The sequence below is a fragment of the Xenopus tropicalis genome, chromosome 4 (assembly GCF_000004195.4).
Source record: "Xenopus tropicalis strain Nigerian chromosome 4, UCB_Xtro_10.0, whole genome shotgun sequence".
In the NCBI taxonomy this organism is placed as follows: Eukaryota; Metazoa; Chordata; class Amphibia; order Anura; family Pipidae; genus Xenopus; species Xenopus tropicalis.
The window spans coordinates 30,409,012-30,475,991 of record NC_030680.2 but is presented as its reverse complement, the minus strand read 5'-3'; the positions used below and the strand labels follow the sequence as shown (position 1 = coordinate 30,475,991).

General features: G+C 40.7%; 1 protein-coding gene across 1 annotated transcript; it reads right to left on the bottom strand.

Annotated features, from left to right (window-relative positions):
• Positions 1–9,650: 9,650 nt before the first annotated feature.
• LOC105947270 (intestinal mucin-like protein) lies at positions 9,651–42,348 on the bottom strand. Its single transcript, XM_031901320.1, has 25 exons — positions 42,336–42,348; positions 41,385–41,548; positions 39,335–39,512; positions 37,859–38,106; positions 36,689–36,875; positions 35,633–35,855; positions 34,558–34,733; positions 33,191–33,260; positions 30,901–31,007; positions 30,414–30,445; positions 29,312–29,486; positions 26,850–26,954; positions 26,244–26,284; positions 25,046–25,220; positions 24,619–24,723; positions 19,285–19,325; positions 18,014–18,188; positions 17,634–17,738; positions 16,398–16,438; positions 15,500–15,601; positions 15,157–15,252; positions 13,229–13,342; positions 12,508–12,547; positions 12,048–12,162; positions 9,651–10,166 (listed from the first exon to the last, which is right to left on the bottom strand). Exons 1-25 carry the CDS (start codon positions 42,346–42,348, stop codon positions 9,986–9,988), a joined length of 3,009 nt encoding a protein of 1,002 aa, XP_031757180.1. The 3' UTR covers positions 9,651–9,985.
• Positions 42,349–66,980: the final 24,632 nt, after the last annotated feature.

Sequence of the window (66,980 nt, the reverse complement as noted above, 5' to 3'; positions counted from 1 at the left end):
ATACAAGGTACTGTATTATTATTACAGAGAAAAAGGAATTAAAATTTAAAAATCCTAATTATTTGATTATAATGGAGTCTATGGAAGACAGGCTTTCCGTAATTCGGAGCTTTCTGGATAATGGGTTTCCGGATAAGGGGTCCGATACCTGTACTCATATACATAATATTGTACCTACCCTTAATACTACATTGTTCCACTGCATTGCCTTTAAATGATCCCACTATATTTTCAGGGATATTCAGGTTAATGGATAAGCACATCATCTCTAACTCACAACATACTTATGAATTTTAAGAAATATTGGGTTAACAGACATCCTGCTATAGTTGCATGGTTACATAAAATAGTACATATGTCTAAAACACTAACCTGGACCCATTAAATTGAGCCTCCCACCCCAAGTGAGGCCAGCTCAAGTGTTAGGGAACCACTAATCTAGCGTGTGGCATCAGCTCCATATTCTGAATCAGCTTCCATTTGGCCCAGTATGGCAAAGTCTCAGGCAGAATTTGCCCTTTATGCTGCTCTATGCTTTTCTTGTCATATTCCTATTTTATATATATATATTTAAATTGTGGCATGTACAAATTTTGGTCACCGTGCTGCTTGTCCAGTAATAAACACTATTTTTGCATGGTCCCTGACCCTAATTACCTTATTAGGCTTTGGTAACCTTTACAGTTAACCCATTGACAGTTACAGAGCTTAATAAAACCTCTGACATCCCAAACCTTGAGCTGTCATTCAGAAACCATGACTGAAGCTGACTGATGCATACAAAGCAGAGGAAGGCCATAAAGAGATGGCACAATGCTTCCAGCTCACAGTTTCCACTGTCCCTAATGTCGTCAAGAAATGGTAGTTAAAGGAGAAGGAACGGTAAAAAACGAAGTAAGCTTCATCAGAAAGGTCTATGTAAATACAGTCATAAGCACTCACAGAAATGCTGCTCTGAGTTCTCTGTGAAAAGAAACACTTAATTCCCTTGCTTCTATTATGTACACATGGGCTTCAGTATCAGACTTCCTTCTCTCAGCTAAGGCTGATGTCAGACGTGGCGTATTCTCGGCAAGATGAAAAACGCTTGCCGAGAATATGCCCCGCTACTGTAAATGCATCCTACCTGTGCCTGCACCCGAATGAATGAGGTACGCTTGGGTGCAGGCACATGTAGGCGAAATACGCATTAAAACGTGAGAGAATGCAAAGTCTTGCGTTTTTATGCATATTTTGTCTACATGTGGCTGCACCTGAGCATATCTCATTCATTCCGGTGCAGGCATGGGGCAGGTGTACAGAGCGTATATTGTCGGCCAAAGACCTCCAGAGTGTGAGCCTGAGCAGCTTGTTCCCTTCTCTCTCCTCCCTCCTGCCCTCCCTGCTGTAATCAGAGCCAAGAGTTACCCGGTTGCAGCAAGAGATACAGGCAGAAGGAGAGACGCAGGCAGAAAAGTGACACCAAGCTAATATGGCAGCTGCTATCTTTAAGGAAAAGGAAAGGCAAAGTCACTTGGGGGTGCCAAAATGTTAGGCACCCCCAAGTGACTTAAATCGCCTACCTTTTACCCTGGGCTGGTGCCCCTGTTCAGAGAGAACAGCACCGGGGTAGCTGCAGCGCTTCCTCCTTCCGTCTTCTGTCATGCGCGTATGCACAGTACAGGGAAAAGCCGAACTTTAACAGAGAAGTCGGCTTTTCACTCTACTGCGCATGCGCCGGTCCCGGGAATTTGCCGGCAAAACGAAGCAGGAAGGAGGAAGCGCTACTGGTGCCCCTGTTAGGAGAAAACAGCACCAGCCCGGGGTACCTGTAGCGCACACCCAAATGACTTAGCCTTTCTTTCTCCTTTAAACACAGAAAGCTTCTAGGGTTGTTTACTCAGGTATAGTAAAGCATTCAATTAATTAAATATAGTGTTGCACTGTTGTGGCCAATCTATTGGCAATACACTCAGAATCTTGGTCTCAGTAGCTTTTTTTCTCCTTTAAAGGAGAATGCAAGTCAAAATGTAAAAAGCATACTGCCCAATAGTCCTCCTATTGTTTAGTAAAAACGCCACACTTTTGGCTCACCTAATCAAATATTTACTCAGTCACACTTACTTCACATTTTCTAGAACAGGCAGCCATCTCTAAAAAGGTATTCTCCCTTCCTTTCCCTCCTTGCTTCATACTGCACATGTGTTTCATTCCCTCCCCCCCTCCCCTCTGCCAGATCCGCTTCTGATTGGCTGGTGTGCATGTGTAGCTCAGAACAGCAGACAGGATCAAGTTACACACATGCTCAGAGAATAGGAAGGCTGCCGCTGGCACCTACAGGAAGGGGAGAGAGATTTCAGTGATGTCACTGTAGGCTTCACACTGCTGTAGGCTGCCAGCACCATATCTCAGAGAAGCAAGCAGGGATCTGGGAATTTAGATATGCAGGTAGTACAGTACTTAAAAAGAATGCCTTTAGACTTACTTTTAATTTATATTAACCTTTCATTGTCCTTTAAGGGGAGCTAGTGAAGTCATTGAAAGATTTTTAAGACCAAGAGAACTGCTTGTATGCTGGCCAAGAAGGCAATTTCTCATATAACTGTGAATGACCTGCAGGAAGGTTTGGTTGACACAGGAGTGGAACTGCACTGCTCCATGGTTCAGCATTGCTTGCACAAACATGATCTGCATGGAAGAGCTATCAGGGGGAAGCCTTACCTGCACACTCATCACAAATTCTATAACGCAGCCCAAAGACTTGCGCCTATACTCAGGGCCATATTGTATATATATACATACATGCATCATAAGGTCTTTTGGCAAGAGGCCCTCAGGTGCCTATATATTACATAGTTACATAGTTACATACATAGTTACATAGGGTTGAAAAAAGACCATTGCCCATCAAGTTCAACCCATCCGAGTAAACCCAGCACACAACCTATACTAACCAATCTATACACTCACATACATAAACTATATATACAACCACTAATACTAACTGTAGATATTAGTATCACAATAGCCTTGGATATTCTGCTTGTTCAAAAACTCATCCAGGCCCCTCTTAAAGGCATTAACAGAATCTGCCATTACCACATCACTAGGAAGGGCATTCCCCAACCTCACTGCCCTCACCGTGAAAAACCACCTACGCTGCTTCAAATGGAAGCTCTGTTCCTCTAATCTAAAGGGGTGACCTCTGGTGCGTTGATTGTTTTTAAGGGAAAAAAGAACATCCCCCAACTGCCTATAATCCCCTCTAATGTACTTGTACAGAGTAATCATGTCCCCTCGCAAGCGCCTCTTTTCCAGAGAAAACAACCCCAACCTCAACAGTCTAACCTCATAGCTTAAATCTTCCATCCCCTTTACCAGTTTAGTTGCACGTCTCTGCACTCTCTCCAGCTCATTAATATCCTTCTTAAGGACTGGAGCCCAAAACTGCCCCCATACTCACGGTGAGGCCTTACCAGGGACCTATAAAGAGGCAAAATTATGTTTTCATCCCTTGAGTCAATGCCCTTTTTTATACAAGACAGCACTTTATTTGCTGTAGTAGCCACAGAATGACACTGCCTGGAATTAGACAACTTGTTATCTACAAAAACCCCAGATCCTTCTCCATTAAGGATACCCCCAACACACTACCATTCAGTAGATAGTTCGCTATTATATTATTTCTACCAAAATGCATAACTTTGCACTTATCAACATTGAACCTCATTTTCCAGTTTGCTGCCCAGTTTTCCAATTTTGTCAAATCGCTCTGCAAAGCGGCAGCATCCTGCATGGAACTTATAGTTTTGCACAATTTAGTGTCATCAGCAAAAATAGAAACAGTACTGTCTATGCCCACCTCCAGGTCATTAATAAACAAGTTAAAAAGCAAAGGACCAAGGACTGACCCCTGCGGTACTCCACTAACCACACTGGTCCAATTAGAAAATGTTCCATTTACAACCACTCTTTGTAATCTATCCTTCAGCCAGTTCTCTATCCAATTACAAATATTATGTTCTAGGCCAATATTCCTTAATTTGATCATTAACCTTCTGTGAGGTACTGTATCAAACGCTTTAGTAAAATCTAAGTAGATGACGTCAACTGCCATTCCAGCATCAAGGTTCCTGCTCACCTCCTCATAAAAGGCGACTAAATTAGTCTGGCAAGATCTGTTACGCATAAAACCATGCTGGCACAAACTAATAGTATTGTGAACTGCAATGTATTCAAGTACCCTATCCCTTATTACCCCTTCCAAAAGTTTTCCTACTACTGATGTCAGACTAACAGGCCTATAGTTTTCAGGCTGAGAACGAGATCCCTTTTTAAATAATGGCACCACATTAGCAATCCGCCAGTCTCTCGGCACCATCAAGCGATTTAGATTTATTTATTTACAAAAAGATTAGCAGATAACAAATCCTGTGCTACTGTTCCTTTAAGTCACACAGAAAGAAGGTTTCTGGGCTTAGAGTTTATACTCTGGGAAGGTAACATACAGGCACAAACAGGGGGGAAATAAATAATGCTAACATTGTCAGATAGTCAGATTCATTTGTGATGTTGATTTTGGTTTAACCCTTCCCTACCAGTGACATAAAATCCAAAGCTAAAGTGTGCCAGAGACAAAGATTTTACGCTTATAGAATCCCTTGGAGCAGGCTGCGGCTGGCAGGGAAGGTGTTAAAAACAGTGATGGCTCAGAGGGCAGCTATTCAAATACACTTTCGACACCTGTTGGTTCAGTTTGGGTGATTGATGCTTCTAATGCATAATGAATTGTTGCTGGAGGAAGAACTTGCATTTTTTTATTAAGGCCACTTGGGGGAGTAATGTTATAGGATACAGAAGCAGCAGAAAGTTAGAGCTGGGCTTTCCCACAAAGCGCCATACATGAAACTGTATAGTAGATGTATAACTGGATACAAATAAAGGCTCACTTACGTACAATTTTTTTAACCAAAATGCAGTGTTTTTTCTTCCACAAGTTGCAATGGGCAGGGAAGTATCAATAGGATTGCCAACTCCCCCACACCACAACTAGTCACTCAAATGTATCTCACCTCTATTACAAAAAATTATTATGCTTCATCCAACCCTCATAACAACCAGTCTTTCCACTATATCTCACCCACAGCACAGTCTCCCACCTATATAGTACAACCAGTGTCTCACCCTCAACACCCAAAGTCTCTCAAATTTATCTCACCCACCGCTCAACTAAATCTCACACACACCACAACCAGTCTCAGGGCATTTGCACCTACCAACATCATAACCAGCCACTCAAATGTGCCCAACCCATACCCGTCACTCCAATAGATCTCACCAACAGCCAAACCCGTCCCTCAATTACACGTAAACCACAGCACAACTAGTCATTCCATTATTCATCATCCACATTCACTCAGTTGCACCAACCAACATCATAACCAGCCACTCAAATGTGCCTAACCAGGTACGCAACAAAATCTCACCCACAGCCCAAGCATTCTCTTAATTATACATACACCATACCAGAATTAGTTTCTCAAAATTACCTAAACCACAGCACAGACAGTTTCTCATATGTACCTAACCCATTTCACACTCAATATACTATACCCACCGCCCAACCATTCTCTCAGCTACACCTAACCCGCACCACAAACAGTTTCTCAAAAAAAACCTAAAAACAACTGTTTATTCCCCTTTTCCTCACCCACAGCCCAATCAGTCTCACAACTGAACCTACCAACATTATAAACAGGCACTCAGTTTAACCTAACCCATAGCACAACCAGTCACTCCTCTAGAATTCACCCACATACTAACCATTATCTCATTTATACCTCACATATACCACAACCAGTTTCACAATTCATCACCCACAGCCCAATCCACTCAATAGCACCTACCGCCATCACCTACCACCTCACTTTATACCTGAGCCATAGCACAAGACATTTAAGTAAATATCACACACAGCCAAACCATTGTCTTAATTATACCTAAGCCACACCACAACACAACAAAACATAAACAACAAAACACAACAACACAACACAACACCCCTTCACACACACACCCTCCCACCCCTTCACACACACAACAACCCACCCACCCCTTCACACACTCACCCACCCTCCCACCAGTGGCGTAGCGAGGGGGGTGCCGAGGGGGCCATGGCCCCGGGCGGCGTATCAGAAGGGGCGGCGGCGGCTCCTTCTCTCTTACAGGCAACAGGCGCTTTTATAAGGTTGCGCCCGTGCGTATGACGTCACACGTCAGCGACGAGGCGCAACCTTATAGAAGCGCCTGTTGCCTGTAAGAGAGAAGGAGCCGCCGCCGATGGTCTGTTGGGGGTATGTACTATGGGGGAAATTGGGGGCACTGTGTGGGGGCTACTGTCTATGGGGAAATTGGGGCACTTTCCATGGGGGGGGCCAGGTCTTTGTGGGGTATTGTGTATGGGGGCACTTCCTATTGGGGGCACTGTGTATGGGGCAATTGGGGCTCTGTGTACGAGGGCACTTTCTATTGGGGGGCAAGGTCTTTGGGGGGTATTGTCTATGGGGACACTGTGTATGGGGCAATTGGGGCACTGTGTATGGGGGCACTTCCTATTGGGGGCACTTTGTATGGGGCAATTGGGGGCACTGTTTATGGGGGCACTGTGTATGGGGGCACTTTCTATTGGGGGAACTGTGTATGGGGCATTTGGGGCACTGTGTATGGGGGCACTTTCTGTGGGGGGGGCAAGGTCTTTGGGGGGTACTGTCAATGGGGGAACTGTGTATAGGGAAATTGGGGCACTGTGTATGGGGGCACTTCCTATTGGGGGCACTGTCTAAGGGCAATTGGGGGCACTGTGTGGAGGGGGCTGTCTATGGGGACACTGTGTATGGGGAAATTGGGGCACTTTCTATGGGCAATTGGAGGCAATGTGTGTGGGGGGCACTGTGTATGGGGGTACTGTCTATGGGGCAGTTGTATGGGGGGACCGTGGCCAGAATAGCGTTAGGGGGGCCTGGCCAGCATAGTGTTAGGGGGCACTGTGGTAGGGTGACCCTAATACTTTTTATGTCTGTGTGTCCTGTACTGATGGGAGGGGCCCCGTGATTTCTGATGGCGGCCCTGCCACTATGGGCAGCCACGGACGCACAGCTGCTTTTTTTATTTTGTCTATTTTTTTTAAGAATAACTAAATAGAGGGGCGGCAAATTTCCGGTCGGCCCCAGGCGACGAAAGCCCACGCTACGCCACTGCCTCCCACCACTTCACACACTTTTTGGGCCTTGTCTGATGAACAAATACTGGACTATGAGGAGATTAAACAAGCATTGCTGATCTGTTATGCTATCACCCCAGAGTTTTACCAGCAAACATTCTGGTCATTGCTAAAGACCCCCCAGTATACTTCCCTTGAGTTTGGTAATAAGTTATCAAGGGCCCCTGACAAGTGGGTTAAAGGGTCTGGGGCAGAAACAATGGAGGACTTAAGGCAATTATGCCTGAAAGAGCAATTTATGGAGCGGTGCCCCCCAGGAGTCCGAGAGTGGATTGTGGACCGTGAGCTACAGACTGTAGAAGAAGCTGCCCAGTTGGCAGACAAGTATATGGAAATCAGGATGCCCACCAAGAGAGGGCCCCAAGCACCAGGTACAACAGGTTCCAGGGCAAGAGAGTTGCCAGGCTCTCATCCACGTTCCGCTGGCACTAATGCTGCAACCCACCCACCGCTACCAGGGGCTGGGCCTAGAAGCTGCTTTCGATGCGGGGCCCTGGGTCACTTTCAAGCTTCTTGCCCTCTAAACCAGCGAGCTTCTGCTGTGTCAGGGGCTCAACAGCCTGCTTGACCAGTTGTCACTATTCAGAAGGAAAGTGCAGGGTGTGACTTGCCTGAAAACAACAGTGAGACCCCCGAATTTGCAGTAATGCAGATTCACTGGGCAGATCAGTCCAAGAGAAGATGCCATGTGATTCCAGTGCAAGTAGATGGAAACCCAGTGAAAGGGTTCCTGGACTCTGGTGCATTTATAACTCTGGCGGAACCTAGTGTGGTCACGTTACATCGCATCGTTCCAGGGAAAATGGCCCGAGTGATTCTGGCTGGAGGACAGCGCAGAGAGGTGCCACTTGCACAAGTGACTTTGGACTGGGGAGAAGGGCCCGTGCTGCATGAAGTGGGGGTCATGGATCAACTTCCTGCTGATGTCCTGCTTGGGAATGATGTGGGAGACATTTGCTGAGACAGCAGGCAGAGTCAGGCGAGCCACCCGCAGTTGTCCAGGAGGTAAAGGGCAGACAGATGTGACTGATGACCCATTTGACATAGGTAATTGGCAGGATTTTAGGGCTGAACAAGCAGCAGACCATTGTCTCCAGCCATTACGAGACAGAGCTGGGAAAGGGGTGGTAGGTACCGAAGCAGGGGAACAAATAGTGCAGGAGGAGGTTGTACTATAGAGTCCTCAAAAGCCCTTGGGGAAAACAAAGGGAAGCATGCCATCAGTTGTTGGTGCCTGCCAAATTTAGGACCCAGTTGCTCCACCTTGCACATGAGGTACCCCTCGCAGGGCACCAAGGGATTTCTCACACGCGCTATCGCCTGCTACAAAATTTCTATTGGCCAGGGTTGTCACAACAAGTGGCACAGTTCTGCTGATCCTGTGACAGCTGTCAGAGGGTTGGGAAAAGTGGGGACCGGAACAATCATACATTGTAACCCCTACCCGTGATAGGGGAGCCATTTCAGAGAGTTGCTGTTGATTTGATAGGACCCCTTAGCCGACCCAGCAGGACAGGTAAGCAATATATACTTACAATGTAAGTTGCTCCTGGGAGCTACAAGTGACTATTATAAGGAACTTTATGTGCAGAGACCATACAGCACTTACAGCAGGGAGAGTTACTCTCGTTACTGGACTGTGACTCAAGCCAGACTGGTGGCCCAGATCTACTAAATAACTGTCACGTACATGTGAGACTGCTGCCTGAGGCCGGCCACTGCCAGAGGGACTAGGCCACAAATACTCCCTACAGTTGTGCTCCTGTTGAGCAGTTATACCTTGTTTTGAACCAAAAGGACTGCTTGTTAATAAAGCTTTGTTGTACTATTACCTGCCCCTGTGCTGCTTATGTGCCCATAGTCTGGTCCCATGCTCAGGGAAGTCACACAGAACGTTTTAAACTTTTACATAAAACTGAATCGACTTGCCTAAAACTCCAGCTTTATTGTTATGCAAATGGGAGGTGCCCTGCAATCATGAAATCCAAGCCTTTGGTAGGCTGAAATGGAAAAATATATATATATTATGTTGTAGTTCTGCTTCTGTATTTGTGATTAGGTATGGGATCCCTTATCCGGAAACCCATTATCCAGAAAGCTCAGAATTACGCAATCCCCATCTCCCATAGACTCCATTTGAATCAAATAATTCAGAATTTTAAAACCGATTTCCTTTATCTCTGTAGTAAAATATATGTATATATATATATTTTTTTTTACATCCCCATAGCTAGTATAACCCTAAAAGTCAGTAGGGCTGAGGATAAATTGAGTTAACATACTGTGGTAGCCCCTCGTGGCTATGAGTGCTACGCTTGAGAACCACTGACCAACAGGGACTGGGCACCAACTCTGAACACAAATCCCCAAATAAATTTGCTTGGAAACAAAATGTTGCAATACAGGAAAAGAGATTTATTTTAAAGCATACATTTAGAATAAAAACCAAATATTGTACTGGTTTTCATTTAAACAATAAAAGCACATTCAGTTTTTTCTAATCTACTGATCTGAGCAGAACTGCCCCACAGGACCGTGTTTTTCATAAGTTTGTAGAAAAGCTTCATCTAAACGGGGCAAGATGAAAGGATACATTGCAGTGTAAAGCACAGGCCAGGAATTTAATAAATATTTTTAGGCACCAAACATAAAAACACATATCTGTGAGCCAATTAAGTGCCCAGTAATACATTAATCACTCTTCCCAGCGAAAGCGTATCCTAGAGCTCAGGGTTGGCTTTTTGGCAGGCCACACGTGGTGCCCATACATCCACACTGGTCTATGCTGGTGTATGTGTAGCTGATTTGGTTCCCATCCTGACACAGCAGCATTGTACTTTTGCTACTTGTCTCTGTGTCCCGACAGCAGTTGCACGTGTGTGATATTTCATTTGTTGCAGATGAGTACCTGGATGGAAGGGAAAAGAAATGAATGATAGGGGTCTAGAAATAGAATGTTGCATTGAATAAAAAGCTGGGAGCTTTAAGCCCCCTCTCCTAATCTGCCCAAGTTACACCCTCTTATATTTATTCACACCCTGACCTATATTTTCCCTTTACCTTTTGGTAGAATATACAACAATCAGTTCCACCCAAGGCAGTTAATAACTTGACAACAAATATTGTGCATTGTAGTGACTTTAGTGCCGGTGGAAAGGCATTTTGGGAAAATGAGTCGCCCGTGGAAGCAAAGATTTAACCATTGGTGAATAATTTTCCCCCCGTGGGGAGTGCAAGTGCAAAAACATCAAAGAGAACTCGAGATTTCTCAAATTAGAAAACAATGTTTGTCTCAAATTAGACAACAATACCCTTTGTTTTTTCACTTTGCACCTTTCCCTATAAGTAATAAATGAGCCCTTATGTAAAATTGCTCATAAAACCTTGCGCTCTTAGCTATCCATAGAACCACTGGCTGTTGGTTTGCCCTTCTAACCTGGTGGTTTCCAAACTCTTAAGATGGCCAGACACGAGTCGATTGTAGCTGCCAATATCGGTCACTTGATAAGAAAACAAATAATAAAGCCTCTACTCTAAATAGTATTTATAACAAAGTAAATGTAAACGAATGACAAATTGAAGCCCCAAACAAATCAAAACCCGTACCAAATAAATATAAAGGTCTGGGTGTGAACACCCCAGACCTAGCGCAGTTGTGAAAAAACTCTAGGGGGCCCCAATGGAAATTTGTAATTAATGCAGAATCAGAAAAAGCTCACCAGAGTCCACAGTTGGTCCGGGTGCTCAGGGCCCCGAACCCGTAGCTGAAGGGAGAAGTTATATCATATACAGTTGAGCTCCAAACATCTCCGGACACGACATGCTGCTAAAACCAGGTCTTTATTGTTCCATCTAAAAACTAGACGCCTGACATGTTTCGTGCGCGAACGCACTTACTCATAGGCATGCCTATGAGTAAGTGCGTTCGCGCACGAAACATGTCAGGCGTCTAGTTTTTAGATGGAACAATAAAGACCTGGTTTTAGCAGCATGTCGTGTCCGGAGATGTTTGGAGCTCAACTGTATATAATATCGGTCACTTGGACCGGTTCGGCAGCTTATTGGCCCGTGTAGGGGCAGGAACGAGGGGCATGCCCGACCGATATCTGGCCTGAAATTGGGCAGATATCGATCAGGCAGGTTAAAAGATTTAGGCGGATCGTGGACTGCATCGGCTCATTGATGTGGTCCCCGGACCAACTGCGCCCATTGCTCCTGTTATAATTTGATCGTTTGGCCCCAGCCTACATTTTCCCGATATTGCCCACCCGTAGGTGGGGATATCGGGAGAAGATCCGCTTACTTGGCAACCTCGCCAAGAAAGCGGATCTCAACGTGTATGGCCACCTTAAGACTGCCTCCTTCAGGGGGGCCAACAGGAATAGAAGGAGGGATCCAGCATGAAGACCAGCTAGACCAGGAATCCACAATGTAAAGCGTAGGTGAACCATACCAGCATGAAAAAGGTTCTTTGGGGATGCCAAATAAGAGCTGATTGGCTATTTGGTAGTCCCATGTGGACGGCTAGCCTGCAGGAGGCTCTGCTTGGGGATCACTGAGCTAGACTGAAATTTGGGAAATATGCCTGCTCGATACTCCTGAAAGGCTAGATTGGAGGTTGATAAGGGAGGGACTTGAGATAACATTCTCTTGTTGTTCGTAAACACTGAATAGGTTTTAAAAGTAGTTTTTCATATATCTGTACCTTGTTATATACTGGGGGGGGGGGGCACTGGACAGTAAAAGTTAAACAAAAGCATTATATAAACCCACAAATTGGTGCTCTTACATTGAATAGGTTTCACATAATCCTTCACAGCGAGTCATGATGACCTGTGCTTCGCAGCTCTCATAAGTCACATTTTGCAGATAAGTTTTTAACTCACATCCATTCTTTTTATTACCTATAGGGAAAAATGATATACTGTAGGTATAAAGAGCATGAAAAAAAATGCCCCATTCGTCATAGCCCTGCCCCCAAGTGACATCAAAGCCCATCACCAAACCAAAGGCCTGAAAGAAAAAACTATGGGCAGGCCTTGATTTGTGTCTGTGACTGCTGCTGTTTTGTGTTGCTCAGCAGTGGCAGCTGAAACACCCTGTATGCCATAGGCCTAAAAGCAGTTGAAAGCTGAAAGTAATAAAAAAAGATAAAGAGATAAAACAGAGTAGAGGAGGAAATAAAATGTGACCTGGGGAGACAAGTCTAAGCAAAGCGATAATGGAACAGAAAATGAAAGCATTCTTACATGTTTTACAGCAGCCATCTTGTGACAATTGGATATTTTCCTGTGAATTCAAGAGACATGGTTTGTTAATTATGAAACATGGTAGGGTTTGATGGGACTAAACAGCTTAGCTAAACTCATAAGGGTTATTTAAAAAAAAAACACAGGGCAAGGTATAAAGTGCAAAAATTGGGGGAAATCAACAATTTAATGACACTATTGCAGCCTGCCCTGCTACAGATTGGAGTATAAAGACCCCCTTTTCCTCCATGGAGACAACTATGCCTGTGCTTAGCAACACTATATTAATAAGGAGTGAATGGGGGGGACCTTTCCATATGTAATTCACCAGTAAAACTTTCTCTCAGGTTGCTATGTTGTGTTGATTACCAAGACTGCATCTGCCAGTAAGGTGTCCCCCTCACAGCGGCCTTACCCGCTCCATGCTTACCTCTTCCATGTCGGAATGGGTCCTAGGGGGGGGCTCCCCTAGTAACTAGGTGCTCTCTGCTGCCTGAGGCAAGGCCCCCCTCTCTTATTTGCACATCATGATGCAAGTTAGAGAGCAGCAGAGGATGCAGGCTGCAATGGAACCCTATTGCCTGCACCCACTTGATAAAAGAAACTTCCCCTACTGCAAGTAAATAAGCACTAGGGGGCACACTTCTGCAGCCCTCTGAGCTCCTGCTATTGCATCAGCGGCAGTCATAAATGCGACCATTGCGCCTCTGTGGTTACTTACAGGTTTGCATTTGTCTTCATTAAATGGTGGGCACGTTACATCTAGTTCATGGATCTCAAACTCTGCTCCTGAGCAACTGTATGTCCTGCAGTCTCTGGTAATAGCCTCTCCTGGCTACAATACAAGGAATACAACATGTAGTCAGATACACAGGAATGTGAAATGAGCAATCAATCTAGAAATGAGTGTAAATGAAAGCCCCTGTGCTGTTAGCATGCAGCACCACAGAGGTACTACTCGGCACTACTGTTATTGCTATGTATAAGTGCAGGGTCGGACTGGGCCGCCGGAACACCGGGAAATATCCCGGTGGGCCCTGGTGGCCCAGACCCATCCCCCTGCCTGACTGCTCCTGCCCTGACGCCTTAAATTTACACACTTGGGGGAGGACATCGGGTGGGGGGCCCCTCTGGGGGGGGCTAGGGGGCGTGGGCACCTGCGGGGCCCCTGGGGCAGGAGCCCCAGTGGGCCCTTCACCCCCCAGTCCGACCCTATATAAGTACATGCCTTGCCTAGGTCAATCCCTATTGTGCAGAAAGTTGATTGTTGTGTATAAAGGAAAAATAAAAAGATGCCCAATGTGCATTTGCAGAATACAAAGCTAAGCATTAATTACAGTAACACAATAATTACAGTCCAGCACTTAGAATAAGTTTATAATATGCTGAGAAATGCTGTGCTGAAGTCAGAGGCTTTTCTAGCCATAATCTTGCCTGAGGCAGCTTTTACGTTGCTACTTTGTAGTCTAGTATGTTAGTTTAATAAAGGGGGAGGAGTTTGTGGTTGTTGGGAGGGGCCCATCAAAATGATGCTGCCTGTGCCATGAGCTGCCTGTATTCCACCTGTGAGGACTATGGTGAAAACATTCAGGCCAGCAGCTACTCATTTCTCACTGAAAACACTTGTATTTTGGTCCTTGTCGAGATCAGTAGAAGGCTTCCTGGTCTTCGCACAGCAGTTGTCATGGCGATGATGAGTCATACATGTGACACTGTGTAGCACATCGGGGCAGGGTCGGACTGGGGGGTGTCCAGTCCCCCGTAGGGGCCCCTGCCGCGCACCCCTAACCCCCCCACAGGCACCCCATCCGACGTCCTCCCATGAACGCTTGAAATGCGTCAGGGGAGGACATCGGAGGCCAGAGGAAGCAGCAATAGGGTCAGGTCTGGGCCGCTGGGGCCCACCGGGTATTTTCCTGGTATCCCAGCGGCCCAGTCCGAGTCTGCATCAGAAAACTGGAATCCCTGACAACTGGGACTATAGGTGGCCTGGTTTAGCACAGCCCATGGCCCGGTGGTTGGGGACCCCATGACTACATGAGGCTCAGTTTGGCAGTATTTATGTCCCCAAAACTTGCCTTTAAGTCAGAAATTTAAAAATGAGCATCTGCTTTTCGGTGACTTGGGACGTCTAAAGGGTTGTAGAGCCACTGCTCATAAGCCTCTTGTATGGGATCACTGCCTAAACCGTTCCCTTACATCAGGTTGACACCAGAACAAACAGCTGCTTATAATGGTATTGCTACTTAGCAACAGTTACCAAGTCCCAGTTTTTGAACTCTTGTGTTGTGGTTTTATAACTTAAGGCGGGCATACACGGGCCGATTCTAGCTGCCAATATCAGACCCTTAGACCCATTCGGCAGCTTATTGGCCCGTGTATGGGCACTAACAATGGGCCTGCCCGACTGAAATCATCCAGATCTGGTTTGGGCAGGTCTAAAAATTTAATGGGATCGTGGACCGCAAACGACGGAGGCCTATACCTATCATTCTAATTTGATTGTTTGGCCCCAGGGCCAAATGACCGAATTAGCCCAATATCGCCCATCCGTAGGTGGGGATATTGGGAGAAGATCCACTTGCTTGGCGAGGTATGGCCACCTTTACTCACTTTCATTCACTATTATAACCCAAATAGGGAACTTACTTGTATTAACAAGGTAGAACCGCCGACATTCACAACGCACTGTGTCTGAATACACTCTGGGCAGCAGCTGCTTGAATTGTACTGAGGTTCAAATCCCTAAAATAAGCATTAAAAGAAAAACCATCAACATACGAAATGAGGGAATAAGTGCTTTTCAAATAAGTTGAAATTTTTGAGATATCTACAGCAATGCGCCCCAAGGCCGCCCCCTGTCCGCTGCCCAAAAATGGGCAAAAATGGGGTCCCTTAACGGTTAAAATATAGCTTTGGTCTTCCAGATTGGCTGTGCAATGAAGTACAGTTTTATAGCATCAGTTAATGATGGACCAATTAGAATACTTACAGGGTCACACTGAGCCATACACGCCACAGGGTTGCATATCACTTCTAGTGAGGAGGACAGGCACTCACAAACAGTACAGCTTTCATAGAACAGAGCTTCCGGCTGTAGATTTATAAGACAGAATGAAACTGAGTTAACAAGGAATACAAAAACACATACATTATAATATACTGTATATATAGTTGTAGTTCTTATCAGTCCATAGAGCCAAAATAAAATAATGCAGTGCAGTAGAATTAGTGAACCAATCACCATGTGCAAATGTGTGTAGGCACCATCTCAGTGCATTGTGCCTGAGTCTGAGCTTTCAGAAGGAGCCAGCGCTACACATTAGAACTGCTTTCAGCTAATCTATTGTTTCTCCTACTCCCATGTAACTGGAGGAGTCCCAAGCCAGACTTTTTACTAGGTGGGTTATGGGAGCATTTTTAGCTATGCTACCGTCCCATTGTTCTGCTGGTTGGCTGCTGGGGGCAGGGGAAGGAAGGGGGTGATATCACTCAAACTTTCTGCTCAGCAGTAAAGTCACATGACTGAGGGAACCTTGGGAACTAAGAATATGGCTAGCCCCATGTTAGATTTCAAAATTAAATATAGACATCTGTTTGCTCTTTTGAAAACTGATTTCACTACATGATTCTGCTGAAGATGCTTTATTAACTAATGCATTGCCAATTGCCAATCCAGCCCCCGTAAACTAATAGATTAGATAGATAACTGCTCCAAAAATCATCTAGAATTCAAACGGACAGTTTCAAAAATCCCATTAGGCGGGGACTACATACATGGCCATTATGACTGATCACTGACCAATGGGCCAACCGTTAAAATAAGCCCAATTTGGCACAGAATGTTGGTGATTACAATGCCATTTTAGAAGCAGAAGGATAATGCTTACCAAATATTCAGCATTATTATAAATGCAGACATTCTTTGGAACTGCAAGAGATAAAAGAAAGGACCAACGATTAGCAAGGATGAAAGTTCTTTACTGCAATGTAATACAATGTGTCTGGGTCATCAATTAGCTGAGCAATGTGTCTAAGCGAACATGAGCAAACAGATATGTAAAATCTATTCTACTATAGGCACTATCTCGCCCTACTATCTCACAGCCACAGTCTCTTCCTAGAGGCTATTACCCCCCCACTGTTACTATAGGTACCATCTCTCCCTACTATACCTGCTATCCCACAGCCCCAGTCCCTTCCCAGAGGCTATTATCCCCACTGCTACTATAGGCACCATCTCTCCCTACTATACCTGCTATCCCACAGCCACAGTCCCTTCCCAGAGGCTATTATCCCCACTGCTACTATAGGCACCATCTCTCCCTACTATACCTGCTATCCCACAGCCACAGTCCCTTCCCAGAGGCTATTATCCCCACTGCTACTATAGGCACCATCTCTCCCTACTATACCTGCTATCCCACAGCCACAGTCCCTTCCCAGAGGCTATTATCCCACTGCTACTATAGGCACCATCTCTCCCTACTATACCTGCTATCCCACAGCCCCAGTCCCTTCCCAGAGGCTATTATCCCACTGCTACTATAGGCACCATCTCTCCCTACTATACCTGCTATCTCACAGCCACAGTCCCTTCCCAGAGGTTATTATCCCCCCACTGCTACTATAGGCACCATCTCTCCCTACTATACCTGCTATCTCACAGCCACAGTCCCTTCCCAGAGGCTATTATCCCCACTGCTACTATAGGCACCATCTCTCCCTACTATACCTGCTATTCCCACAGCCACAGTCCCTTCCCAGAGGCTATTATCCCCCCACTGCTACTATAGGCACCATCTCTCCCTACTATACCTGCTATCCCACAGTGACAGTCCCTTCCCAGAGGCTATTATCCCCCACTGCTACTATAGGCACCATCTCTCCCTACTATACCTGCTATCCCACAGTCACAGTCCCTTCCCAGAGGCTTTTATCTCTGTTTCTACTATAGCCGTCACCTTACCCTATGATACTTGTTATCCCATTGCCAAAGTTTCACCCTAGATGGGGTGCTATTAAGCCTACAGTAACTATAAATGCTGCTCCGCTTTGTGCACATTAAAGAAGTACGTGTATACACGTGTACGTGTTCTGGTTTATTTGTAAATATTATAACTTACCACAGGAATAATCTGGGCAGCAGTGTCCTTCAGTAAAAGTGGCATTTAGTTGGAAACCTGGGTCACATTGGAGGGAAATGCTAGAACACAGGCTGGGATTACACCCTAGGGACGAAAACAACAATTGTCAAATGCAATGTTATTTGTAAGAATTACTTTGGTCATTAGGAGATGTGGGTCTCACCCATCTATGGGAACCCAGCACAGTTTAGCAGGAGCTATGTTAATATCTTTGCAACTATTACAGTGACTGATATGACCTTGATTTCATATATCTCTATTTTTGTTTTGATGGTGAAGGATAGAGAAATAGAGAAAATAGAAGTATAGGAAAATAAGTAAAGAAATATTTGTTTAATTAGGAGTTTGCCATGACTTACTGCACTCAATCTTATTGCAGCATGTGTCTTCAGAGCTAATGTAAGTCACCGGGTAGAAACCTTCTTCATCGCAGGTAAATTCCTCTTGTGGGCACTCGTGGGGAGAACAGGTGACTTCAAAGTCTCCTTCCCTACACACACAGTCCTGGCAGTCCAACCCAAATATGTCTCCATACTGTAAGGGAACAAATATGGATCTTTAGCCTTGCTAAACTGATTTTATATTGGAGATTCAAGCTGATCTAAAGCCGTAGGAGGAATGTAGGTGAATAGTATGAAGTATATATATATTTATATACATGGTATCTTTAAACTGATGATGTGACTTCTGCACCACCAGGTGCCCTGGCAATACACTATGCTGCCAACAATGGTTGGTTGTATTGGTTGTACCAATTAATATGTTACTGGTACGCTAGCAGAGACTTACTGAGATGTATTTGTATACCTGCTCTTAAGATTCCCCCCAAATCCAATGTTTGGCACTACAAACGGAACAAGTACAGGGAAAATATAAGTACAGAAAAGTACACATGAACCTAATACACCAGGCCCACATGATCAACAGCACTGTACTGTAGATGAGTGCATATTATATTAAACAAAGATCAACACAATAATGAGTAAAATGCACAGAACACACTGGTAGCATTACATAAATGGGAAGGGTTCCCACCTGTCTGGTTTTGACCTGGTTTTCCAATTGAGAAAACTGGGCAGGACTCTTTCAGATGATCACCAAGTCATAGCCCTGCCCCTGCAATGACATAGCCCCACCCACCTCGGATCACTGCCCCGCCCAGTGACGTCATGTCCCAGTGCCCAGGGTTAGCCACGGCAAAAGGTGCCAACCCTAGTAGATGTATTTCTCACACCTTTACACTTTTCTATACAGTATGTGGCCACTTGAAACATTTCTCAAGTGGACTATGTAATTACATGGTTGCTAGGGTCTAATTCACCCTAGCAACCAAGCAATGGTTTGAATAACAGACAGGTGGATACAGAGAAATTAGGGATAAGAGAATGATTAATTTAGAAAAGAGCATAACTGCATTCATTTTTGTTAGAGATGAACGTTTAGCCATTAGTCTTCCATGGAGTTTGAATAATGCAGTGCAACAGATGCAGTAATACAAACATATCACAGATGGCTTTAGTATGGTATGAAATATATTCAGTGTTTCCATCTGTAGGTTTCTTTATCAGAAGTGTATAGTTTTGAAAAAAATGTCTCCATTAAAGTGAAAGGATAATGTAGGCTTGCTTACCTTGTATTCCACATTATTATAAATGCAGACATTCTTTTGAACTGCAAATAAATAAAACACGGTACAGTTAGTTATTAGCCCTAAAATACAATCAGGAAGAGCCCGGCCTGCAACTGCCTGTGACCCAGAGAAAATTGTGTGAGTGTTGGCCTAAATCCACCCAACGGGGTCCTGCAGGTGTCAGCTGGCCCCCATATCACTGTTTTGCAAAATACATCAATTAAAAATATGCAGCCTTTTCATAATTTTTAATGTGATAATATGGGGTTAGACACAGAAGGAAAATGGAACATCTTTAAAACATTGCTTTGCAGGTATACACAACAGTATATTCCCCTTGTAAGCAAGGAGAGGCATCGCAAAGCAAAACCTTTATGGCTGAATAAAAGTGTTATTGTCGAGGTTGGTAAGAAAAAACGTACTTTTAAAGCATTCAAGTTAGCTGGGACAGCAAAAACTTTCATCAGGTACAAGGAAGCAAATAAAGCATGCAAAAAAGCTATCAAGCAAGCTAAAATAGAGATGGAAAGGGATATTGCTGCTAGGAGTAAAAAGAATCCAAAATTATTTTTTAATTATGTGAATAGTAAAAAAATGAAGCAAGAAGGGGTGGGAACTTTATTATCACAGGGGGGTAAGTTGGTTGATGAGAACGGGGAAAAAGCAGAAATTTTAAACTCTTATTTTTCATCTGTCTATACATCTGAGGAGCCAGCTAATGAAGGCTTCCCTTTTAATATACCCAGTTCTAGTAATTTAGCTACTGACGCATGGGTCACTCGGGAGGAAATTCAAAAGATACTTGAACATGTAAAGGTAAACAAAGGTCCAGGACCGGATGGGATTCATCCCAGGGTATTAAATGAGCTGAGCGCTGTGATTGCCAAGCCTCTTCACTTAATTTTTCAGGATTCGTTGAGGTCTGGCATGGTGCCGAGAGACTGGCGGATTGCTAATGTGGTGCCGTTATGTAAAAAGGGATCCCGTTCTCAGCCTGAAAACTATAGGCCTGTTAGTCTGACATCAGTAGTAGGAAAACTTTTGGAAGGGGTAATAAGGGATGGGGTACTTGAATACATTGCAGTTCACAATACTATTAGTTTGTGCCAGCATGGTTTTATGGGTAACAGATCTTGCCAGACTAATTTAGTCGCCTTTTATGAGGAGGTGAGTAGGAACCTCGATGCTGGAATGGCAGTTGATGTCATCTACTTGGACTTTGCTAAAGCGTTGGATACAGTACCTCACAGAAGGTTAATGATCAAATTAAGGAATATTGGCCTAGAACATAATATTTGTAATTGGATAGAGAACTGGCTGAAGGATAGAGTACAAAGAGTGGTGGGAAATGGAACATTTTCTAATTGGACCAGTGTGGTTAGTGGAGTACCGCAGGGGTCAGTCCTTGGGCCTTTGCTTTTTAACTTGTTTATTAATGACCTGGAGGTGGGCATAGAGAGTACTGTTTCTATTTTTGCTGATGACACAAAATTGTGCAAAACTATAAGTTCCATGCAGGATGCTGCCGCTTTGCAGAGCGATTTGACAAAATTAGAAAACTGGGCAGCAAACTGGAAAATGAGGTTCAATGTTGATAAGTGCAAAGTTATGCATTTTGGTAGAAATAATATAAATGCGAACTATCTACTGAATGGTAGTGTGTTGGGGGTTTCCTTAATGGAGAAGGATCTAGGGGTTTTTGTTGATAACAAGTTGTCTAATTCCAGGCAGTGTCATTCTGTGGCTACTAAAGCAAATAAAGTGCTGTCTTGTATAAAAAAGGGCATTGACTCAAGGGATGAGAACATAATTTTGCCCCTTTATAGGTCCCTGGTAAGGCCTCACCTTGAGTATGCAGTGCAGTTTTGGGCTCCAGTCCTTAAGAAGGATATTAATGAGCTGGAGAGAGTGCAGAGACTGCAACTAAACTGGTTAAGGGGATGGAAGATTTAAACTATGAGGTTAGACTGTCGAGGTTGAGGTTGTTTTCTCTGGAAAAGAGGCGCTTGCGAGGGGACATGATTACTCTGTACAAGTACATTAGAGGGGATTATAGGCAGTTGGGGGATGTTCTTTTTTCCCTTAAAAACAATCAACGCACCAGAGGTCACCCCTTTAGATTAGAGGAACAGAGCTTCCATTTGAAGCCGCGTAGGTGGTTTTTCACGGTGAGGGCAGTGAGGTTATGGAATGCCCTTCCTAGTGATGTGGTAATGGCAGATTCTGTTAATGCCTTTAAGAGGGGCCTGGATGAGTTCTTGAACAATCAAAATATCCAAGGCTATTGTGATACTAATATCTACAGTTAGTATTAGTGGTTGTATTTATAGTTTATGTATGTGAGTGTATAGATTGGTAGGTGTGGGTTAGGTGTGCTGGGTTTACTTGGATGGGTTGAACTTGATGGACACTGGTCTTTTTTCAACCCTATGTAACTATGTAACTATGTAATATGGTTTGGAACTGTTCCCTAAGCCCCTCCCCCTGTTGCTCTGCTGATCTGGCTGACTTCTTTGAGACTTAAACAAAATGTGGTCAACTGTCCTCAGCCTGCACCCTCCAAATGCCACAATTCCCTGAACATGTGATGTCAATAGGAAAAGGAACATCAATGGATTGTGGGTTATGTAGTTCCTGCATGCTGTCTGTATGTTGTGGATAAGTTGTTACAATTTGTAACATCAGTGTTTTAGTCCCTCCTCCCCTGCCAACATCAAATGATGCAGAAGGAGAATTTTGCAGATGGATTTCAGTATATACAATGGTATTTATTCATACTTTTTAAAGGAACAGATTACAGTGATAGGTATGTTAGTGGTTTCTCTGTTGTGTGGGCTCTTTAACAAATTTTGATTTGGGGCTGTACTTCAAGAACTGAAAGGAAGCAGGTTTGCCCCACTGCACCTGCTATACCACAGCCATTATTCCTTCCCAGACTGAGTGCTATTAACTCTACAGCTGCTCTAATTGTTGCTGTGCTCTCTGCACATTGAAGACATGCACATTTCTGGCTTATTCCAAAATATACATATATATATATATATATATATATATATATATATATATATATATATATATATATATATATATGTATATCAGCTTACCACAGGTATATTTGGGGCAGCATTGTCCATCAGTATAAGTGGCATTTAGAACCATCTCTCCCTACTATACCTGCTATCCCACAGCCACAGTCCCTTCCCAGAGGCTATTATCCCCCCACTGCTACTATAGGAACCATCTCTCCCTACTATACCTGCTATCCCACAGCCACAGTCCCTTCCCAGAGGCTATTATCCCCCCACTGCTACTAGAGGCTATTATCCCCCCACTGCTCCTATAGGCACCATCTCTCCCTACTATACTTGCTATCCCACAGCCACAGTCCCTTCCCAGAGGCTATTATCCCCCCACTGCTACTATAGGCACCATCTCTCCCTACTATACCTGCTATCCCACAGCCACAGTCCCTTCCCAGAGGCTATTATCCCGCTGCTACTATAGGCACCATCTCTCCCTACTATATCTTCTATCCCACAGCCCCAGTCCCTTCCCAGAGGCTATTATCCCCCCACTGCTACTATAGGCACCATCTCTCCCTACTATATCTGCTATCCAACAGCCCCAGTCCCTTCCCAGAGGCTATTATCCCCCCACTGCTACTATATGCACCATCTCTCCCTACTATACCTGCTATCCCACAGCCACAGTCCCTTCCCAGAGGCTATTATCCCAGTGCTACTATATGCACCATCTCTCCCTACTATACCTGCTATCCCACAGCCACAGTCCCTTCCCAGAGGCTATTATCCCAGTGCTACTATAGGCACCATCTCTCCCTACTATATCTGCTATCCCACAGCCAGAGTCCCTTCCCAGAGGCTATTATCGCAGTGCTACTATAGGCACCATCTCTCCCTACTATACCTGCTATCCCACAGCCAGACTGTACAGCGTTGCGTACCCTTGTGGAGCTTTATAAATAAAGTTATACATACATACATACATACACAGTCCCTTCCCAGAGGCTATTATCCCCCCACTGCTACTATAGGCACCATCTCTCCCTACTATACCTGCTATCCCACAGTCACAGTCCCTTCCCAGAGGCTATTATCCCTCCACTGCTACTATAGGCACCATCTCTCCCTACTATACCTGCTATCCCACAGCCCCAGTCCCTTCCCAGAGGCTATTATCCCCCCACTGCTACTATAGACACCATCTCTCCCTACTATACCTGCTATCCCACAGCCCCAGTCCCTTCCCAGAGGCTATTATCCCCCCACTGCTACTATAGGCACCATCTCTCCCTACTATACCTGCTATCCCACAGTCACAGTCCCTTCCCAGAGGCTATTATCCCCCCACTGCTACTATAGGCACCATCTCTCCCTACTATACCTGCTATCCCACAGCCCCAGTCCCTTCCCAGAGGCTATTATCCCCCCCACTGCTACTATAGGCACCATCTCTCCCTACTATACCTGCTATCTCACAGTCACAGTCCCTTCCCAGAGGCTATTATCCCCCACTGCTACTATAGGCACCATCTCTCCCTACTATACCTGCTATCTCACAGTCACAGTCCCTTCCCAGAGGCTATTATCCCACTGCTACTATAGGCACTATCTCTCCCTACTATACCTGCTATCCCACAGTCACAGTCCCTTCCCAGAGGCTATTATTCCCCCACTGCTACTATAGGCACCATCTCTCCCTACTATACCGGCTATTCCACAGCCACAGTCCCTTCCCAGAGGCTATTATCCCCCCGCTGCTACTATAGGTGCTACTTCTCCCTACTATACCTGCTATTCCATAGTCCAGGGGTCCCCAACCTTTCTTACTTGTGAGCCACAGTCAAATGTAAAAAGACTTGGAGAGCAACACAAGCACCATAAAAGTTCATGGAGGTGCCAAATAAGGGCTAAGATTGGCTATTAGGTAGCCTCTATGCACACTATCAGCTTACAGGAGGCTTTATTTGGTAGTAAATCTTGTTTTTATTCAACCAAAACTTGCCCCCAAGTCAGGAATTCAAAAATAACTACCTTATTTGGGGGCACTGAGAGTAACATCCAAGAGGTTGGTGAGCAACATGTTGCCCCCGAGCCACTAGTTGGGGATCACTGCCATAGTCCTTTCCCAGAAGCTATTATCTCTGTTTCTACTATAGTCATCATCTTACCCTATGATACCTGTTATACTATTTCCAAAGTTTTTCCCTAAATGGGATGCTATTAAGCCCCCAGCAACTATAAATCCTGCTGCACTTTGTGCACATTACAGAAGTATATTTGTTCTGGTTTATTTATAAATATTATAACTTACCACAGGTATAATCAGGGCAGCAGTGTCCTTCAGTAAAAGTGGCATTAACTTGGAAACCTGGGTCACATTGGAGGGAAATGCTAGAACACAGGCTGGGATTACACCCTAGGAAAGAAAACAAATGCAATGTTATTTGTAAGAATTAATTTGGTCATTAGGAGATGTGGGTCTCACCCATCTATGGGGACCCAGCACAGTTTAGCAGGAGCAGCCCAATACAGCAACATTTTAGGGTGCATTGTATTTTACTATGTTAATATCTAGTACAGAGCAACTATTACAGAGTGACTGTTATGACCTTGGTTTCATATATCTCTAATTTTGTTTTGATGGAGAAGGATAGATTTAATTTAGAAGTATAGAAAATAGAAGTATTGGAAAATACGTAAAGAAATAGTTGTTTAATTAGGAGTTTGCCATGACTTACTGCACTCAGTCTTATTGCAGCATGTGTCTTCAGAGCTAATGTAAGTCACCGGGTAGAAACCTTCTTCATCGCAGGTAAATTCCACTAGTGGGCACTCGTGGGGGGAACAGGTGATTTCAAAGTCTCCTTCCCTACACACACAGTCCTGGCAGTCCAACCCAAATATGTCTCCATACTGTAAGGGAACAAATATGGATCTTTAGCCTTGCTAAACTGATTTTATATTGGAGATAAAAGCCGATCTAAAGCCGTAGGAATGGTTTGAAGTATATATATATATATATATATTTATATACACGGTATCTTAAAACTTGTGATGTGACTTCTCCACCACCAGGTGCCCCGGCAATACACTATGCTGCCAACAATGGTTGGTTGTGGCCCCAAGTTTTCTGAGAACCACTGAATAAGATAATTAATATGTTACTGGTACACTAGCAGAGACTGACTGAGATGTATTTGTATATTTAGTTTTGGCATGGGGGGGAATACCTGCTTTTAAGATTCCCCTCAAATCCAATGTTTTGCATTACAAACTGAACTATTTTGTGCTTTCGTGCATCTAAAGAGCTACAAGTACAGGGAAAACATAAGTACAGATAAGTATACATGGACCCAATACATCAGGCCCCCATGATTAACAGCACTGTAGATGTACAGAACACACTGGTTACATAAATTATATATTAAATAAATACAAAAATAAACACAGCATTACATAAAGGGGATGTTTTGATGATCACCAAGTCATAGCCCTGCCCTTGCAATGACATAGCCCCACCCACATTGCATCACTGCCCCGCCCAGTGACGGGCCACTTGAAACATTTCTTAAGTGGACTTTGTTATTACATGGGTGCTAGGGAGGGTCTAATTCACCCTAGCAACCTAGTAATGTTTTGAATGACAGACAGGTGAATACAGAGAAATTAAGGATATGATAATGGATACATTTAGAAGACTATAATTGCGTTCATTTTTGTTAGAGATGAATGTTTAGCCATTAGTCTTCCATGGAGTTTGAATAAAAGGATGCAGTGCAACAGATGCAGTAATACAAACGTATCACAAGGCACAGATGGCTTCAGTATGGTATGAAATATATTCAGTGTTTCCATCTGTAGGTTTCTTTATCAGAAGTGTATAGTTTTGAAAAAAATGTCTCCATTAAAGTGAAAGGATGATGTAGGCTTGCTTACCTTGTATTCCACATTATTATAAATGCAGACATTCTTTCGAACTGCAAAAATATAAAACATGGTACAGTTAGTTACTAGCCCTAAAATACAGTCAGTAAGAGCCTGGCCTGCAACTGCCCGCGACTAGAGAAAATTGTGTGAGTGTTGGCCTAAATCCACCCAACGGGGTCCTGCAGGTATGCTGCATGCTGTCTGTATGTTGTGGATAAGTTGTTACAATTTGTAACATCAATGTTTTAGTCCCTCCTCCCCTGCCAGGATTTCAAATGATGCCGAGTGATAATTTTGCAGCTGGATTTCAGTATAAAATAATGGAATTTATTTAAAGGAACAGATTACAGTGATAGGTATGTTAGGAGTTTCTCTGTTGTGTGGGGCTCTTTAAAAAAAATTGATTTGGAAGCCGGGGGCTGGGGGGGGGGGTTCTTCAAGAACTGAAAGGAAGCAGGTTTGCCCCACTGCACCTGCTATACCACAGCCATTATTCCTTCCCAGACTGAGTGCTATTAACTCTACAGCTGCTCTAATTGTTGCTGTGCTCTCTGCACATTGAAGACATGCACATTTCTGGCTTATTCACAAATATACACATGTATATCAGCTTACCACAGGTATATGTGGGGCAGCATTGTCCATCAGTATAAGTGGCATTTAGCTGGAAACCAGGGTCACAACTGAGGGAACTGACAGGACACAGGCTGGGATCGCACCCTGGGAAGAAAAAAAGTGTCAAGTGGGAGATGTGGCATAATGAATTTAGATGTTTCTCATATTTAAATACAACCACAAACATACAATATCCTTCAGTTTAAACACAGAATGAGTGACTACTTGAAGACACCACAGACTCAGCATAAATGTGATGACTATTTACTAGTGATGAGCGAATCTATCCCATTTCACTTCGCCCCAAAATTTGTGATTCTTTGAAAAGATTCGCGAAACGGCAACGGCAAAAAGCAATGTGCAACAATTTTTTTTTGATGCGTGACAATTTTTTTAAGCGTGCAACAATTTTTTTGACACGGTGAGTAGAGAATTTTACCATTGGGTAGCTGACCTATCATCCCTGGTGTAACTTTCCTAAAGGGCCCTCAGCACAAGGCACTTTTTAAACAAGTTTACAAAAGTCACCACGGCACAGTGTGTCGCACTTTATCATAATGAAGTTAGGGTACTGCACCAGTGTCCAATAGTATCCATGTAGTATCCATGTTGTGCTTCCCTACAAGGGTTTGTAGGGACAAAATGTTCTCCTGAATGGACTGGGAAAGATCAGGATGGATGATGAAACCTCAACAAAGTTGTCAGTCCCCAAGTAATTATTTATTTAAATAATACTCCTAGTGCAAAGATGATTAATGTGTCTACTAAATAAAATGGCAGCTCTACACAAAGGTGAACACTTCATTTCTAGTGTTGGTTTTCCAAAACGGGGGTCTGCCATTCCAATGGGTCCCCAAGGCAGTGAAAACGAGGAGCATCTCATTGTTATCTGCTGTGCTAAATCTTAATGGTGCCTGGCAAAATGCTTGGCAACAAAGGGTGGGCTGAAACCAAAGTATCTAATAACTCAAGGATTGTGCAGCTTAGCACAGTATATTTACAGTAGCCCTACAATTACAGAGTAGGGTGCCAGTCTATTGCAACCTTATTCCAATTGAAACTGATGCTCCACAAGCAATAAGAACAGTGAATTAGTGTGAGTTAATTCTCGAGGCATGAGTTCTTAGTATCTGTCTGCCTTCTGTACACAGAATTAATAGTAGTTTGAGAAGCATTTAGATTTTTTTCCTTAGTAAAACTGACTTTCAATGGGTGGTTCACCTTTAAATTAAATTTTAGTATACAGGTATCCGGAAACCCATTACCCAGAAAGTTCCGAATTATGGAAAGCCATCTCTCATAGACTCCATTTTAATCAAATAATTCAAATTTTTAAAAATGATTCCCTTTTTCTCTCTAATAATAAAACAGTACTTGATCCCAACTCAGATATAATTACCCGTTATTTGGGGCAGAACAGCCCTATTGGGTTTGATTACTGTTTTATTTTCTTAGCAGACTTAAGGCAGGAGATCCGAATTACAGAAAGACCCCTTATCCAGAAAACCCCAGGTCCCGTGCATTCTGGATAACGGGTCCCATATCTGTATTATTAAATGGATAATTCTTAGCAACCTATTAATTGGTCTTCATTTTTTTATTTATTATACTTTTTTAATTATTTGCCTTCCAGCTTTCTAATGAGGGTCATCTAGCACCCCATTAGCCAAAATACTACTGATTTCAGCGCTGCGGAACATTTTGGCGCTTTATAAATAAATGTTAATAATAATAATACAGGTATAGGACCCATTATCCAGAATGCTAGGGACCAAGGGTATTTCGGATAAGGGGTCTTTCCGTAATTTGGATCTCCATACCTTAAGTCTACTAAAATCCAATAAACCATTAATTAAACCCAATAAGGATTATTTTTATCTTAGTTGGGATCAAGTACATGTACTGTTTTATTATTACAGAGAAAATTATTTGATTAATATGGAGTCTATGGGAGACAGGCTTTCCGCAATTCGGAGCTTTCTGGATAATGGATTTCCGGATAAGGGATCCCATACCTGTAATAATAAATCTGTGAGGCCACATCTTTATTTTTATTGTTACCTTTTACTACTTATCTTTCTATTTTAGCCCTCTCCTACTCATATTCCTGTCTCTTTTTCAAACCACTGCCTGGTTGCTAGGTTAAATTGGACCATAGCTACCAGATATCTGCTGAAATTTCATACTAGATACCTGCTACACAAAAAGCGAAATAATTCAAAAACCGCAAATAATAAACAATTGCAAATTAGCCTCAGGATAGAACTCTCTACAACAAACTAAAAGTAAATTTAAAGGTGAATAACCCCTTTGACACAATTTTACAAATTTTTATAGGAATATTAGAAGAATCCCTACTAAAAATCCCTACTGAAAATGACTTGGGTTTATAGGTTATATAGAAAGAAGTACTAATACTGATATAGAAAGACCTTTTCTAATAGGAGAATCACATAACTTACTGCACACGGTCTCATTGCAGCATCTGTCTGTAGCGCTAACTTGAGTCATGGGGTAGAAACCTTTTTCAGTACAATTCGTTTCCACTTCTGGACACTTGTACGGCCCACAAGAGATTCCAGCGCCACCTTCCAAGCAGATGCAGTTCCGGCAGTCGAACACAAATTCTTCCCCAAACTGTACGGAAGGAAATACAGGGCCTGATTAAACTGATTTCATATTGGAGAAGGGGATCATTTCTATATTGGTGCTGAAAGAAGATGTGAGTCTGAGGGAGGCCCCTGGTAAAAGGTAAAGTTGCTAAATATATATTCCCAACTGAATGGATATTTGTCAATAACAGAACATAAGTTTTACAAATTGTTTGCCATTTCCCAAATTTTTCAGCAGTTTCACAAAACGAAATAGGACAGATTCGCTCATTACTATATGTGTGTGAACGTGATTGTAAGTTTCACTAAGTTGGGGACTGATGTAAATGATGTCAATGCTATGTGGTTGCTGGGGGTCACTGACCCTGACAACCAGAAGAAAATAAAATCCTGGGGCCAGATATTTATTAATATTATTTATTATTAATTGAAACTGTAATGCAGTTGAAACCTTTGGGCTGCTGGAATTCCAGGACTTTGACGTCATGGGTGTTGATGTCATAGGGCAGAATGAGTGATGTTGTGCTGTCGGGGACAAGGGTATGAGCTGGACATTAGGGATAGGCTGGTCACTGCATCAGTCAAGGGGAGTTCTGTTTTCCTAATTTGGAAAGCCAGTTAGGCAATTTGGACCCAGAGAGCCCTTCTGAACACAGGGCTATTCAGGTCAAACCTGGACAGGTGGCAAACTTAATGGTTGCTATGGTCCTATATGATATAACAGACTGAAAGATGAGCAGAAGAAGGTCTGAAATTAATGGCATGGTGATTGGGCTTGGGCTGTGACCTCCCAGCCACTGCTCCAGTCTCTTACTACTGGGATCAGATGCCTAGTTCAGGAGCCACTGGCCACTGCATACATGATAAGTGAAGACTAATTTCAAATTGTCTTAGATATCACTGGCTACATATTACTAGTTATATGATATGCCCCATGTGAGCAAGAACATACCGTGCGGGGTATCTTGTCTGGCCCAACACATCCTGAAAGATAAAACACGTGCAATAGAGCATTAATGGATATGTCCTCATCATTATATACCTTTTTATTCTAATGTTATAGAAAAACAATGGGCTAATGTTTCTAAGCTGTCTGAGCCAGTGTTGCACAGATGGACAAAAAGGGTCAATTGAACATGTTTAGTAAATTAGCCTATTATCAAAGAAGGAGATTATTTTATAAGAGTAAGCTCTTGTGACCAGGATATGATCTCAGAATCATTCCTGATGGTAATATTATGCAACATTATTAACTTTTTCATTTATCCCTGTCATTTTCTGGAGAACAGGTCAACTCCAGCTAAAGAGGGACAGTTGGGAAATTCTACTGCTGATGCAAGTAGTAATCATAATTAAAATAATAATAATAAAAACCTATATTCATTTTTTTGAGCTTTAGACCCCCAAAAAGAACATATGTCTAAAAACACAGTTCTCACCGCAATTGGTTACACAGATATCTCGAGCCAAACTGAAGAGCGTGGTACCCTCAGGGCAAAAGCATCCTTCTACCGTCTGAATGGAACTGAGTGGTACATCTACTGTACTGAAAGTCAGAGAAAGAAAAGTTTAGGATACTCAAAGACACTTTCTTTGGTGTGTTTGGACCCTAGCAACCATATACTGCAGCATTTTACAATTCAATTACTTTAATTACTTTTGTCTATAACAGTGGATGTCAAACCTTTTCATTTCAGGCCTCACTTGAAGGCCCAGCCTTTGGCCAGGGCTCCCCTTGGCTCATGGAATGAGTACAAATATATATATATGTATTGCTGGTATATATTGGTGTATCAACCAGCCAGTCATACAGTAGTTTAAAAATGTCTAGAAAACCAAATACAGTACATTTACCATAAACGTCACTGTATATAAGTTGGGCATAAAGGTTTATTTAGGAGAGCAAATGGCCATTCTACTCAAATCTTACCCTAACTGACCATTAGGGCTAAACTCTATGGGGGATTTTTGTGAGTCAGATTTTATTGAATCCTATAAAATCTGATCTCCACAGCTGTAATGTCAAGTTAGATCAGATAAAGCTGGATGGTGGGGTTTATTCCTGCATCTACATCAGTTCACATACATCTAAATCAATTGCTGGGAGTCTATGCTGCATGTGGATTTAACAAGAATCTGGTTTTAAAGGTAAAGATCTGAGAACAGTAACATGTAAATATTTATGCCTGTACGGTGCAGGGGCTTGTTGATCTATTTGCAGCCCAAAATAAGGCAAATTTCATATGGATTTATTATAACCTTATTTATATAACCAATTTTTTTTCTAATACAATTCATTTGAACTGATCCACAGTTTGGAGAATAGGGGAGAGATGAAAGATCTAAAACAAAAGACTTCAAATACATTTTAACACATATCAGCAGGAAACCAGAGACTATTACATCCTAGATAACAAGAATACGTTCTCTATAATTTCCTTTCCCAAAGCATTTACTTCATCTGAAAGTCACCTGCCTGAAACCATGAAGAAAGGAGTTCCCATATTTCCAAATGAAATTAAGACAAAGGAGACGGAAAGGTAAAAACTAAGAAAGCTTTACTAGAAAGGTCTATGTAAATACAGCCATAAGCACTCACAGAAAAGCTGTCCTCTATCAAGAGAAACACTGGATTTCTTGTCTTCCTTTGTGTAAACATGTTCTTAGGTATCGGACTTTCTGTTTCAGAAAAATCCTTCATTCCTGGGGCTAAAGTCTAGGCAGCTCTCCCCTTTTTCCCTTCTCCTGCTCCCCCCTCCTATAAGAATTCTTAAGAATTTGCTCCCCCTCCAATCAGAATGTGTGATCTAAGCTACCAAAGGCTAGAGCTACAGCACAGAAGCTAGAAAGACCAAGCTAAAATTGCAGCTGCTATCTTAAACAAACAGAGGAAGCTTCTAGGGCTGTTTACTCAGGTATGGTAAAGCTTTCTACAAATTAAATATAGCGTCTAGCTTGCACTAATGTGGCTAATCTATTGGCATTAAAATGCCTTTCCTTCTCCTTTAAGACAACTTTTAAAGAGCTACATAATAGTGTTACATGTACAGGCACACCTAAACAATACTGGCCTATAAATGGCCTCTTTCACACCTCTTTCAAACCATCTGTCCTCTCAGTCCAAAATATGCACATTACATAGGAGGGCTAACTCCTCAGGACAAGACTCAGCAGTCTATCTACACCTTAAGGAAAAAGGACACTCTTTTGAGGACAGTAACGTGTTTATTTTGGACAGAGAGGACAGATGGTTTGAAAGAGGCCATTCATGCCAGCCTGGAAAAACCATCCCTGAACAGAGGAGGGGGTCTGCGACACCGCTTGTTATCAACATACAATGCCTTACCTGGAGGTTTCACAACAGTTCACACTTCCAGTCATGTACTCAATTAGCATCAATTAAATTCATGGTACCATTGTACCTGGATCATACCTTCTCACACCTGTCAGTTTCAGCCAACACCTAACTGAATAAGTTCAATAGAACCACTGTGATTGGATGCCAGTGACTGTACTACCTTCTGAATACTACCTAACTAAATGCCGGGGAATTCCCTACCAGTCATTTGAACTGAAGAAGCCACTCGGATGAGTGGTGAAAGGTTTTTCAAGAAAAAAACTCAGAAAAGTCCAGTTGTTTTAGACTTAATTCTACAAGATACTGTATATCATGACCTGGATGAATGAGAATCTTCATAATCTTCACCCTTTGCAGGCCCTGGTACTTACATTGATTGACAGGTTTGCTGTGCAGCTGGACCACATGCCTTATAGACTTTGTCTGAAGAACAGTTCAAACCTAATAGAGGGCAAATTGCAAAGCAGCAACTCTTAAAAAAGTACATTGTACAAAAATATTACAATCCCATATATCACGTAAACATTGCAGAGGGAAAACCTAGAGCCCTTTGCATAAAGTTGCAATCTGGTTATTATGTATTGATAATGCTGCAAAAAGTTTGTTCCTGAGTTGAAGGGAAGTAAAGAAGTAACTAAAAGAAATGTCCATAGTAAAATACAATTGAAATCATATTATTTCAATGGCACCAGATCAATTAGACCTGGGTTTTTCTGAATAAGGGGTCTTTTCGTAATTTACATCAACATACCTTAAATCTAGTGATAAGCAAATCTGTCCCAATTTGGCAATTTGCGAAAATGGCAAGAAATTTTGCGAAACGCATTTGTTGTGCATTTTTTTTTGTCACCCATGTCTATTTTTTTGTTGCCCACGACTGTGCCCAATTTTGACGCAACCGCACCATTTTTTACATGACCGCACCCTTTTTTGATGTGACCGCGCCCAATCTGAAAAGCGACTAAAAAATTCCGCATGGCAAATTTACACGGAAGTTGCATGAAACAATTCGCTGATGCGGAAATTCACTGCGAATTCATGCCTGGCGAAAAAATTCTCTCATCACTACTTAAATCTACTGAAAAAATCATTTAAACATGAAAAAACTAGATAGGATTGGTTTGCCTAAAATAAGGATTAATATATTTTAGCTGGGATCAAGTACAGGTACTGTTTTATTATTACAGAGAAAAGGGAATCATTTAACCATTAAATAAACCCAATAGGGCTGTTCTGCCCCCAATAAGGGGTAATTATATCTTAGTTGGGATCAAGTACAGGTACTGTTTTATTATTACAGAGAAAAGGGAATCATTTAACCATTAAATAAACCCAATAGGGCTGTTCTGCCCCCAATAAGGGGTAATTATATCTTAGTTGGGATCAAGTACAGGTACTGTTTTATTATTACAGAGAAAAGGGAATCATTTAACCATTAAATAAACCCAATAGGGCTGTTCTGCCCCCAATAAGGGGTAATTATATCTTAGTTGGGATCAAGTACAAGGTACTGTTTATTATTACAGAGAAAAAGGAAATATATATTTTTTTAAATTGAATTATTTGATAACAATCTCTAGGGGAGATGGCCTTTTGATCATTTGGAACTTTCTGGATAATGGGTTCCCATATAATTGGTCCTATACCTGTAATAGAAAAAGCCTTACAACAATCTGCAAAACCTCTTTGTCTTTCACCTCTTTTTATATCTTGAGTGAAAAAAAATGCAAGCGCTTACTGCATTCTGAAGCATTTTTTCTCCAGTCAATGCAGATGCCCTTCTCGGAGCACAAGCGAGAGTAACGCTGGAGGGAGGAGCATTTCACTAAAGGATTGTCCGAAAAGCAGTTGTCATAGGTGCACGCTTTGATAAATTCAGAAGGATCTATTTTGCTGTGACAGGCCTGGAACAACCTGAAAAACAAACCCAATCGAATTGCAAAGATAAAATGTATTAGATATTTGAATTATATAAAAATGAAAGGTATACGAAACACTGCTGTACTGCACTGCTCAACCACACTTTATTGTGGATAAAATATCCCAGGATACTTTCATATATCATTAAGCTTAAGGCATGCTGGAAGCTGTAGTCCTACATCATCAGGAATGTATTCTTAAAGCAATTTGGCTCAATGAAACTTTCCCCCAGCTTTTCATAGTTAAAAATGCATAAATGAGAATTCCACTTGGTCTGTGTTGATGTGGATGTGGGCACTTTCCTAGCACTGAACAAATCTGTCCTTTATCTCTACCTGTAGTTACAGTTTAATCCATTTGAAGCAGCGTAGGGGGTTCTTTACGATGAGGGCAGTGAGGTTGGGGAATACCCTTCCTAGTGATGTGGTAATGGCAGATTCAGTTAATGCCTTAAAGAGGGGCCTGGATGAGTTCCTGAACAAGCACAGTATCCAAGGCTATTGTGGTACTAATATCTACAGTTAGTATTGATGTTTATATATATAGTTATGTATGTGAGTGTATAGATTGGTAAGTATACGTTGTGTGTGCTGGGTTTACTTGGAAGGGTTGAACTTGATGGATGAACTATGTAACTAGGTAATATAATGATGCAAGAATGACACAATAATCTCCATACTGTATGTAAGATAACAGCAAGATGACTGAACAGCATCTATAATCAAACTTTACCTTCAATAGAATTCTCATTGGTGAATTGTTTTTCACATGTAATTAAGGATTTCATCAACTTCTATAAAAAACTAGGGGTTGCGGCGGGACAAATTTATGGTTGGGTTGGGCTTGCACTTTTCCTACGGCAGTGAAGCTGAAAGCTGGATATTAGTACGTACGTGCTATTGAGAAGATTGCACAATGGTGAAGTGCAGATAGGTTTGGTTGTGGGTCGTTTTGTTGGGATTGTGGTAAGTTTGGGAGCAGTTGTAGGTTTATTGACTATACATCCAGGCTTGCTTGTGTCTGTAACAGCCCATGAGTCGGCCATGCGTACGCAGTCTTTTATAACTGTTCCATCAGGCAGCATGCAGTCATCTTGTTTGTTGTTTGTGCAAGTACCTTTGTAAAACACATAAATAATGCAAATACGCATTAGAAGAAAAGACGCTATAGGGGTCATTTATAATGCGGTAGACAACATGCAAAAAGTGGATGCAAACTACAATTCTGTGCACTTTGCACCCTGCTTTCCATGAATCGGAGCTCAGAGACCTACCGGCACCCTGTGCTTGGCAGTGCCATTTTCATGAAGGGCAGGCATTTCACCCTTACCTCGTGGACACAGGTAAGTGCCCTGGAGCAGGCAGTAAGGACAGGGCTGGCCTGTGCAGCCAGAACCCTGGGCCAACGCTTAGGAGGTCATTTACTCAGATTTTTTTTCCCAGATTCAGATTTTTTTTAGCGCCAAAAGTCACCAAAATTGCAACTTTTTCAAGATTTACTATGCAACAAATATGCAACAATTCCGAATCTGAAAATACTCCAACTAAAACTTGTATCATGTAGAAGTCAATGGCAGATGTCCATTTCCTTCCCTGGAAGATCACACCAGCCAGGTTACTGTGAAAAGGGTTGCAGTTGTGCATACCAGATGTATGAATGAATTGTGCTTCATGTGAAAGTGATATGATTGTACCTTTCAGGGCAAAAGAAATGGCTAAAAAGGGTCATTTACATCTACTGTACATGTGTAAATGGGTCCTGCTTAAATTCCAAGAAACGGAATTAATATAATCCCAGTGCCCAAAATGCTAGCAGGAACTTGTACCCGACTTGCTAAAACATACACATGCGCAACTACACCCATTCTAAAGTATTGTGTGCATTGTGGGTAAAAAAATTCCACTTTGCACCCAAAACTGTACTCTGCTCAATGTGATTATTTAACTTACCACACTGTCCTCTTGTATTATTGGCAAAAAGTTTATATGGCAGTGTCACAAAAATCTCTTCATTTGCACTAAACATTATAGAGGCATTCAGTTGCTTTATATACAGCTCTTTGTACTGGCCTTTATTGTTAATAACAAATTCATTATGGATATAGGGTATGGCGACTGGCTGTCCATTCACAAGAGCCTATGAAAAAAGAAGAAATAATGATGAATTGTACATATGAACATGTTGCAACAATATTACTGTACAGAGTTCCACTGAATGCCAGATTAAAGAAGCATGCCGCCATTTTTGCTGTAGATACCCCTGATATTCCTCCACAGTCTATGCACTCATCTGAAGTGTAAAACATTCAGAAGATTCTATTGGAATTCTGGTGTTCAAGGTAGGAGAAGTACATAAATGGTTTTTGAATTAACAAGAAGTTTATCCAGAGAATGTGTATTTCCACTGTAAACACTCAAAGAAGAACTAAAATCTATAAATAATTAATGCTAGAAATGCTGTATTTTTGGCCCTTGGGTCAAATGATCCAATTAAGACAGCGGGTATATGGGTTGTCAGACCAAGGGCCACATCAATGAGCTAATGCGGTTCCTGGTCTGACAGAAAAAGCAAACATGCCTGATCGAGATATGAACAATTTTAGTCAATTTTAATTTTAGTCGGTCGGGTAGGCCCATCGGGGGTTCCTGTACTCATAAGCTGCTGAATCATTGCCCGTTTATGGCCACCTTAACTATAGGCAACTGACAGGAGTCTAGAGAATATGCTATTCATCAGCAAAGGAAAAATAAGATGGTATCTATTAGGTTGTCTTTAGAGGGAAAGATCTTGACTGCTAAAGAAGCTTGCTAGAATACAAGTCCAACATTGTCCAAGTTCAAGTTCTCCTGCTTTAGCTCTCCAACATTTACCATGATATTCTCTGTTTTATCATGCTTCAAAAATATTTCAGCACCAACAGTCCCACCAAATCTCTTTGTGGTGTACGGTTCCATTGCTGATTACACTGTAAATGAAACAAAACCAGCGACTGCAGCATACAGCTACCCATGACATGGCTGTTTTGTTACCTGAATGCAGTATGAATTTACAGTATACCTAATGCTTTAGCAACTATTGTTTTACTGCTCTTACAAAAAGTTATGGATTTTCTAATTTACCGTTATGCTCTTCTGTAATTGCAGTGTTGTTTCGAGCTTCATTTCAACACTTTGATCTTCAAAGTTGATGATGATTCTACGCGGACATGATGCCTTGGTTCCACAGTTATCATTGGAAACGTAAATTGTAAAGTTAGCATTTCTCTTCTTAATCTCTTCCACTAAGACATAGGTACATGGGCCTTGGTAATCATAAAGAGTTCCATCAAAAGTTTCATAGTGGGGGTCCCCATAGACGGAGCATACACCTGAACATATAAGGGAGCTGTTAGAATTATCAGAACTAATTATATGGGTGAAAGAACACAACATAAGACTGCACTTTGCACAGTCCTCTATCAAAAGAAACACAGGATTTCTTGTCTCCTTTTTTGTAAATTCTTAGGGTATCTAATTTCCTCTCTCTGAAAAATCCTTCATTCCAGGGGCCAAAGTCTGCACAGCTCTCTCCTCTCCCCCCTCCCATAAGAATTGATAAAACTCTCTCCCCGCTCCCTTGGGAATGTGTGATCTGAGCTACAATGGCTAGAGCTGCAAAAGGAAGCTAGGAAGACCAAGCTAAAATGGAAGCTGCTATCTTAAACAAATAGAGGGAGTTTTGAGGGCTCTTTTCTCATGTATGATAAAGCTTTCTGCAAAATAAATATAATGTTCTAGGTGGCACTTATGTGGCAAATCTGTTGGCAGTAAAATGCCAAAATTACTTTCCTTCTCCTTTAAAATAAACACTCAGACGTGTTCATGCTCTATGGTGCCCTACATTTGGTTTTGAAGACATAGGGGGGAATGTAATAAAAGTCAGTAACGGAAAATTATTCACAATGAAAAATATTATGTCTCTGTAATTGTTTGCAACAGTGTGCAGTGTATATAATACAACTTCTTAATAATAAAATTGCTAAGTTTGTAAAATATTACGCCACCATCAATGGCAAATTAAAATTAGCAATGTGATAACAGTCTAATAAACAATATTACATTGCAAAATGCGATTTTTTTATTCTTATTTGTGTGCATTTTTTTGTGTTTATGACTTTTATAACATTCCCCCAACAACTAATCTTGCTCCTAGTGTTTGGTCATACCCTTGGATCAAATGGCATACTGCATTTTGTGGTCACTTCAGTTTAAGAACATGAACAACTGTTAATAATTATAGAAATACAAAAACTACAATTACATTTTCAAATATGAGATGAACTGAATCCAGAATTCTATTCAGGAGTCAGATTAAGCCAGATCCTTGATACTGAAAACCAGGTACTTTACTGGACATTAGACAACTAAAGACAATCTTTTTTTTTTTTCCAAGTGATTTTTGGAAGATATTTCACATATCAGAATGTTTAAATTAGTGATTAGCGGTAGCTTGGTATAACTCAGTGGAAAATTCAGTTTTCAGCCAAATCCAAAAATGATGGCTTCAGTTCATCTCTAGTTGAAATAACTTAGTTATGAGGTCGTTGGTATACTTACATTGGCACTCATAGTGCTTACAACAACCCACATCATCATCATTTACAAGTATGGGTAGCTTTTTATTGGCACAAGTTATTTTTTGTAGAGGAGGGCATATTTTTTTGGAAATCTTAATATTGTTATCTCCTAGACATTGGGCTTCCAAGCAGTCAGGCATGTTCCAGGTTTCATTGTACTGCAGATATAAGTAACATATTATTTTGTAAATAAACCAGCAGAAAAAAAAAAAATGTAAAAAAACAAATGACCTATTTTGGCTCAGGGGGGAGGTCACTTTGTCTTATATTTTTGATTTGCTTTTATCAAAAGGAAACCTTCAGAGATAATTGTATAATATTCTTATTTAAAGGTGCTGCTCTCTCAGCTTGGAGTTTTGAAATAATCAATGATGGGGCCACAGTCTAATCTATTCAATTTCATACACAGAAAATGGCATTGGTTGAGGGACAAGTTAAATGGAACTCTCAACAGGGCAGAACTCTGCGTATCCTCTATTCGTAAATGGGCCATAAAAATAGGATACTAAACACAATTTATCTATTCTTCTCTCAGGATATTGAGAGTCAGTGGCATAACTATTAGGGGATTAGACCCTGTGACTGTCGGGGGGCTGCTAAAGTTTAAATAAACAGAAAGAGGAGGCCCATTTCACTTGAAAAGCAAGGGCATTTCAACATATGGGTGAAACTTGTGGGAAAAACCTTGTACTACTAGTAATCTCCATTCCTCAGTCTTCATTACATCCAAATAAAGTACTGGAGGTGCTTAATTCTTTAAAGCTTTAAAAGACATTAAACACATTGGGGAATGGATCTCCAAATAGAAACAAGTAGGTGAGTTAATGCAGTAAAATATTGTTATAATTATACAGCATTTGGCAGATCATCACTTGGAACTTGAAAAACAAATTACAAAATTGTTAATTATTTTCTAAAGATACCTTTTTTTCTGTCTGTAAAATTACTCTAAACAACCCCCAGAATAATATACCTTAGTATATTATTGCATTCAGTCTGATCTGGTTTCAGTATTATCAATTGAAATCTCCAGCTCCTTTCCCCTACTTCCTGGTACAGCATGAAGTCCTGCCCCCTCTTCCTGCTGAGCTGTCCTTATCTCATCAGTGGAAGAGGAGAGCCTTCCGGACACTTGTTACTTATTCTTTAAATGTCATATTTTTAAAGCCAACATCTGCTTAAAGCTGGCCATACACGCACAGATAATATTGTACGAAACCATTTCATACAATATTGGGTGCGTGTATGGCAACTTGGTGAGGCGACTGATATCGCAGAAGGCTGAGGATATCGGTCGTCTTGCCGATCGGGCGGGTTAAAAGATTTTGATCGAGCGCCATTGAAAGCACCTGAGCAAAATCTACCTTCAGGGCTGAACAGGCAGATTTTGGTGCATCCCAACCGTAAAGAGCATAGATGATCAAGAGTCATGTACAGTATCTATGTACCTAGGTAGCACACAGAGTGAAGAACTAGGTATTCCTAAAGCAATAATAGTTCTTGGTCTTGTTTCTTATTCAACATACGAACACTGTACCCACATTACTGGCAAAAAACCTGTGTAACTGGATGAAAACATAAAAAAACACTATTTTACCAGTGTGCCCTTCCACAACCTGTTTGGAAAGCACTGCAGTGGGAGGTGGGGAGATACTTCTCACCCATCAAACCATATTCTAGAAAAAATGGGCTGGACTTTCAATCCTTGGAAAGAAAATATTTTGCTTTCTCAGAATGACCCTGAGTTATATGTCACAGTAAAATATTCTTAGGTATATAGGTAGTGAACTTTATTCTAAGAGCGACTGAAAACAATTTGAAAACATTTTACATTGTCCCCCTTATTTTACATAGACAACTTAAGCAAGATGATGTTTGCGGATGTCCCTTGGTTATGGTGACATTTTCTTGTGTTATTCCAGTACTGAGCAACATGCAGCCCTCTAAATTTGCTGAACAGCAATCCCAGCATCCTACCCACAGCTAAATGTTGCCCATCCTTGAAGTATGGGATGAAGAAGTGTCCTTACCTCACGTGGTGGATTTAGCTGGCATCCTGAAGGAACTGTAACAGATGATGTCACTGAAGGTGTTGTTGGAGTTTCACAGTTTGCAATATGTACTTTACAGTCCTCAAGACAAACAACTTTATAGCATTTGAGTTCATTGAATACAACTTGAGTTATTTCGTCTCCTGTAGATATTGTAAACATGAAAAATGTTAGATATTCAGTATACAAACATATGAGGGATAATGAATTCCATGTGTGAGCTTGTGCTCAAGACACAACACTTGTGAAGTGGCTGAATATTGTAAAGATGTCAAAGTCAGTTACAGAGCTTCAGTACACAAGGACCAATAGATAAGCCATGATGTACAAGATTCCTTTCAGAAACTAGTGTTATACATTTAGTGCACTAGGGAAAAGTACATGCTAAGCTATAACTACTGTTATACTGTATATAGGCATTATGGTTGAACGTGATGGACATATGTCTTTTTTCAACCCAACTTACTATGTTACTATATAACTATGTTACTGTTGATTCAACCCTAATTTATAGGGTGTAGGTAGTATCTTGTTTCTGTAACACATAGTAATTTACCAGATGTTTGTAATTAGTCTAAAATTACTGGTGCATATGAAAGATCATTAAGAGTCTAAATGATCTTTCATTTGCACCAGTGGACACACACTGAGGACAGTATGGTTTGGCCTGGCAGACAAGAGCTAAGGACTTCATTATGGAAAACATGGAAGGTGGTTTTCCACCGACTACTAATGATCATGTTTCCAGAATCTAAAACTATGAGTTTCAACAAAAAGAACCATGAATATCAACAAAAAGATCTAGAGGCAAAAGGTCTCATTTACTGCAGAACAGACACCACTTAGAGCCCATACACAAAGAACGTGCCTCCGTACCCACAGTTAGTATGGAGTGCACTTACTGCCGGTGCTAATGACCCTGCACTGTACCAGCCTTGGGCATGCCTCAATAGAGGGCCCTGGTTACATCTTTTATACATCACTTGCACCATAATCCACAGCTATTTGGCATTTTTCTTTCTTTTTAAATGGCAGGTAAAAGATGGACTGAACAGTGTTTAATTTGCATTAGGGTATTGGGGGCAAGGTTCACTGTGGGAAAAAAACAACTTGCGCCAACCATTTGCACCTTGCCCCCATAAGAACAATATTAGGGCTTGCCATACTCCATACTGTTTAATAATTTTGATGTCCTCAGCTTACAAAATCCAACAATATAGCAGACACCAGAAATATCAGTACTGGTACATTTAAGTTATAGAAAAGAGTTACCTGGTGAATACTGACGTCCATTGTATGGACAGCAGCCTGGCGTTGATGGACTGTTAGATGTCGAGTTCATGGTTGAAAATGCTTCAGTAGTGAACAAGGCAGATATTGATAGTCGAGATGTAAATTAAAGAAAAAATAAATAAAATATACAAGCAGACTTTTTTTGGTGCTTATTAATGGCACTAGCTGTCCAACTGAGACTACCATTAAAATGCTATGCAGTTAAAGCTGAATGCACATTACGATAAGGTATCTCTCAGTCTGGACAATACATAGTGACTCGTCAGACTGCTAAATATGGGATCCACACAGGGATTTATGATCATACAGTTGGACATTATACAGTTATAGTTAATAAACAGTTAAGCATATCCAACTTTAGCAATATGAATAAATGGGGGGAGCAGCTGAATGCTTATGTGTCTAGAACGCCTTAATAAATTTAGGACCAGGACATTCCAGGTGTTGGTTCTTTTTGGCTTTTTTGTGTATATCCAGCTTTAAACATGTTATATATATATTTAGGTTCACTATAATCTTTCATTTTAGCTAAAGCCCTGTTTTTTAGTGATGAGCGAATCTGTCTCGTTTCGCTTTGCCATAAAATTTGTGAAACGGCAAGAAAATTAGCGAAACATCAAAAAATTAGCAAAGCGCATTTGGAGCTCAATTTTTTTTGTCGCCCGCGTCTTTGTCACCCGTGTATACTTTTTGTCACTGGCGTCTAATTTTATTTTGTCTGCCGTGCTTTTTGACGTGACTGCGCCCATTTTTTATTGACGCAACCGCACCCTTTTTTGACGCGGTCACAACCATTTTGCCGCACAACAAAAAAAAATCCTCGCAACAAATTTTTCCGCAGCGAATTTTCACAGAAGTTTCGCGAAACAATGGCGAAATGCGGAAATTTGCTGCAAATTCATTCCTGGTGAAAAAATCTGCTCATCACCACTGTTTTTGCCTTTATTGGGTGGGTATTATGGGTGGAACAGATCAAAGGGTGTTACGTTGCCATAAGGAAGGAAATTTAGCTTCTTCTAACTATGAGGAACATAAACTAGCCTCTGTATAGCACAGTAACAAGCTGCTCATGGGTTTTTATCACATTAGTGAGACATTATACAGGTAATCTTGCTTAATTTTTATAGTAATTTTAGATCAACACATTTCATATATGAGATATCACGTTACAACTTTTGCACGACCATCCTTACCATGCTGAAGCTCATGCTCGGGTACTGATACTGTGGTATGAGTGCGAATCAAGACTGCTTGGTAAGATGTAGCTGAAAGCAAACAAACAAGCAAACAAAAAGTATATAAGTAAGATACAATTAGTAGTGCTGAAACAAAACGATAAATAGGTGCACTTAACCCAGACTTCATTTATGTAACTCAAGCAACCACACTCTTTTCCTATTGAACTGGTGTGTTGTTGCAGCAGATGCTTCAATAAAGTCTGCATTATGGCCTTAGACCAGTGATCCCCAATCAGTAGCTTGTGAGCAATGTGTTTTTTTTATGTGGCTCCAATTGCCTTTCAAAGAAGGTGGCCGTTTTTACATTTCTGGCTTGGAGGCAAGTGTTGGAAGCACAGAGACACAGTTTTACTCCAAGCAGAGCCTCCTGCAGGCCAGCAGTCCACATTGAGCAACCAAATAGCCAATCACAGCTCTTATTTGGCATCCTTAAGGAACATTTTTCATGCTTGTGTGGCTCATCAACACTTTCAACATCTGAGTGTGGCTCACAAGTAAAAAAGGTTGGGGAACCCTGCCTTAAACTATATCACAAATACAGGTATGGGATCCCTTATCCGGAAACCCGTTATCCAGAAAGTTCCGAATTACGAAAATCCCGTCTCCCATAGGCTCCATTTTAATCAATTAATTTAGAATTTTAAAACTCATTTCCTTTTTCTCTGTAATAATAAGACAGTACCTTGTAATTGATCCCAACTAAGATAGAAATAATTCTTATTGGATGCAAGACAATCCTATTGGGTTTAATTAACGTTTTATTGATTTTTTAGTAGACTTAAGATATGGAGATCCAAATTACGGAAAGACCCCTTATCCGAAATGCCCTTGGTCCCGAGCATTCTGGATAATGGGTCCTATACCTGTACATCCAAAATGAGGCAGTAAAGTCTTGTTAAATGGTTATGTAGCAACAAGTTAAGCAAACTACATTAACTATTTCCCGTTGGCTTTGACTGGACTCACTGGATGTTAGAGTTGTTTGTGAAAGAGAGTAATAGTTGTACAGACAGCAGGTATTTCAGGCTCAGATAATTCTTTTACAAGTGTACCTAACAAATGGGTAGTTATTTCTAGGAAAGTAAACCATGGAGAATTCCTTCTTTACCTATTTCTGAGTGGGCAATCCCCCAGTTATCTTATACTACCCAGCAGGAGACAATGTCATACAAATCCCTTCAACATAGTGTGAGTTTGTGCTTTAAGAAGATATAGGCTTTGACAATACATTATATTATGCTACAGCATACTACAGAGAGAAAAGATTGTATCATGTTGCACTGTTGAGTTCATTGTGAGTTGCTCCACCTGTATACCAATTTCAATGTAAGAGTACAACTAGAAATGCTGTATTCATTCCCTTGCTCTTGATATTTGTCATGTTTGTGTTATCTGTTAGTAAGGCCACCTTTGCATACCATTCAACATTCTTTCCACCCATATGCCCTTACCCTATACCCATTCTAATATGGATTATGTCCCCATAAGAAACATTTGAAAGGTATGTTTTTGGCAAAACAATGACAATACTACTTCTTCACATCTACATGTGCTACAGCAGTGTGCTTTTCCCTGTACTTGTGGCACAATATGAGCCAGCTAGCAACCAACAGAGCATATTTTAAGTTTGCTTTGCATAGGTGTGTATTTAGAAAATGTGATCAAACAGCTTATCCCAGTGTGACTGGCTTACATACATATGTGAGGTGCTTAGGAATGAACATGCATGTTGTAATGTTCATGTATATTCTCCCTTTACCTCTCATTTTATGTTGTATTCTATAGTATGCTACTATCTTTTTCATTTCATGCTGCACTATCTATCTTGTCTGTAACTTATTACCAGACTGGGAATAGCTATGAATAGTAGGAACTTTAGCTTTGGCCTTTCATAGACATTTGATGTTATCTGAAAAGAAGAGCAATCACAGAAGAAGAGAGTCATTTGACCTGAAACACAAGCCCGTGGCAGCAAAATTGTAGACTTGAGGTATAGTCCATTTAAGGTAACATAACAATTAGAAGATATTAATTAACATTTGAAACACATGATAAGATATTTGCCTTACTTTCAATATTTGGAGTAGTAGGTAAATTCGATTTTTTTGTTGCTGGTGTCAGTACTTTGGTTGTAGGAATTAATCCACTGGTGCTAGTAATCTCTTTACCATATGCAGATGCTTCTGTGGTATGTTCTGTTGTAAGAGATATTCTGCTTGTGGATGGTGATGATGATTGTGTTGTAGTTGTCTCTTCACCATATCCAGACACTTTTGTGGTATGTTCTGTTGTTGGAGATATGTTGCTTGTAGATGGTGATGATGTCTCTGTTGTAGTTGATTCTTTGGTTGTGGAAATTAATATTCTGGTGGCAGTTGTCTCTTCACCATAACCAGAGTCTTTCGTGGTATGGTCTGTTGTTGGAGATATGCTGCTAGTAGATGGTGATGATGTCTCTGCTGCAGTTGATACTTTGGTTGTGGAAATTAATATTCTGGTGGCAGTTGTCTCTTTACCATAACCAGATGCTTCTGTGGTATGTTCTGTTGTTGGAGATATGCTGCTTGTAGATGGTGATGATGTCTCTGTTGTAGTTGTCTCGGTACCATAACCAAATGCTTCTGTGGTATGTTCTGTTGTTGGAGATATGCTGCTAGTAGATGGTGATGATGTCTCTGTTGCAGTTGATAATTTGGTTGTGGAAATTAATATTCTGGTGGCAGTTGTCTCTTTACCATAACCAGATGCTTCTGTGGTATGTTCTACTGTTGGAGATATGCTGCTTGTAGATCGTGATGTTGTCTCTGTTGTAGTTGTCTCTTCACCATAACCAAGTGCTTCTGTGGTATGTTCTGTTGTTGGAGATATGCTGCTCATGGATGAGGATGAGGATGATGATGATGTTTCTGTTGTAGTTGTCTCTTCACCATAACCAGATGGTTCTGTGGTATGTTCTGTTTTTAGAGATATTTTGCGTGTAGATGGTGATGATGTTTCTGTTGTTGGAGAAATGCTGCTCATGGATGGTGATGATGTTTCTGTTGCAGTTGTCTCTTCACCATAACCAGATGTTTCTGTGGTATGTTCTGTTGTTGGAGAGATGCTACTTATGGATGGTGATGATGTCTCTGTTGTGGTTGATACTTTGGTTGTGGAAATTAATATACTGGTGGTAGTTGTCTTTTCACCATAAACAGACTCTTCTGTAGTATGTTTTGTTGTTGGAGATATGTTGCTAGTAGATGGTGATGATGTTTCTGTTGTAGTTGTTTCTTCACCATAACCAGACGCTTCTGTGGTATATTCTGTTGTTGGAGATATGCTCCTTGTAGATGGTGATGATGTCTCTGTTGTAGTTGATACTTTGGTTGTGGAAATTAACATTCTGGTGGCAGTTGTCTCTTCACCATAACCAGACCCTTCTGTGGTATGTTCTGTTGTTGGAGATATGCTGCTAGTTGACGGTGATGATGTCTCTGTTGTAGTTGTCTCTTTACCATAACCAGATGCTTCTGTGGTATGTTCTGTTGTTGGAGATATGCTGCTTGTTGATGGTGATGATGTCTCTGTTGTAGTTGTCTCTTTACCATAACCAAATGCTCCTGTGGTATGTTCTGTTGTTCGAGATATGCTGCTCATGGATGATGATGATGTTTCTGTTGTAGTTGTCTCTTCACCATAACCAGACGCTTCTGTGGTATGTTCTGTTGTTGGAGATATTTTGCGTGTAGATGGTGATGCTGTTTCTGTTGTTGGAGAGATGCTGCTCATGGATGGTGATGATGTCTCTGTTGTAGTTGTCTCTTCACCATAACTAGACGCTACTGTGGTATATTCTGTTGTTGGAGATATCCTGCTAGTTGACGGTGATGATGTCTCTGTTGAAGTTGATACTTTGGTTGTGGAAATTAATATACTGGTGGTAGTTGTCTTTTCACCATAAACAGACTCTTCTGTGGTATGTTTTGTTGTTGGAGATATGTTGCTAGTAGATGGTGATGATGTTTCTGTTGTAGTTGTTTCTTCACCATAACCAGACGCTTCTGTGGTATATTCTGTTGTTGGAGATATGCTCCTTGTTGATGGTGATGATGTCTCTGTTGTAGTTGATACTTTGGTTGTGGAAATTAACATTCTGGTGGCAGTTGTCTCTTCACCATAACCAGACCCTTCTGTGGTATGTTCTGTTGTTGGAGATATGCTGCTAGTTGACGGTGATGATGTCTCTGTTGTAGTTGTCTCTTTACCATAACCAGATGCTTCTGTGGTATGTTCTGTTGTTGGAGATATGCTGCTTGTTGATGGTGATGATGTCTCTGTTGTAGTTGTCTCTTTACCATAACCAAATGCTTCTGTGGTATGTTCTGTTGTTCGAGATATGCTGCTCATGGATGATGATGATATTTCTGTTGTAGTTGTCTCTTCACCATAACCAGACGCTTCTGTGGTATGTTCTGTTGTTGGAGATATTTTGCGTGTAGATGGTGATGCTGTTTCTGTTGTTGGAGAGATGCTGCTCATGGATGGTGATGATGTCTCTGTTGTAGTTGTCTCTTCACCATAACTAGACGCTACTGTGGTATATTCTGTTGTTGGAGATATGCTGCTAGTTGACGGTGATGATGTCTCTGTTGAAGTTGATACTTTGGTTGTGGAAATTAATATACTGGTGGTAGTTGTCTTTTCACCATAAACAGACTCTTCTGTGGTATGTTTTGTTGTTGGAGATATGTTGCTAGTAGATGGTGATGATGTTTCTGTTGTAGTTGTTTCTTCACCATAACCAGACGCTTCTGTGGTATATTCTGTTGTTGGAGATATGCTCCTTGTTGATGGTGATGATGTCTCTGTTGTAGTTGATACTTTGGTTGTGGAAATTAACATTCTGGTGGCAGTTGTCTCTTCACCATAACCAGACCCTTCTGTGGTATGTTCTGTTGTTGGAGATATGCTGCTAGTTGACGTTGATGATGTCTCTGTTGTAGTTGTCTCTTTACCATAACCAGATGCTTCTGTGGTATGTTCTGTTGTTGGAGATATGCTGCTTGTTGATGGTGATGATGTCACTGTTGTAGTTGTCTCTTCACCATAACCAAATGCTTCTGTGGTATGTTCTTTTGTTCGAGATATGCTGCTAGTAGATGGTGATGATGTCTCTATTGTAGTTGTCTCTTTACCATAACCAGATGCTTTTGTGCTATGTTCTGTCATTGGAGATATGCTGCTTGTAGATGGTGATGATGTTTCTGTTATAGTTGTCTCTTCACCATAACCAAATGCTTCTGTGGTATGTTCTGTTGTTGGAGATATGCTTCTCATGGATGATGATGTTTCTGTTGTAGTTGCCTCTTCACCATAACCAGACGCTTCTGTGGTATGTTCTGTGGTTGGAGATATTTTGCGTATAGATGGTGATGATCTTTCTGTTGTTGGAGAGATGTTGCTCATGGATGGTGATGATGTCTCTGTTATAGTTGTCTCTTCACCATAACCAATCACTTCTGTGGTATGTTCTGTTGTTGGAGATATGCTGCTAGTAGATGGTGATGATGTCTCTGTTATAGTTGTCTCTTTAACATAAACAGATGCTTCTGTGGTATGCTTTGTTGTTGGAGATATGCTGCTTGTAGATGGTGATGATGTCTCTGTTGCAGTTGTCTCTTCACCATAACCAAATGCTTCTGTGGTATGTTGTGTTGTTGGAGATATGCTTCTCATGGATGATGATGATGTTTCTGTTGTAGCTGTCTCTTCACCATAACCAGATGCTTCTGTGGTATGTTCTGTTGTTGGAGATATTTTACGTGTAGATGGTGATGATATTTCTGTTGTTGGGGAGATGCTGCTCATGGATGGTGATGATGTCTCTGTTGTAGTTGTCTCTTCACCATAACCAGATGTTTCTGTGGTATATTCTGTTGTTGTAGATATGCTCCTTGTAGATGGTGATGATGTCTCTGTTGTAGTTGATACTTTCGTTGTGGAAATTAATATTCTGGTGGCAGTTGTCTCTTCACCATAACCAGACTCTTCTGTAGTATGTTCTGTTGTTGGAGACATGCTGCTAGTAGATGGTGATGATGTCTCTGTTGTAGTTGTCTCTTTACCATAACCAGATGCTTCTGTGGTATGTTCTGTTGTTGGAGATATGCTGCTTGTTGATGGTGATGATGTCTGTATTGTAGTTGTCTCTTCACCATAACCAAATGCTTCTGTGGTATGTTCTATTGTTGGAGATATGCTGCTCATGGATGATGATGATGTTTCTGTTGTAGTTGTCTCTTCACCATAACCAGACACTTCTGTGGTATGTTCAGTTGTTGGAGATATTTTGCGTGCAGATGGTGATGATGTTTCTGTTGTTGGAGAGATGCTGCTCATGGATGGTGATGATGTCTCTGTTGTAGTTGTCTCTTCACCATAGCCAGATGCCTCTGTGGTATATTCTGTTGTTGGAGATATGCTCCTTGTAGATGGTGATGATGTCTCTGTTGTAGTTGATACTTTGGTTGTGGAAATTAATATTCTGGTGGCAGTTGTCTCTTCACTATAACCAGACTCTGCTGTGGTATGTTTTGTTGTTGGAGCTATGCTGCTTGTAGATGGTGATGATGTCTCTGTTGTAGTTGTCTCCTCACCATAACCAAATGCTTCTGTGGTATGTTCTGTTGTTTGAGATATGCTGCTCATGGATGATGATGATGATGATGATGATGATGATGATGATGATGATGATGTTTCTGTTGTAGTTGTCTCTTCACCATGACCAGACACTTCTGTGGTATGTTCTGTTGTTGAAGATATTTTGCGTGTAGATGGTGATGATGTTTCTGTTGTTGGAGAGATGTTGCTCATGGATGGTGATGATGTCTCTGTTGTAGTTGTCTCTTCACCATAACCAGACGCTTCTATGGTATATTCTGTTGTTGGAGATATGCTCCTTGTAGATGGTGATGATGTCTCTGTTGTAGTTGATACTTTGGTTGTGGAAATTAATATTCTGGTGGCAGTTGTCTCTTCAACATAACCAGACTCTTCTGTGGTATGTTCTGTTGTTGGAGATATGCTGCTAGTAGATGGTGATGATGTCTCTGTTGTAGTTGTCTCTTCACCATAACCAGACGCTTCTGTGGTATGTTCTGTTGTTGGAGATATTTTGCGTGTAGATGGTGATGATGTTTCTGTTGTTGGAGAGATGTTGCTCATGGATGGTGATGATGTCTCTGTTGTAGTTGTCTCTTCACCATAACTAGACGCTACTGTGGTATATTCTGTTGTTGGAGATATGCTCCTTGTAGATGGTGATGATGTCTCTGTTGTAGTTGATACTTTGGTTGTGGAAATTAATATTCTAGTGGCAGTTGTCTCTTCAACATAACCAGACTCTTCTGTGGTATGTTCTGTTGTTGAAGATATGCTGCTAGTAGATGGTGATGATGTCTCTGTTGTACTTGTCTCTTCAACATAACCAGATGCTTCTGTGGTATGTTCTGTTGTCAGAGATACCATGCTAATAGGTGGTAATGATGCCTTTGTTGTAGTTGATGTTAATACTTTGGTTGTGGAAATAAGTTCACTGGTGGTAGATGTCTCTTCACTATAATCAGATGCTTCTGTGGTGTGTTCTGTTGTTAGTAATACAATGACTGTAGCTGTGGGAAAGAAAAAATTAAAACCAGTCACATCCTGAAAATTATACAGTCTTTTGTTTCAATTTTTTCTGGCAATATGCTCTCAGTAGTCCCCAAACTTTGTAAGCCACATTTAATTTCTATAGGAGTTGGGGAGCAACACAAGCATGAAAAGAGTTCCTGTGGGATGCAAAATGAATGCTATGATTGGCTATTTCATATCCCTATGTCGACTGGCAGCCTACAAAAGCCTCTGTTTGGCAGTACACCTGGTTTTTATGACACAAAAACTTTGCTTTCAACCACATCCAAGTGGTTGGTAAGCAACATGTTGCTTGTTAGCCACTAGTTGAGGATCACTCCTCTAGAAGAATTGCCAAAGCTGATGTGGCTGATATTCTACCAGTCACAATATAAAATGTGTAATGAACTTGTAATTCCCCCCTTTTTTCCACTTTTACTTTCCCTTTGCTCTTCTCTGCTCCTATATCTTTATTTTTATGCATTTTCTCTCTTTTTCCTTTATAGGGAAAATAAGGTGCACTGAACTCCTAAAAACAAATGTAAATGTATTTTTTATCTGACTCATCCATTTTTGTCTATTAACTTATGAGTTTTAAAACACCCTTGTGTAAAAGTCCTAACAGTGAGTAGTTATTGTAAAAGAATGCTTATCTAGATTCTTTTTTAGAAGAAATTCTGATGGAATATGAATTGCAAATCAGGAAAGCTCTGCCATTTTAGCCAAGTGTTGAATAGGTGTGTGTGGCACTCTTGGATGTATTAAAGGGGATAAGTGTGACATTGGGCAGCCTCAGCCATGTCGTGCAGTTTGGTAGCCTATGATTAAGTACCCTATTGGTACGAAACGCGTAAGGCTTCTCTTTGTTTTTTATATGTATTAAATAAACTTTATACTTTTTTTACTTATCCTTTTGGCTGCTTTTTGACATATTTTTGGGTCATCAGAGTGCCTGCCAATATTATTTCCTTTGTGACTTCCTCCATTATGGCTCCCTAAGCTGAAGGTCTGGGGCATGAGCACCTGGAACCCATCTTTACAAGGGGTAAGATTTCTACGTCTATTGGCTAAAACTGTGATAACCCTGCATGATGTTTTGGATATTATGTTGTGAAGTATGTCAACATTTTTAAGATTAGGTAAGTTTTGGGCTCCTAAAAACAGGCATTTATAACTGTGGTCCCATGCAGGAATTAACCTCATTTTTCTCTATGGGGGACAGAGAAATGCTGAGTGTTTCATGTCATATATGTTTTTTGTTTTAGAAGAATTTGGAGTTAAACTGGAGTAAAGTGTTTGTTAACAAAAAATTATTAAATTTTCATTTTTTTAAAAAAAAAAGTTGAAATAGAACAATTTCACTAGTTTAACTTTTTTTTCCTGAATTTAATTTATTTCCACCATCAAATTTAGCATTGACAATGCCCAAAAATGTATTTATTGACTTCAAATTAGGTTAATTGTTCTGACAAATTAGTCTGGATGGATTCAGTAAAGTGGCTTTTGGAAAGACAATTGGTTTGACTCTTTTTTGACCCCCAAAAAATGGCATTGGTACAATTGTGTATTTATGATTTAATGATGTTCTGGCATAAATGAACATTTTATAACAATTTAACTTCATCATTGCCAGTTGTAAGAATTCCTTCCCTGGTGTGTGAAGATCAGAGGGTGTCCCATCTGTGTGTAAAGTAGGGATGCGCCAAATCCAGGATTTGGTTCGGTATTCCACCAGGATTCGATCCATGGTCCTGGTCGAACTGAATCCAAATAATCACATGACTTTTTGTCATATTAAACACGGAAGTGGAACATTTTTACCCTTCCAAATCCTTATTAGCATTTGCTAATTAGGATTCAGATTCAGTTTGGTATTCGGGCGAATCCCTTACGGTGGATTACTATTATTAGTGTTAAATTGTAATTAAAAGAATGTCAGATTCACAAAATCCTTACTCCATTTTGTGGCAGTTTTGTACAATTTGGCAATACATAGTCATTCTAGAATTTGAAGTACGAGTCTACTCCAAACAAATATAGAATAGATCTCTAGACAATCTAACATGTGGGTATATTTTTTGCCATTGTTAATGATATTTTGCAGTTGTCACTAAAGCTCAGTTCAGAAAAATAGCGCTTGATTGCTAAAATTGTATTACTTTAACTTCTTTACATTAAAAAAAAGGTTTGTAAAAAAAAGGGTTGTATAAATAGAAAATTAAATTTAGGGGCAGATTTATCAAAACACGAGTTCGAATCCCGAATGGGAAAAATTTCGGATTGGAAACAAAAATTTCTGAAGATCGCAAATATCACAAAAATGCTTACGAAAAAATCGTATTAGTCATGATAATATCGTATTGGCGATCGGAAAGTCACAAAATTTTCATACCGAATGATTGTAAACAGCGGCAAAACCGTTCCGATGTTTTTTTGAAAATACAAAAAAAGTCGAGCTGAAATAGGTGTGAAATGAAGTTTTATGAAACAATGCAAGGTGGAAAATTTTGCAACATTAACGTGCAAAACAATGCATCATATCTGAGAAAGACAAGAGCATTACTTTGCAAACATACTGGGGTTGATTTGTAAATTGGTAAATTGCGCTAGTGCAGTTACCAGTATGAACCAATCTGCAATTAGTTTTAGTCAGACTAATACAAGTTTGAAAATGAAAGGAAAGATCTGATTGGTTGTAGTGGGTAACCACCATGCCACATAGCTGTCTTTATCACTGTTTCAGGGAATGTACATTCCTCCAACTGTCATCAAACCCCACTGATCATGTTGGTTTCGTTTCCAGACATTACCTGTGTTTGTGTATGCGCCTGTCGTTGTCATTACAGTGGAGCCGCTCACTGGTGTTACACTTGGACAAAGACGGACTTTATGATCTAATATTCCATTGGTACAGATTTGCTCGTAACAAAGCCCATTCTGCTCTTCTAATGAGATAGTTTTGCCTTCATTATATATTTCACCATCGACCACGCAAAAGCAAGCTGTCGAAAAATAAATAAAAATCAATTAAGATTTTGTCAGACTGCCACAGGGCCGCCGCTCCCTATAAGCAGAGCACAAAGTCTGCATAGGGCACCAACTCCCAGGGGGGCACCATCCCAGCTGCTCCAAAAAAACCCAATTTTTCTATATTATAACATACCCCCCCAACACTGTCCTGCTGGTTTTTATAGCACATCCCGCTGTCCCGGATAGTTCAATCAATCTATGGGGGCTATTGTGGGCACTTACTATGGGGGCATTGTCTATGGGGGCAATTGGGGGCACTGTGTGTGGGGCCCCTATAGTAGGTGTTTTTTTATTATTATTTTACTTCTGTAATATTTGGAGGAGGGGGCACAAAAGTAAATTTCAGCTTAGGGCACCCATTTGGCCAGCAGCGGCCCTGGACTGCCACATTAAATCTAGCCAAAATGTCTGTTGAAGCCTATAGCAAAACTGTAGTACCTTCTTTGTCATATGTACACTCAACTTTGCCTTCTTCTGTACAGATACTAAAAAAATAAAACAAACAGAGGTGAGTTTTTGAAAGTCAATTATTCCTAAATCATCAAATATGATTACATACAATTCAATACAAAAAAACTCAGAAACATGACTGCGTAAAATAGCATACCAAACTTTATGACATTTAAAACTTATTGGTTATTTTTTAGGAACTAAACTGACCCAAAAGACTAATAACATCCTGGCCTGGCTACCACCAATAATATACTTAGTTATGGACCTCTGTTGCAAAGTAGATGGGGTTCCAAGACCAACTTGCTTCTACAGTTGCACTGGCCAACTTCTCTATATAAGTTATATATGGTTGCTATACTTATACGGGTACCTATCATGTGAGATATTGGGCCAATAGAGTCTGGTAGGTTAAAACAATATTTTTTTCCCCAAAAAATAATGAGCAAGTGCCCCAGCTCTCTCAATATACACATGTGTGTGTCCTTAGATTGGGTGATGCATCCATCACTCCTACGCCACATGTATAATGAGCAATCTGGGAGACTTGCTCAAGCAGTGTTTCACCAAAACAGCCGCCTGCATCAGGAGTTTCCTTCTGGTGTGGGTAGCATAGCACTTGCTTTTAAGCATCGGAATTTACTTGTTTTATCAAATCTTTACAAGGTGCACGAAGAGGAAACTCTGGACTTGGGACAAATGTATATTACAGTGCCATCTGCCTGACCTTTTCATCCTGCTTGCAAACAAGCTCCAGTGTGTTCTCCAAGATTTCCCTTACTGATAAGACCCTCCTCTTCTTGAAATACTTACCACGTCTCACAGGATCTATCTGTAGGCACCTTCATATTATTAGGGTAGAGCATTTTGTTAACATAGCAACCACACTCTTCCTTTCTGACACATTTCTTCTTGTTCTCGTCAAAAATTGGAGTTTCTGAAGGACATCTTGGATAGCAGCCTTCAAATAATAAAACCAGTTGTAGAACTGTTATTTATATGAAATAAAGAGTGCAGCATTTTAATATTAAGGATTGTTTTATCAAAAGGTATTTGTTTTTCCAATTAAACTCCTGGGTCTGTTCATCAACTACTGAACTTGGGAATCATGAAGGATCTCCAGAAGTTCAATGTTTTTATGGAGAAATAGTGCTCTACTGCTGAATGCATGCTCATTAAAGCACACTGCTTGCAGGGAGGAAAGATTTGAACCCTTATTTTTCATGGGATAATTTATTTCCCACTTTCAACCCAAGTTTTTTCCACCAAAAATAAGAAAAGTGAATTTCTTTCTTAAGCCTTGGATAAAACTACCCCTAAATGTTATATAATGATAAATAATGTTTGTTCTATATTTATCAGCCACAATCACATTTATTGTATATAAATAAACATATATGTATATATGTTTCTAAACATAAATCTGAAGTAATTGAGTTATATATCTGCGATCAGTTTCATTTCCATGAAAGAGACAGACGTTGAACTCACCTTCGAGGTGGGTGATGTTGGTATACATGTTGTAAATGGAGTTACAAGTCGGCATCTCATCATTGCCACATGGTTTGTATTGCCACTCATCCTCAGTATGGTAGTTATCACAAAATATGGCTGTGTTTCAAAAACAATGGGATGTTAACACATTCCCTGAGAATTTTTTTTCCTTGTATATGTGGCTTTGGAATATCCTTATATTACTAAGAGTTAATAAGTGTCTAATATTAGGATGTATCTGGCTAATAAGACAATGCTGCCGAATGCTTCCTTACATCCATGCCTTCCACACGCTCACTGCTCTGAAGCATAAACAGGTATGGGATCCCTTATCTGGAAACCCGTTATCCAGAAAGTTCCAAATTACGGAAAGGCCATCTCCCATAGACTCCATCATAAGCCAGTAACTAAACTTTTTAAAAATGATTTCCTTTTTCTCTGTAATAATAAAACAGTACCTGTACTTGATCCCAATTAAGATATAATTAATCCTTATTGGGGGCAGAACAGTCCTATTGGGTTTATTTAATGGTTAAATGATTCCCTTTTCTCTGTAATAATAAAACAGTACCTGTACTTGATCCCAATTAAGATATAATTAATCCTTATTGGGGGCAGAACAGTCCTATTGGGTTTATTTAATATTTAAATGATTTTTAGAAGACTTAAGTTATGGAGATCCAAATTACGGATCCCTTATCCGGAAAACCCCAGGTGCCAAGCATTCTGGATAACAGGTCCTATACCTGTATTGGTTCATATAATAACATGCCGTTATTACTGACCCCAATTCTAGTAATCCTAGCACCCTGCTGTCATACCGTGGATCCATAAGGTCTATCTGCTTATTTGCTATTCTGAATTATTAAAAAATTGAAAAAATTCCACTGATTTCAACTTGCCTACCCTACTGTTCAATGTGCAAGACACTGTGCCACGGTGTTGCATGAGAGCCTTGCGCATTATAAGATTTAGGGGTGCACCGAATCTACCATAAGCTAATTAGGATTTGGAAGGATTGAATGGTGAAAAATCTCTACCTCCATGTTAACATGACAAAAAGTCATGTGATTTTTAGGATTCAAATTCGGTTCGTCCAGGACCGTGTATTTGGCCGAATCAAAATCCTACAGAAAAAGGCAGAATTCTGACTGAATCCCAAACTGAATCCTGGAATTGGTGCGTTGTAGATTGTAAGCTCTTTTGAGCAGGGCTCTCTTCACCTCTTGTATCGAGTATTGATTGCTTTATATGTTACTCCTTGTAGATTGTAAGCTCTTTTGGGCAGGGCTCTCTTCACCTCTTGTATCAGTTATTGATTGCTTTATATGTTACTCTGTATGTCCAATGTATAAACCCACTTATTGTACAGCGCTGTGGAATATGTTGGCGCTTTATAAATAAATGTTAATAATAATAATAATAATAATCCCTAATAAGATAACATACTTTCTACTCCAAGTCTTCTATTTTTATATTATTTTTAAACAAAAACTGAATGCTTGACCAACAGCTATTTTAAATCATATTACGTGGCCTGTTAAAGAATCTTACCTAGGAATTTTTCATAATTAATTAGTGGAGTGGGGATACTATTGTTTTGGAGTCTATGAATGATCCAGTCTGGCATTTTAACTAGAATAGGTTACAGTTTGCTTACCAGCTTACCCATCTGCATGGCGAATGCAGAGGGCACAATTGCACTAGTATAGCCAAATTTCCCAAAATGGAAATTTTGTTCCGTAAAAAGGCTTGAACACCAGACTGTAGTTAAAAGATCCTTTATTCCAGGTTAGGCATTAATATCCACCTCATGCGTTTTGTCCAGCAAGGACATAATCATAAGCTCATGAGCCTATGATTACATCCTTTGTGGAAAAAACACGTTTGGAGGTTCTGGACTGTGCTATTCCATTGGCCTGGGACTTGGGGCAGTCTGTACCTAGGGATGTAGCGAATCTCAAAAAAGTGCGAAAGTTCGCAAACTTTGCGAACCCCATAGACTTCAATGAGAAGGCGAACTTTAAAACCTAGAAAAGCCATTTCTGGCCAGAAAACTGATTTTAAAGTTGTTTAAAGGGTGCCACGACCTGGACAGTGGCATGCAGGAGGGGGATCAAGGGCAACAATTTCTCTGAAAAATACTTTGTTGACACAGCGTTGCGTAAAAACGCAAGCTATTCCTATGTATACGCAAAGGCAGCTGGCAGACCTAGCGGAAATACACTGCATTTTTTGCTATTCCGCGCTATTAGCACCATGGAAACGGGATTTACTGAAAAACGGCATGTGTGGCTTGTGCGGCGTTTTTAGGCTGAGAAAAAACGCAGCGGAAAAACGCCACACGAACCCAAATTGCGAACATACGCGAAAAGTTCGCGAACTTGCGAACACCCGATGTTCGCGCGAATTAGTTTGCCGGCGAACAGTTCGATACATCTCTATCTGTACCTGGGTCACAAGACATACGGGGTGAGTCCTGCTTTAGTTCCTTACACTATCATTGCATTCCCCCCTCAAATACTGGACCCAGGGCATGGACACCAAGGTCAAGAAACAGTTGGAGTAAGTTTGCACTATTTTTGGCTGAGCCACACTCTATTTGAATACTAAAAGTTACCAGTAGTGACTTTCTGTAAACCCTAGTAAAGTGCCTTAGGGCAAGGTTCTCACCATGCCTCATAGCAGAAGCAGAAGTATGCAATCTCTCACAAGTTTTCACTGGATATATACTGGCATTAGATGTACTCACGGCATATATCAGGTGTTCTCCAGTGGATACACGAGCCAGCTTTGTTGCATTCTTGGGCATAAGCAGAGACAGCAGTACAAAAGCTCTCGCAGTCCCCGCCAGTGTCACAGGAGCAGACATCATTTACACAAGCTTCATAAAAAGGTATGGGATCAACCTATTGAAGACCAACAGGTCACCATAAATAAATAAAAACTCATGCCGCTAAAGGTGGCCACACACGATGCGATTTCCGATCTTTCGTGCCACCTTTGGTTGCACGAATGATCCTACAATCTGCCACTAACCGTTCAGGGCTGAAACGGCAGATAAGGAAGTAGAAACAATAGAATTTCTACCTCCTTCTGCCGATTCAGCCCTGACGGCAGATTTTGCTCAGGCGCCTTCTATGGCGCCCGATCAAAATCTTTTAACCGGCCCGATCAGTGAGTCGACCGATATCAGCAGCTTCCTGCGATATCAGTCGACTCACCGACTTTCCATACACGCACCGAATATCGTACGAAACGGGGTTTCATACGATATTATCGGTGTGTGTATGGCCATCTTAAAACCATTAATGTCTAGTCATTTATTAGAAGATCCGAAATGAAAAAGCATGGAAAATAAATCGAGAATAAACGAGAAAACCATAATTTTTTAGTTTTTTTTTTAATGTTTCTAGATTCTGAAGGTCAGAATGTACCAACTCACTTTGCTGTGACAGTCTTGGAAAACCTCACTCTTGATACGGTAGCATCTTTTCTCTGCCCATGCCCTGCGGTACGGGTTCTGACTACATGCATTGATCTCTTTTTCTTCGTCGGGGCAGTTGCCTTTGAACTTCCAGCTGTTTGCAAACTCTCGCACATTACTGACTTCCAGCATATTTCTGGTTAGTAGGTCATTAGAGGACTTATCATCAAAATTTCCACATAAGCCACACACTTTACCCTGCAAAATCATTTAAATATAGGATTGTTAGAGGTGAAACCGCAACAACCAAAGTTTCATTTCCATGACTGTGACAAGATATTGTAATTAAATGCTTTGACCTTATATACAGAAGCATATTAATTCAATTTGCAAAGCAATAAGAACAGATACACGTACAGGTATAGTATCTAATTTCAGAATGTTTGGGATCTTTCTGTAATTTGCTAAAAATCACGTAACATTAAATAAACCCAATAGGATAGTTTTGTGACCAACATGGATTTTTTTTATCTCTTTTACTGGCTAATGTCACCCTTAGTGCTTGACTGTCCAATACTGATGGTTTCCAGCATTAAGATTAAAAAGAATAAAGAGCAATTATATTTAACATTAAGCTGACTCAATGGGTCCAGTACATAATATGTTATATTACAGAGAGCCCATGACAATAGCCAATAGGCAGGCATGTACAGAGTGAGCTGAGAAGCTTACTACACCATGAATCCCAATGGGATTCTGCATGTATGGGGGCCATGGTTTCAGGCCTCATAATTTACATTTCTGCAGAAAAGATACCAGAGATAATACATTATATATAAAATATATTTATAGTACAGAAACGTATGAGTAAATCCTGCCCCCCCCCCCCCCTTACTTTTACACGTGGTAGTAGAAGTCAGCTCAGAATTCCATGGCCTGTATAATTGAATCTGACCTGTGGCTTGTGTCTTTGCATGCCATGGAAGTACAAAGTGCCTTCTAATAACTTGCATACTTGGCAGCAGGGGTAACATTATACTTAAATTATTATACAATTAAAGGGATACAAAGCTAAATAGTAAATTAAGATTCTGAGATACCAGCACCTTTAGACTGCAAAAACCAGGCATTCAGCTTAGAAGTGCTCTATCTCATTGAGCTAAGACACTGATTTGATGCTTTATGATAAATAGATGTAGTTGGGTCAGCTTACATAGTTACATAGTTACATAGTTACATAGGGTTGAAAAAAGACCTGTGTCCATCAAGTTCAACCCATCCAAGTAAACCCAGCACACCTAACCCACACCTACCAATCTATACACTCACATACATAAACTATAAATACAACCACTAGTACTAACTGTAGATATTAGTATCACAATAGCCTTGGATATTCTGATTGATCAAGAACTCATCCAGGCCCCTCTTAAAGGCATTAACAGAATCTGCCATTACCACATCACTAGGAAGGGCATTCCATAACCTCACTGCCCTCACCGTGAAAAGCTTACAATGGTTGCTTTCAAATATTCTGTTTTTCTTTACCTTGAATATTGGTGACAGCTTGATGAATATGCTTGTTTTTTTGTCCCAGATAAGAATGATACCATTGCTTGCTTCAATGACAATGTAAATGCCTACTTCATGGGTCAGATATGTAATCTGGCTGTCTGATGGACCCTCGATTTCTTGTAGATGTTCATCTGCCAGATATAGTGTTGTGTTCTGAAAAGAAAGAAATGCCTTTACTTGAGCTCAAGGATAATGGTACAAGGGCATTTTTCCTGCCACTGATGGTCAAAATTCCCCACTGGTAATGTTACTGGATGAAAAAACCATGACAGGTGCTTCTCATTCAATACCAACCAGAGCAGTTGGAAGGAAACAATAGAGGAAGAAGAGCCCTCTGCTTCCTCGATTGTTATGCTGCTTTTCTTTCATTGTGAAAAGAAAAGGTTATTCCCATGAATGAGTTTTCAAATCATATTGTTTAATAAAGTAAATCCAGAATATTACCAATGAGCGACTCAAATCTCTGCTGGGAAGTAGGGATGTAGCGAACCTCAAAAAAAAAAGTTTGCGAACCCGTTCGCGAACTAACGCCAAAAAGTGTGAAAATTCGCGAACTTTGCGAACCCCATAGACTTCAATGAGAAGGCGAACTTTAAAACCTAGAAAAGCCATTTCTGGCCAGAAAACTGATTTTAAAGTTGTTTAAAGGGTGCCACGACCTGGACAGTGGCATGCAGGAGGGGGATCAAGGGCAAAAATTTCTCTGAAAAATACTTTGTTGACACAGCGTTGCGTAAAACCGCAAAGGCAGCTGGCAGACCTAGCGGAAATACGCTGCGTTTTTTGCTATTTCGCACTATTAGCACCATGGAAACGGGATTTGCTGAAAAACGCCTTGTGTGGCTTGTGCAGCGTTTTTAGGCCGAGAAAAAAGCAGCGGAAAAACGCCACATGAACCCAAATTGCGAACATACACGAAAAGTTTGCGAACTTGCGAACTCGCGAACACCCGATGTTCGCACGAATTAGTTTGCCGGCGAACAGTTCGCTACATCTCTACTGGAAAGTTGCCCAGTAATAGAATAACAAGAGAGTTGGTGCAAAGTGGACTCTATCTCTAAGCCCAGCAGCCTTGAGCAAAAAAATAGCTCACTAGAATAACTAAAGAACCAAAGGTTGGAGACCAGTGATACAGACAATATAATTATACACAAGAACCATAGATATCTTGTAAATTACATCCTTATAAACATTGCTTAGTGATGTCATCAGTTATAATCACATGACTCACGTGAACTTGTGTATGATAATAAATAATGTACCCACCTGTTGAGAAATTGTGTCACTTTGGAGTTCCATGACCTGGATTAAAGCTTTCATATGGTCATGGAACTCCTCTATGACTTATAATATCCTTATATTTTACAATAGGGGGTAATTATACTACCCTACCCTTAAACCAGTGGTTTCTTGGAGCACATTTCTTACAATGATTAAGCCTGTGGTCTTATTCTGCCTTTATGTTAACCTTATCTTTGCCTGGTCTTGAACACAGGGCGAACAACCATCCAGTAAACACCTACCCCAAGAAAGATCTTGATGGACTTCGAACAGGTTACCCCATTAGAACCACATGGTATGTTCTCTGTGATCACACTGAAGGTGCCATCATTGCTGTTAGGGTCACAGTAGTCCTTTAGAAAAAAAAAATCACATTTGGAAAAATAAAAATTTGTTATTGCTTATAAACAGGTTGCTATAGATTTGAACTGCAGCAAAATGCACATTTTATTAAATACCCACGATATGTGTAAACAGGAAAGCCATTCTATCTATCTATCTATCTATCTATCTATCTATCATCTATCTATCTATCTATCTATCTATATATCATCTATCTATCTATCTATCCATCTTTCTGTCTGTCTGTCTGTCTGTCTGTCTGTCTGTCTGTCTGTCTGTCTATCTATCTATCTATCTATCTATCTATCTATCTATCTATATCATCTATCTATCTATCTATCTATCTATCTATCTATCTATCTATCTATCTATCTATCTAACTATCTATCATCTATCTATCTATCATCTATCTATCTATCTATCTATCTATCATCTATCTATCTATCTATCTATCTATCTATCTATCTATCTATTATCTGTCTGGCTGTCTATCTATCTATCTTTCTGCCTGTCTGTCTATCTATCTATTATCTATCTATCTATCTATCTATCTATCTATCTATCAATCTATCTATCTATCTATTATCTGTCTGTCTGTCTATCTATCTTTCTACCTGTCTGTCTGTCTGTCTGTCTATCTATCTATTATATATCTATCTATCTATCTATCTATCTATCTATCTATCTATCTATCTATTATCTGTCTGTCTATCATCTATCTATTTATCTATCTGTCTGTCTATCTATCTATCTATCTATCTATCTATCTATCATCTGTCTGTCTATCTGTCTGTCTATCTATCTATCTATCTATCTATCTATCTATCTATCTATTATCTGTCTGTCTATCATCTATCTATTTATCTATCTATCTGTCTATCTATCTATCTATCTATCATCTGTCTGTCTGTCTGTCTATCTGTCTGTCTGTCTGTCTGTCTATCTATCATCTATCTGTATTATCACCTTTAGTAGATATCCTGATTTATTTACACCCCCCCTACATTCATGTCTGCTTTTTTGAAAGTGGTACCTTCAAACTGAAAAAAATAAAATAATACCAGGACAAATATGGAGAAATTAATGACAGCCTGATTTATTTCTTACCTGAGCAAGTATATATTCACAATTGCCCTCAAAATCATACAGCCTGTTATCAAAGGTGGCATAATATCCGCTTCCATAGACTGTGCAGGTTCCATAGCATTCTGTGCTTGTGCATGACCATTGCCCTCTCTGGCATGAACTACAGAGATAAAGCAGAAGTGTTTCATATTTTTGGGGAATTTTGCATTAGGGGTGGCAATGCATTCTCATAAAGAGGAAAAAAGTCATTGGCCACTCAACTTGGTTATCTACTATGGGTGTGGACAAACAACAACAAGAATGTTGCTTATGGTGTTTAATAGTTTTTAACACCTAAAATAGCCATATCCCACTTGTGCAATGTCATTATTCTAATTTCAGCAAGATTTACAAATGGGAAAAAACATGCACCTGAACTTGTACTTTACTTGCACCTAATTAACACAATAAATGTAATAGATGTTTATAATTTGCACTTTTTGATATTTTTAGTAGATGAGTCCCACTTTGCATTTGTTCCAGACTGTGTTTTCATTGAAATCTCACCATTTATTACAATCCACATCAATCTCATCTCCATTATTGTAAAGACTGTTTTGGTAAATACAAGGGCATTCATCCTGCGGCACGCATTCACCTTGCCCATTATCCAGAAGCCCATCAGGGCAAACACAGCCAGAGATGCATTCTGTCTGTAACTGCGAAACAAAAGGAATTGTTGTATCAGTCAGTTGGCAGGGAATCTAGAACACTAGAATGTGTTCCTAGGTGTTGAGTATCACCATGTGATTTTTTGTAATTGTTTGTTCTATTACCTGCACATGATTCATTTGTTGCATAAAGGAGAAGGAAGGTAAAAACTAAGTAAGCTTTATCAGAAAGGTCTATGTAAATACAGCCATAAGCACTCACAGAAGTCCTCTATCAAAAGAAACACAGGATTTCTTGTGTCTTTTTTTGTAAATATGATGTTCCAGTGTCTGACAGCCTTAATTCCAGTGGCCAGAGTCTGCCAGTTCTCTCCCCTCTCCTGCTCCCCTTCCCATGAGAATGCTAACCCCCCCCCTTAGGTATGTGTGATCTCAGCTATAATGGCTAGACTGCAGGCAGGAAGCTACTTAAAATGGTAGCTGCAATATTAAAAAAATGGAGAAAGCTTCTAAAGCTAAAGGTTTCTGCAGAAAAAGTAGTGTAGTGTTCTAGGTGTAGTGTTCTAGGTGGCACTAATGTGGCAAATCTATTGGCAGTAAAATACCAAAATGACTTTCCTTCTCCTTTAAAGGGTCTGTAAACTCTCTTAAACAACCATTGCTTGAATATTTGTGACTCCCAGCATGTTCCACATACTATAAAGGCTTATAGCGCACCCTGTGGTCAGGGTTCGCCAGGATACAATGAGAAGTCCCAGAATATGTGAGTCAGACAGAGCTTGTGTTATTGTCAAAGGTGGCATTTAGTGGCAGAAAGGGCTCTGGAGACCAGATTCTCTGGTGGGTCTAGGGGGGCCCAATCTAACACATAATGTGGCCCATATAGTGCATCTACAATTGTGATTTTTTGAGTAAGAACAGTCAGGAAAAGTGCAAATTAACTGATACAATTTGATCTAAGCCTGGAAATCAGTAAGGCACATTTCCCATGGGTCACATATAAGAAAACATACATTTTGTGTCCTGCAGCTCCTCTGAACATAAGCACTTTGGGCTTCCATTTCGCTGCAGTCGAAATAAAACTTTCCTTCTGGGCAGGCTGTAAAGAGACAAATTTGTGTGAAACTGCGACCCGCTACTTCAGAATAATATTTGTATTAATCTGGAATTAATGAATCCCATTCTTTAATCATATTAATAATAACAGTTTATTAAAAAGCAAAACGAACAAGCTAACTAGGATTTCTGAGGTGGCCATGTTTGCCCTGATATGGATGGAATGTTTCGCTGACTTTGACTTAAGGTGGCCATACACGGGCCGATTGTAGCTGCCGATATTGGTCCCTTAGAGCGATTTGGCAGCTTATCGGCCTGTGTAGGGGCAGCAATGATGGGCCTGCCTGACTGACATCTGGCCTGAAATTAGCCATATATCGATCAGGCAGGTTAAAAGATTTAGTCAGATCGGGGACCAACTGCGCCCATTACTGTTGCTATAATTCGTTATAATTAGCCTAAATTCACCCAATATCGCCCACCCATAGGATAAGTGTCAAGGCAGTTATAACTGGAGGTGGGAGCTGTGTCCCCTTTTACTTTATGGTATTAGAAATGCCCTGATATGTACACATAGAAAAGGGACACAGCTCCCTTCTTTGGTTCAGCCCCACGTGGGTGCTTTTTATCCTTGTATGTGGACGGCCAAATGAAACAAGATCTGACCCAGTCCAAGAACAAATGTGATTGTACCTTCAGGGTAAAGTAAATCATTTTCCTCCAAACTACTACTTAATATTGCATATTGATTTCAGCTACACATATACACATTATTCTTGGGACTATTTTTTAAGAGATCATATATGAACACTGGGATGTTTTTTACCAATGAAGTAACAGCAGCCAATGTGATATCAATGCTGTTCAGAGCTGTTTGCTGATTGATTTATATGAGTTACTGGACAGCTGCTATTGCCCAGACTTGTAACTGAATCCCAATGTCTCTTTGTCCAACCTTTTTTTACCTGTAAGCCATATATATATATATACAGTATATACT

What these genes read in the sequence shown, in the direction of transcription:
- LOC105947270 (XM_031901320.1), bottom strand. An exon ending in AATTACAGAAGAGCATAACG is followed by an intron (nt 36,876 to 37,858) that starts GTAAATTAGAAA and finishes CTTTTTTCATAG; the next exon opens with GCTCTTGTGAATGGACAGCC. An exon ending in CAGACAAGATACCCCGCACG is followed by an intron (nt 29,487 to 30,413) that starts GTATGTTCTTGC and finishes CCTTCCGTACAG; the next exon opens with TTTGGGGAAGAATTTGTGTT.